Below are 72,089 nucleotides of genomic sequence, written 5' to 3'. Positions count from 1 at the left end.
TCAGAAGGACATCAAATACTGATATAGAACGTAATCATAGTGTTCATCAGAAGGACATCAAATACTGATATATCTTGATCATAGTGTTCATCAGAAGGACATCAGGTACTGATATAGAACGTAATCATAGTGTTCATCAGAAGGACATCAAATACTGATATAGAACGTGATCATAGTGTTCATCAGAAGGACATCAGGTACTGATATAGAACGTAATCATAGTGTTCATCAGAAGGACATCAGGTACTGATATAGAACGTAATCATAGTGTTCATCAGAAGGAATAGTGTTCATCAGAAGGACATCAGGTACTGATATAGAACGTAATCATAGTGTTCATCAGAAGGACATCAAATACTGATATAGAACGTGATCAGAGTGTTCATCAGAAGGACATCAGGTACTGATATAGAACGTAATCATAGTGTTCATCAGAAGGACATCAGGTACTGATATAGAACGTGATCATAGTGTTCATCAGAAGGACATCAGGTACTGATATAGAACGTAATCATAGTGTTCATCAGAAGGACATCAGGTACTGATATAGAACGTAATCATAGTGTTCATCAGAAGGAATAGTGTTCATCAGAAGGACATCAGGTACTGATATAGAACGTGATCATAGTGTTCATCAGAAGGACATCAACTGATATAGAACGTGATCATAGTGTTCATCAGAAGGACATCAGGTACTGATATAGAACGTAATCATAGTGTTCATCAGAAGGACATCAGGTACTGATATAGAACGTAATCATAGTGTTCATCAGAAGGAATAGTGTTCATCAGAAGGACATCAGGTACTGATATAGAAAGTGATCATAGTGTTCATCAGAAGGAATAGTGTTCATCAGAAGGACATCAGGTACTGATATAGAACGTTATCATAATGTTCATCAGAAGGCCATCAAATACTGATATAGAACGTGATCAGAGTGTTCATCAGAAGGACATCAGGTACTGATATAGAACGTAATCATAGTGTTCATCAGAAGGCCATCAAATACTGATATAGAACGTAATCATAGTGTTCATCAGAAGGACATCAAATACTGATATAGAACGTAATCATAGTGTTCATCAGAAGGACATCAAATACTGATATAGAACGTAATCATAGTGTTTATCCGAAGGACATCAAATACTGATATAGAACGTAATCATAGTGTTCATCAGAAGGACATCAGGTACTGATATAGAACGTAATCATAGTGTTCATCAGAAGGACATCAGGTACCGATATAGAACGTAATCATAGTGTTCATCAGAAGGACATCAAATACTGATATAGAACGTAATCATAGTGTTCATCAGAAGGACATCAGGTACTGATATAGAACGTGATCATAGTGTTCATCAGAAGGCCATCAAATACTGATATAGAACGTGATCATAGTGTTCATCAGAAGGACATCAGGTACTGATATAGAACGTAATCATAGTGTTCATCAGAAGGACATCAGGTACTGATATAGAACGTAATCATAGTGTTCATCAGAAGGAATAGTGTTCATCAGAAGGACATCAGGTACTGATATAGAACGTAATCATAGTGTTCATCAGAAGGACATCAGGTACTGATATAGAACGTAATCATAGTGTTCATCAGAAGGACATCAAATACTGATATAGAACGTGATCAGAGTGTTCATCAGAAGGACATCAGGTACTGATATAGAACGTAATCATAGTGTTCATCAGAAGGACATCAGGTACTGATATAGAACGTAATCATAGTGTTCATCAGAAGGACATCAGGTACTGATATAGAACGTAATCATAGTGTTCATCAGAAGGAATAGTGTTCATCAGAAGGACATCAGGTACTGATATAGAACGTGATCATAGTGTTCATCAGAAGGACATCAGGTACTGATATAGAACGTGATCATAGTGTTCATCAGAAGGACATCAGGTACTGATATAGAACGTAATCATAGTGTTCATCAGAAGGACATCAGGTACTGATATAGAACGTAATCATAGTGTTCATCAGAAGGAATAGTGTTCATCAGAAGGACATCAGGTACTGATATAGAAAGTGATCATAGTGTTCATCAGAAGGAATAGTGTTCATCAGAAGGAATAGTGTGCATCAGAAGGACATCAGGTACTGATATAGAACGTTATCATAGTGTTCATCAGAAGGACATCAAATACTGATATAGAACGTAATCATAGTGTTCATCAGAAGGACATCAGGAACTGATATAGAACGTGATCATAGTGTTCATCAGAAGGCCATCAAATACTGATATAGAACGTAATCATAGTGTTCATCAGAAGGACATCAGGTACCGATATAGAACGTAATCATAGTGTTCATCAGAAGGACATCAAATACTGATATAGAACGTAATCATAGTGTTCATCAGAAGGACATCAGGTACTGATATAGAACGTGATCATAGTGTTCATCACAAGGCCATCAAATACTGATATAGAACGTAATCATAGTGTTCATCAGAATGACATCAGGTACTGATATAGAACGTAATCATAGTGTTCATCAGAAGGACATCAGGTACTGATATAGAACGTAATCATAGTGTTCATCAGAAGGACATCAGGTACTGATATAGAACGTAATCATAGTGTTCATCAGAAGGACATCAAATACTGATATAGAACGTGATCAGAGTGTTCATCAGAAGGACATCAGGTACTGATATAGAACGTAATCATAGTGTTCATCAGAAGGACATCAGGTACTGATATAGAACGTAATCATAGTGTTCATCAGAAGGACATCAGGTACTGATATAGAACGTAATCATAGTGTTCATCAGAAGGAATAGTGTTCATCAGAAGGACATCAGGTACTGATATAGAACGTGATCATAGTGTTCATCAGAAGGACATCAGGTACTGATATAGAACGTGATCATAGTGTTCATCAGAAGGACATCAGGTACTGATATAGAACGTAATCATAGTGTTCATCAGAAGGACATCAGGTACTGATATAGAACGTAATCATAGTGTTCATCAGAAGGAATAGTGTTCATCAGAAGGACATCAGGTACTGATATAGAAAGTGATCATAGTGTTCATCAGAAGGAATAGTGTTCATCAGAAGGAATAGTGTTCATCAGAAGGACATCAGGTACTGATATAGAACGTTATCATAATGTTCATCAGAAGGCCATCAAATACTGATATAGAACGTGATCAGAGTGTTCATCAGAAGGACATCAGGTACTGATATAGAACGTAATCATAGTGTTCATCAGAAGGCCATCAAATACTGATATAGAACGTAATCATAGTGTTCATCAGAAGGACATCAAATACTGATATAGAACGTGATCAGAGTGTTCATCAGAAGGACATCAAATACTGATATAGAACGTAATCATAGTGTTCATCAGAAGGACATCAGGTACTGATATAGAACGTGATCATAGTGTTCATCAGAAGGCCATCAAATACTGATATAGAACGTGATCATAGTGTTCATCAGAAGGACATCAGGTACTGATATAGAACGTAATCATAGTGTTCATCAGAAGGACATCAGGTACTGATATAGAACGTAATCATAGTGTTCATCAGAAGGAATAGTGTTCATCAGAAGGACATCAGGTACTGATATAGAACGTAATCATAGTGTTCATCAGAAGGACATCAGGTACTGATATAGAACGTAATCATAGTGTTCATCAGAAGGACATCAAATACTGATATAGAACGTGATCAGAGTGTTCATCAGAAGGACATCAGGTACTGATATAGAACGTAATCATAGTGTTCATCAGAAGGACATCAGGTACTGATATAGAACGTAATCATAGTGTTCATCAGAAGGAATAGTGTTCATCAGAAGGACATCAGGTACTGATATAGAACGTAATCATAGTGTTCATCAGAAGGAATAGTGTTCATCAGAAGGACATCAGGTACTGATATAGAACGTGATCATAGTGTTCATCAGAAGGACATCAGGTACTGATATAGAACGTGATCATAGTGTTCATCAGAAGGACATCAGGTACTGATATAGAACGTAATCATAGTGTTCATCAGAAGGACATCAGGTACTGATATAGAACGTAATCATAGTGTTCATCAGAAGGAATAGTGTTCATCAGAAGGACATCAGGTACTGATATAGAAAGTGATCATAGTGTTCATCAGAAGGAATAGTGTTCATCAGAAGGAATAGTGTTCATCAGAAGGACATCAGGTACTGATATAGAACGTTATCATAATGTTCATCAGAAGGCCATCAAATACTGATATAGAACGTGATCAGAGTGTTCATCAGAAGGACATCAGGTACTGATATAGAACGTAATCATAGTGTTCATCAGAAGGCCATCAAATACTGATATAGAACGTAATCATAGTGTTCATCAGAAGGACATCAAATACTGATATAGAACGTGATCAGAGTGTTCATCAGAAGGACATCAAATACTGATATAGAACGTAATCATAGTGTTTATCAGAAGGACATCAAATACTGATATAGAACGTAATCATAGTGTTCATCAGAAGGACATCAGGTACTGATATAGAACGTAATCATAGTGTTCATCAGAAGGACATCAGGTACCGATATAGAACGTAATCATAGTGTTCATCAGAAGGACATCAAATACTGATATAGAACGTAATCATAGTGTTCATCAGAAGGACATCAGGTACTGATATAGAACGTGATCATAGTGTTCATCAGAAGGCCATCAAATACTGATATAGAACGTAATCATAGTGTTCATCAGAATGACATCAGGTACCGATATAGAACGTAATCATAGTGTTCATCGGAAGGAATAGTGTTCATCAGAAGGACATCAGGTACCGATATAGAACGTAATCATAGTGTTCATCAGAAGGACATCAAATACCGATATAGAACGTAATCATAGTGTTCATCAGAAGGACATCAGGTACTGATATAGAACGTAATCATAGTGTTCATCAGAAGGACATCAGGTATTGATATAGAACGTAATCATAGTGTTCATCAGAAGGACATCAAATACTGATATAGAACGTGATCATAGTGTTCATCAGAAGGACATCAGGTACTGATATAGAACGTAATCATAGTGTTCATCAGAAGGACATCAAATACCGATATAGAACGTAATCATAGTATTCATCAGAAGGACATCAGGTACTGATATAGAACGTGATCATAGTGTTCATCAGAAGGACATCAGGTACTGATATAGAACGTAATCATAGTGTTCATCAGAAGGACATCAGGTACTGATATAGAACGTGATCATAGTGTTCATCAGAAGGACATCAGGTACTGATATAGAACGTAATCATAGTGTTCATCAGAAGGAATAGTGTTCATCAGAAGGACATCAAATACATATACATGAGATATATAATACATTCTTGAACATGTCCATTCTGTATTTGTTAAAGTTGTCATTGTGACCAAGAAGTTCCAACATGGTTGGGCATTTGTTGGTCTAAACATTTCCCCTTCACAAACGGTGTTTTATTTCCTGTGTAAGTACAAAAATGTTATAGAGGAACATAACAGACATTGGTCAGAACAGTTTTCAACATATTACTGAAATGAACCCAACAATGCTCAACATGTGCCTATTGATGTAAGATGTACGGTACCACAGTGCATTACAATCCAATAATTCATCATTCTTATTTAATCAACATCCATTAAAATTGGAATTGAGCTCAGCCCACCATAAACCATGTAGTCTGGTGTACATTTTGATGATAATTATGAATAAAAATTTCGATAAAAACGTTCTATATTTTGAACGTTTGTAGAACACAACTTCAGAACAATATTGCTTTCTGGTTTGTTTGTTTGTTTGTTTTTTTATATCATACATAGTAAGTGTAACATTTAAATATTACAGTAATTTGTTCACATATTCAGTTACTACTTTCTCGATTGCGAAAACATTTCTATAAATAGATTAACCTTAGGAAAGCACCATATATTTTGTTTTATTAATATCAACCTTTAATATGCCGTATTTACAATTTCACTAAACAAATAAAGTTATAAGATCACCAGAAATTAATATTATGCCATCCGTATACAGAAAAATAAGAAAATTCATGAAGTTTAGTTTCGACTTTATTACTGAGACCTTCATGATTGTTTTGGAATAAAAAAATCTTCAACATCATTAAGGTACCAATTGAAAAGGAAATGAGATTTTCCCTGGTCTCCACCCGATATTACGCATTTTTCAAATTAATGAATATACGATAAAATTTTCTTTTTATCATACTTGTTAGAATATTAAATAACAAAATACAAAAATATTTTTCAACGTCTTGCAACAATGTACTGAATACGAATCAATTACACTTTCTTTAACACTTGGTCATAGGTGTTCGAGATTTTGTGCCCTCACCCCTCGTTCCTGTCTTACACTGACCCACTGTGGTGTATTCAGATGGCCTTCCTGTCAAACCGCCTGAAAAGGTTGTTTTCCCTGTCGAATATTTGAAATTTTCAAAGACAATGAAATGACATTGCTGTGTGGAAACCTCTGTTATACCGATTTATTGATCAGGGACTAAGAATGCTTTCGCTCTGACTTCTTCCGTGGGACTCATCAAGTGGAACCAGAATCTCTTGCCAGTTCTCCAATATGCAATGCGTCGCTCATTCTGCATCCTATTCCGCGACTTTCTCTTTGGGTGCTTTATCTTTAGAAATGACTAGTATATTTTTGAGATTCTTGTGAGGTTTCATAGCTGATGTCATACGGTAACTACTGTAAATCCTCTGAATGGTTTCTGACAGGCCAGTAATGTCAGGGATGATATCCCGTCCTTCCATTTTTTCTCTTGTTGTTGTTTCGTCTCCTTTGCTTTCTTCAAATTAGTTTTGTTAAATTTCTGGATTACCCCATCAATGTATCCACTTTTCATGGCGCTATGAATGTGTTTCTTTTCTTGTTGCTTGTCTTGAACTTGTTGATGTCCGTGTGCGTCTTTTCCCTGTAGACCAATACTGTGATAGTACCGTCAAATTTCTTTTCTAGAAGTGTGTCAGGGAATGGCATAGTGCCAACAATTTCTTCCTTGCAGATTAACTTGCTGCTGCTGATGGTGTCTACGGTATTGTCAAATTCTTCTTGTCCCTTTTCTTGATTAAATAATTAATAAATAAATCAATTAATTCCTGGATTATATCAATTGTGTGATAAAGGTGACCGTATGGTCATCGAAATGCCACACTTAATATCCTACTGAAATTTCTATTTTATTGACGAAGAAAATGTTTTGAAATACAAGCTACAAGTGTTTAAACTGGAATAGTACTAAACATCCATGACATCAAACGACGTCTGTACGAATTTGCATACTTTGTTTTTGTTTTTTGTTTTTATTTTTTTTTGAAAGATTTCTAAAACGTTTCATATTTTCTTTAAACATACAAGTAAGTGTTTCTATGGCATCTACATTAACTTTTTAATATAGCTGTTCTCTGTTAAACCTCTGCTAATTCTTGTGATCTAGTTGTCTAAAACTCGTTCACTACAAGCGCGCTAGATTGTAAAATCTAGTTTACACTCAACTGCTGGAATCACTCTTGCGGTTACACAAGCTCATAATTATAATATTGGGTATTTCTTTCACTCTTGGTAGTTAATTTTCATAAGATTCAAAAGAAGGAACTATCTACAACAACCACTTGTTATGTAACATCTGTTCGAGTTATCATACATATCTAAAGAATTCATGTCCTCAAGTACCCGTTGATTGATCCTGATTGATAAATATGTGTCTGCATCAGGACGAGACAATACAAACAACCTATTAACTTGCAGACATGTTGGATCCATGCTGGTATATATCACATGGATGTGTATAAATAATGATGGCTATACACGTCGTCCAGCGCATTCCGTGTCTATCTGTTGTATAGATATAAATGTATATGTAATTACATATGTATGGGTCAACTATCATTTATTTTGAAGTATATGTGTTAATCACTAGTTGTCACATTAGTCGCCTCTCTATACCTGTACAACGGTATTGGTAACAATGATTGCAGTTTCATTTGACGGACATCTGTCAGTAGAAAATAAAAGAACTTTCACTTGAAGTTGGTGACATAAATACAAGATTTTTCACGACTTTCCATATCACTTCAACTTCATGAATTTATCATGTTACCGAACGTGTGGAAATGAAGAGTACCATCTGTTCCACCAATCTCTTATAAAATTAAAAGTGACTCTTAGCACGTGATCAGCTTTTTTTGGCAAATACTGCTGAAAACGTTCGGTGTCATTCTTGAACTCATCTTGGCTTCACATCTACACCATGACGTCATAATTTCAAGATTCAATCTCCCATTGTGTGACGTCATTTCATTATCGTCTCCTTATCTGACATAAGGGCCTATAATATTGATCTACCGAATAACGCGACAATTATCTATGTAACGCGCACAAAGTAAAATATGTAGTTACGTCACTTTTTAAATTTGATAACCACAGCTTTGCATAAAGCAGAGCAAAGAAAGGAAAATAAATTACCTTATGTACACCCTCAGAACAGCGACGAGTTGTTAAACAGTCACATTTTACCTAAAATGGTCGGTGACACTACTTTGGCGTGCTTGACAATGTGAACAACGACCAATTACTTCTTAAAGCAAATGATTGAATTAATTACTTAATTTAACAATAAGTCTAGATATCTACATTTTTCTTTAAGATTTAGGGATTTATGCGAACACTGAGCATTTACAACCGGTATACGTAGGGACAAGACCGCACGACCTTGTGTCACGAGTAAATATCGATAAATATACTGGGATTGGCCAGCTTTATTCAGCGACTAGGCAACGTCAGTGTGAATACTTGTACGTTGAAGCAGATTTCCAAAATTTGGCTACTTTACATTCATTTGAATAACTATAGTCTATACGTCGCAAATCTTTGTTTTCATACACGTTATAAGCCGAAATTACCGAAGAAATAAATATGACAGTTGACAAAGACTTACTGTATCATAAGATTTCACTTTAAGTACATCAAAGACGTATTATCGTCTGGTTGACGTGAATTCGATATAAAGAACACACCTGTATCACTATACATACGTTAATGTCAAGCTGCTGTCATTCTTTAAGACGTCATAACAGGCGTGCTAAATATCAAACGTCAGGCGTGGTAGGGTTCAATAACGATAATAACAGCTTTCATACAACAATTTTTTGGCATTAACGATCAAAAATCGTTGGTTGAGCTTGTTACAAGTTTTCCGCCTCCATTACCCTACCTATCGCAAGACGTTGCGTTACACACAGTTTTCAAGTGAAGTGAGGGTGGCATCCTGTGTCCCTTAGTGTCTGGACATAGAATAATTATTGAAGAGGATATCCGGTACTAGTGGTGCCAGTCAGTCCCGTACATGTTGATATTAACAGAAAGAGGAGTTCAAGTGGCTTATCGTTGAGTCTATGTTTTGAATTTACTTTATCACCTTACGGTTGTACCTAGCGAGGACAGACAGTCCTAACACGGGCCACTGTTTAAAGTCCCGTCCGTCTGAGTCTTTGAACTGATTAGATTACATTTTCATTCCGTTCAGCCCCCAAAGATCTAAACAATATTCCGACATGTTATCGTAGTTGTTGATTGTACGGATGAGTTTAATGTTACTATTCTGAATCAGAAAACAAACTACAGTGATGGGGATAAGGTATAAAATGTGCGGAGAAAGGATGAGTTATAATGGGAGAGATGAGTTATGGTGACATAGGATGAGTTATGGTGACATAGGATGAGTTATGGTGACATAGGATGAGTTATGTTGACATAGGATGAGTAATGCTGAGATAGGATGAGTTTTACTGAGATAGAAGGAGTTATGTTGAGATAGGTTGAGTTATGTTGACACAGGATTAGTTATGCTGAGTTATGTTGAGATATGATCATAGAATGAGTTATGTTGAGATAGAATGAGTTATGTTGAGATAGGTTGAGTTATGCTGGGATAGGATGAGTTATGTTGACATAGGATGAGTAATGCTGAGATAGGATGAGTTTTACTGACATAGAATGAGTTATGTTGAGATAAGTTGAGTCATGTTGAGATAGAATGAGTTATGTTAACATAGGATGAGTTATGCTGAGATAGGATGAGTTATGCTGAGATAGGACTAGTAATGCTGACATAGGATGAGTTATGCTGAGATAGGTTGAGTTATGTTGACGTAGGATGTAACGGAGCATGCGTTACAAAGATGGACTGGGCACCATAAATCCAATATTTTTTTTCAAAATTTAACTTTATTTGACTGTTAGTAGTTAAACATTTTCATATCATTTTGGATGGAAATGACATTGAAATCTAAAGACTGAAAATTTGAAATGCTGTGCTATTTGATCAAATTTAAACTTGTAATTTATAAGGGAATATGATGCCTAAAACGCCTAATTCGCTTACCCAGTTTGCAGGTTTAAGAAAAACTGTTAATTCACCATGGAAACTATTTCTAAGTAAGCTCCCATACTTAACGAAACCCCCTTGAAGTTATTAAAACATTTGACATCTTTGACAGACACCTTTGGCTTCTTTGGCTTTGAAATTGCGTCAAGATAATTCCAATGAATGATCTCCGTAGCCCTATGTCTCAGCATACAATCACCAAAATACATTTACGTGTTTAAGAACTTAAACATCTTTGACCTCTGTAACCTTGAAATGGGTTCACTTTTTAGTTGCTCCTACCAGCATGCTACAAGTTAAAAAAAAGCACAACCTAATATCTCACCCCACCAACACCCCCTCCACACACACACACATATCTAACCTGTGACGTTGAAAGTGGGACCAATGTCATTAATATATAAAAACAACTTTGATACCAGTAAGCTACAGGATCGATATCATTTATACTTTAGAAGATTTCCTATTTGACAGGTGTGACCTTCAGAGTAGACCAATGCCATTCATTTGAACAAACTTGGAAGCATTTCTATCCAACAAGCCACAGGGCCAATATCAGTACCATCGACCTTTAGGGTATTAAAAAGATGGATTTTGAAGAAAGTTGTACATTTGATTCCTACGATCTTGGAGGTAGGGAAACGTCATTAATTTGAAGAAACTGGGAACCTTTTATCCCAGATGGGCTACATTTGTTTTTAATCTTGTTCTTGTTTAAGAACGTGACGTTACTTATTTACATTGACCAAAATTTACGCAGCGGATGTCGTCGATGAAGAAGAATAAGCTTACATCTCCAGAGCACCTAACTCCATTTGTTCAAAATAGGGTTATAGTTAAGCGCAGGCTTTTAAACCAAAACTAATCTGCAAAAAGACCTATCTCTCAAAAAATGCACAGATGTTAAAAGAGAAAGAGTGCTCCATCTTTTTTATACACATGTATTTGCAAATAACCAATGGTCAGGTATAACCTGGTCTTATTCTTGTAGTTTTCCTTGGATCTCCGTTTAAACCTTATGTCGTTGGTTTTAAGTTTGACACGTTGTAACTTATGCCATTTATGTTGTCCATATTTTAACACATTGTGACTTTGCCATTTTGATTATCGATCTTTTGACACGTTTTGACTCTTCCATTTTGGTTGTCGATCTTTTGACACGTTTTGACTTATGCCATTTATGTTGTACATATCTTGACACAGATCTGACTGGTGTATAGAAATCGAAAATGTTCAACTGAGAAATTAGTCGGAATCTTCATATTTAGCGGTTAGTTACGGTCACGGTAAAGGGATGACAAAAATAAGTCGACCACATTCTTCATTTCAAGTTTTTGAAAGGGCATGCGAAACATACCATGAAAATTGCAACAGAGAACGACTTCATTTGGTTTATGAAAGGTCAAATACATCAAACAAATAATTGAAATTCAGAATAGCTTTTCAATGTAGTAGGAACAAGCCACACACATTGTGGTTGTCATATGTAGTAATTCTTGTTTGAAAAATAACATACTAGATTGAAAGAAATATCATGTGTTACAACTACTGTTTATTGTGGAAAGGTTGCCACTCTCTGATAATCATAGGCTCATGTTTCTTTTAAATATATTAATTCATATTGTTATTTTAATTCCTCAAAAAAGGAAAGGGAAAAAACCTCATTCTTTTTGCAGCTAAAAGCAGTTTGAAATCAGGTAATATTGAAGACAAGCCTTCTACAAAATAAATTACGAAATCCTCTCTAATGCAAGACTTTGGTTTTATATAGTATCATATTTACAATTATAGGTGTAAAGAACTAAAACTAAAACGTTAATAAAATGTATCATGAAAATGCACGATTAACAATATTGTTGGGGCATTATCCATTATAGACTTTCACGCTTTGATAGTCTTTGTTACCAATAGGTGTATTTCTGTGATAATTAGTGGCGCTTGATTAGACATTCCTATCGACTACATTTTGTGACGTCATAATTGACATTTCTGCTGTTGCTAGGGAATTTCTGTGGCGTATAACTCCGAATATTTTAGGTCGAGTTCAACAAAACATTATATGAATTATCACCACAAATCACAGATACGAAAGACGTGAATGCTGACTTGGTAGATCATTTTTCATGAACCTCAATTGACAATTTAAGGTTTTTTTTTTTTTCAAAATTTACATTTTTCGGTTGCTATTTGGAATTAGCTTTCTGAGATTATTTTTGGCTTATCATTCCAGTATCATTCTGTTGCATTTTAATGAGAGAAAAAAAAAAGAAAAAAGAATTTGCTGGGTACGAAATCCATCTAAAAAAAATAACAAAGAATTATTGTTATTCCCGATAAAATTGATAAAAATCAGCTAAAATGCATTTTTTTTTCACATATTTTAACGCATGAAGCGGTAAAAGAAGTGCTGCGACATATTGTTTTTGGCTTTTAAATCACTTTTGCCATCCAACCTTTCAAACAGATCAAATATAAATTCGAAATATTTGGCGTCTGAGTTTCGCACATCAATAAATCTGAATTCGTCTTCTTTTTCGCGAATTTGAGATTTTTAAATAGTGTAGGTTATAGTTGCAAGCTCAGTCCTTTTTCAGTTCGAATCCTCATTTCTGCTGTGAACAACAGGAAACATTACATTACGTAAATGTCGCTAAGTTATTGCCATCAATAGTTCAATATAAAAACAATCCATATCCAAATCATCTACGCACTAACCATAAACATAGCTCACTGGCAGCAGCCGCAATAAATAATAAACATTTAGCCTTATTTTCAAATAGAATAAAAAGATAAAGTATTTAGATAATAGATGTATACTTAAAATTTAATAAACTAGTTGTATCATCATTAACAAACTAATATATCTCACAAAAACATATTGCGTTATTTCCGATTATTATTATTTAGAAATAAAGAATTTTTCCCCAATCGATTTTATTCTCCTGTATGTGGGACATTACGAGGGGGCCATGATATATTTTAACGTGTCAACACTAGAGATGTTAATAATATTAGGAAAAGATTTACAGACTTTGATTATGAAACCTGTATTTATATCACTACAGGTAAATAGCTATATGATAATGAAGCCTGCACATTTAACAAATGTTACTAGTGTGATATTAGTATGGAAGCAATGCTTCTTCTCTTTCCTTCCATACTGCTTTTTTCAAATTTCAAAAAAAAAAAAAAAAAAAAAATCATACATTATATCGACTTCGTTCAAAAATTGTTTTAAAAAATGCAACTATTGCCGTAATATCACTAGTTCTACATCTTGAATTTATGAATATTTGATAAACTTTTGAATTCGAAGCTTAAAATCCCCCAAAGTTTTTGTCTATATGCAAGAAATTCACGTCTGATAATATGCTCATTTTCTTTTCAATAAACTAATATCCCGAATAACCTTTTCTATTCAAAACTCTCCTGTTCACACAATCAATTCGTGTAAATTACTGAATATGTTTACCACATTGGGTTTAGTCATTTCTTATTGCATTAGCTACAACATATCTCTGTACCAGTCTCTATCAAGAGTTGTCGTTACTTGCTCTCGGTACAAATGTAAAGCAGTGTCCTAAGGGAGATAACACTTCCTCATTTTATCAAAAGTCAGTGGGAAAAGTGGTATTGTGTTTCATACAAAGACGAACAGAACCATTCACCACTAATATAAAATTTCAAAATGTCTTAATTATATATGCTATGTAAATCAATCTAACAAACTGACTGGCAACACAAACGATTCTGTACATTTATATAAACGACGACAAAATGTGTTATTAAACACCAAACTTTAATCACACAAAATCAGCTATGCAGTCATTTTACAAATTTCAAATTCTATATGGAATTATACAAAGTATATAAATTCATCTTCATTATAGCCATAAGAACATTAGATTACAATTTAAGTTCAATTAAAAGAAGCATTGTAAATCAGTAAATCAGATAAAAAAACACCCAAATTTTTATATAATAGAAATGTAAACAATTCAACTCATCAAAGACAAATTTACTACAAGCACACACAAGAAATATACAACTAAAAGTTACCGTGGTTACTAAGAATATTTTACCAATATTCATTATCATATAGCGTTGGTATTCAGCTTTTGCTTACCAGGGGTAGTGCTAATCAGTAGAACTGCATAGACACTGCTATGGTCAAAGCTTGGGAACTAGTTCGAATTCGATTGCTATCACAAAATTTGTATTCCGTTGTAAAAAGCTGTGTTTGCATAAACGGTCTTAACACAAGTTGGTTCCAGATACACTCTGAATGGCAAATACCTGATAAAATAGTTATTTTATCATATGCAGATACCGATAGCAGACCTTACAGTTGGTAATTGTTTAAATCTAAGATAGACATCGATCACCCATTTTCTTTTTTGTACACTATTAAAATTGAACAGACACTGCTTAAAACGAAGAGAAATTTTCTACTGAGAACACAACTAGGAACCAAGGAAATCCAAGTCTAAGACAAGTTTCAAAGAATTCCAAATCAAAGGGAAAATCATTCAAGATCCCATTTATACGATTCAATATATACTTTAAGTTAGAAGCAAATGTTACAACTCAACAAACTTATTAACGTTTTACATACATATTTGTTTATGGGATCATGAATCAAACTAGGTAACATCATGGTTACAAACAGTTTACTGACAACTCCATTAGATTTGTGATCTCATAAACTAATCAAAATAAAAAAGTCAACACTTTTATTTACGGTATTTAAACAATAATACCATTCAAAGTGTCAGATACAAGTATTCACCTAATGCAGCTAGGAACAAAATGGTTTCGGCATCAAGTTAATCCAGGAGAAACAGCAATTCACAATAGCTGTTGACTGATAGCTAAACCCTGCCCATTTTCTTTGTGACAAATAACTTTAATATGAGATATCCATAAACTACCTACTGTAATATTTTCATGACTGTATTAGTTGGTAATGGAACAAGTCATTCCATATTTATAGGAAATAAGTTATTTGGGCAAAATACTTAATGAAAGCTGACAATGTAAATTAAACAAATCCATGATAAGATAAAAAACTTTTTTAGATTTATAAAATGCTTCCAAGACCTCCCTGAAAAATTAACGATATCTTCCAGTCATTGTATCTAAAGAAAAGGTAAAAGTGTCATTATATTTATAATGATATTTAACAGAACTAAATCAATATTATTTCTAACATCCATTTAGTTCACAGACAACGACTGTCCTGTCGTTAATTCAATATTAATTACAGTTATATTTAATGATATTTAACAGAACTAAATCAATATTATTTCTAACATCCATTTAGTTCACAGACAACGACTGTCCTGTCGTTAATTCAATATTAATTATAGTTATATTTAATGATATTTGATAGAACTAAATCAATATTATTTCTAACATCCATTTAGTTCACAGACAATGCCTGTCCTGTCGTTAATTCAATATTAAGTATCGTTATATTTAATAGAACTAAATCAATATCATTTCTAACATCCATTTAGTTCACAGACAATGACTGTCCTTGCTTTAATTCAATATTAAGTATCGTTATATTTAATAGAACTAAATCAATATCATTTCTAACATCCATTTAGTTCACAGACAATGACTGTCCTTGCTTTAATTCAATATTACGTATCGTTATATTTAATAGAACTAAATCAATATTATTTCTAACATCCATTTAGTTCACAGACAATGACTGTCCTTGCGTTAATTCAATATTAAGTATCGTTATATTTAATGATATTTAAATGCACTAAATCAATATTATTTCTAACATCCATTTAGTTCACAGACAATGCCTGTCCTTGCGTTAATTCAATATTAAGTATCGTTATATTTAATAGAACTAAATCAATATCATTTCTAACATCCATTTAGTTCACAGACAATGACTGTCCTTGCGTTAATTCAACATTAAGTATCGTTATATTTAATGATATCTAAATGCACTAAATCAATATTATTTCTAACATCCATTTAGTTCACAGACAATGACTGTCCTTGCTTTAATTCAATATTACGTATCGTTATATTTAATAGAACTAAATCAATATCATTTCTAACATCCATTTAGTTCACAGACAACGACTGTCCTTGCGTTAATTCAATATTAATTATAGTTATATTTAATGATATTTAATAGACCTAAATCAATATTATTTCTAACATCCATTTAGTTCACAGACAATGACTGTCCTTGCGTTAATTCAATATTAAGTATCGTTATATTTAATAGAACTAAATCAATATCATTTCTAACATCCATTTAGTTCACAGACAACGACTGTCCTGTCGTTAATTCAAAATTAATTATCATTATATTTAATGATATTTAATAGAACTAAATCAATATCATTTCTAACATCCATTTAGTTCACAGACAATGACTGTCCTGTCGTTAATTCAATATTAAGTATCGTTATATTTAATAGAACTAAATCAATATCATTTCTAACATCCATTTAGTTCACAGACAATGACTGTCCTTGCTTTAATTCAATATTAAGTATCGTTATATTTAATAGAACTAAATCAATATCATTTCTAACATCCATTTAGTTCACAGACAATGACTGTCCTTGCTTTAATTCAATATTACGTATCGTTATATTTAATAGAACTAAATCAATATTATTTCTAACATCCATTTAGTTCACAGACAATGACTGTCCTTGCGTTAATTCAATATTAAGTATCGTTATATTTAATAGAACTAAATCAATATTATTTCTAACATCCATTTAGTTCACAGACAATGACTGTCCATGCGTTAATTCAATATTAAGTATCGTTATATTTAATGATATTTAAATGCACTAAATCAATATTATTTCTAACATCCATTTAGTTCACAGACAATGCCTGTCCTTGCGTTAATTCAATATTAAGTATCGTTATATTTAATAGAACTAAATCAATATCATTTCTAACATCCATTTAGTTCACTATGTTATAAATAAAGGCAGAACTATACCAACACAGTGTATCGATATCAAATTCAATCTTGTGAATGAAATGCAGTATTTGATTAATTGATTCATTGTCTTAATATGGCATGGAATCAGCATAAATCACTATTATTTGCAATGTTTAAGATTATTCTTCTTCAAATATATAGATATGTAAAATCATTTCACTTATGTGCATAGATACATAAACACCTATGAAAGTTTTGTATATTTCTAATAAATGTGATATAAAATTGAATTTAATCACATGTTCTGTCGTATTTCAATAGAAAAAAATCATCTATTTATGGCATTATGACAAATAAAGCAGTGGATAAAGCTTTGTGCAGTTGGAATTCATATTAAGGTACATACATTCTTTCAAACACTAAATAAGTTCATAATTATACATATATATATGTGTGTATATAAACAGATAAAACACACAATCGTATTCCAATACACTTTGTTTGCTGGAAAAGCAATGGAACAATATAATGATTAGACTTTAAGATTTCACAAACAAAATAAAAAAAGTAGAAGGTAGAAATAAAGTTGAAACAATCATGAATATTAGATATAGCTGATAGGTTCATCGCTTATATATATATGTAAATGTCTAAACATTACATGGTAGTGCTAATATAATACCTACAATATAATATTTCTATGACAATTTCATTATTTACAAAATTAATAGGTACAAATCATAATCTTACAAAGCTTAACCTGAATTTTAAAAAGCATTCATAGTAAATTTTACAGCAATATATCAGTGCTGATGTGCTTTTCCATAGACTTAATTTAGCATCATAAAGCATTACAAACAAACGCCATTAAAAAGGAAGACAATTTCATCAGCAGCCACTATAAAATACAAACCACATATACATGTATATGATATTTTTTGCTTAAGTATATGTTTAAAACTAGAGAAAACCAACAAAGGTAACAAGTACAAAAACTCTATCAACTACAAAATTTGGTTAATGTATACACAAGACGAGAAATATATTGATACATAGATATTATATTTAAAAACTATTTACACAACACTGTATCTACAATGAAAACAGACATTATCATGCTATGTAATATAAACATGCGAAGAGAAAATATTCATCTAATTCAATATGCCAACAGCTTTAAAGCCAGTATAAGTCAATAAGCATATGTCTGAAAGTGGCATTTACTTACAGTAACGCTTAAACACATAGAAAATATCAAACATCATTATAGTAACACGAAAACACATAGAAAATATACACCATTATAGTAACACAAAAACACATAGAAAATATTATACACCATTATATTAACACGAAAACAAAAGAAAATGTCATACACCATTATAGTATCACGAAAACACATAGAAAATATCATACACAATTATAGTAACACGAAAACACATAGAAAATGTCATACACCATTATAGTATCACGAAAACACATAGAAAATATCATACACAATTATAGTAACATGAAAACACATAGAAAATATACACCATTATAGTAACACAAAAACACATAGAAAATATACACCATTATAGTAACACAAAAACACAGAAAATATCATACACCATTATAGTATCACGAAAACACATAGAAAATATCGTACACAATTTTAGTAACACAAAAGCACATAGAAAATATACACCATTATAGTAACACAAAAACACAGAAAATATCATACACCATTATAGTAACACAAAAGCACATAGAAAATATCGTACACTATTAAAGTAACACAAAAACACAAAGAAAATATCGTACACAATTATAGTAACACGATAACACATAGAAAATATCATACACCATTATAGTAACACAAAAACACAGAAAATATCATACACCATTATAGTATCAGGAAAACACATTGAAAATATTGTACACCATTATAGTACCACATAAGCACACAGATGAGTCTAACATCAGTCATAAATTGAATAACAAAACGCTAGTATTTGTATATTTGATTGCAATAAATCACGATATAACAGTGTAATATTACAAGTTTAAAAGAGTTGAACTAGGCTTGTATTCAAAGATAAGGTAACGTCTTTTTACCAGCCAAATATCTACATATTCAAAGGAAAGGCTGTATTGTAGTGGCCAGTCAAATTGCTACGTATTACTAGAATTTTTCATATGTTCCAACCACAAACCAAGTTCTTTAATAAAACATGGAGGTAGTAAAATAGCCACTATATGAAAACACTGATCATACAATTCCATTTAAGTGAACGACAAAGAAGTGACTCTAGTCTCAAATTATCAAAGGAAATGTATGCTTCATCCATACGAATCTGTCACATTTTGTCACCAGTAAGGTGCTTGGAACATGCTTATACTCGGTTTTCTATCATTTCCATAACGCTTTCTGTTAAATCCTTAAGTTTATTCACCTGATCTTTCGTGTATAAGTCCGCGGGTAAACGAGGGTATTCCAGAACATCCGGATAACGCATTTTTGAGTAGTTCCCAACAAGATTTTCAATATCAGTCAGAACAGCAATGAGTTCATTTCCAGCCTTGGAAGGAATAATACTGGGCAGGTAATGTGATCTGGTTGTCACTTTCTTTGCATCAATGGAGTACATGTAAGCTTTGCATGCCTTCTCACAAGCCTAAAAATGATAAAGGACATTGGTGACCGGTTCCTTATAAATACCCTGATATGAAACGCATTTCCAATCCCACTTTAAAATATAATCAAAAGAGATTATGAGTAATCAATATGGCGAAAATCTGTATTATGATGTTTTCTCGTTTCTGCTGCTTTATCAAAGTTATGCATATCCAATTACTTAAGTAACATTGCATTAAAAAAACATTCTAATGTTTGATCCCATTATTATTCTGTAAGCTGTGTTTATTGGTTTATTGACTGGTGGACTTGGGAACGGCTTTTTAATAGGAAGATAGAGCAATTTCAAAATAGCACAATAGGAAAATCTAAATCTCACCTGATGAAATTTGAAGCAAATCCAGTTGTAGTCTTCACAATATGTATCAGTACCTTCTTTGGAGTTTCTGTATTCTAAAGAGTTGACTCCATTACGGAAATCCATACTGGCTTGCCGAAACCATCTCTTTGCTTCTGCAGGTTGTGGGTCAGGAAAATATCTCATTTCATGTGCCGAAAAGGACCAACAACGACTTAGATTTTCAGTATATTTTGATGATATATGATCCCTGAATCTTTGCCATTTTTCAAATTTTTCCTCGCCGTAATGCCAGTTATCATAGCCCCTATTCCTTTGGCCATCTGTATTGCAATCGTAAGTCTCTTTTCTTCTGCGTCGTGTCTTGCCCTCGTAATGTTCTCTATAATAAGGAACATCAAAACGTTCCCCTTTTTCAAGGCGTCGGATTATATCAAGAATGAATTGTGTAACTTCTTTGCAAAATGTTTCATATTCATTACTTTGACTTCTGTTTTTGTCAGGATGCCATAACAACAATAATCTTTTAACAACCCGTTTCCTGTCAGAGTCATCTAGTTTCCATGCATTTGACAAAGTGACAATGATTTGATCGAAAATCTTGCATTTATTATAAAGGCGAGATTTGTCATGGCCAAACTGATGGAGCACCAATTCCTTTGATGTAGATGGTCCTGGATAAGTGACTATGTATAAACGAATTCCCAAAACGACCTTTTCGTTGTCCTGGCCAAAATTCACATTGTATTTTTGAAAAAGCTGGTCTTGTTCAGCAATTGGCAATTTCTGAATAATTCTAACAAAAATGTATGCTGCACCGAGACTTGCATCATTCAATTCAGCAGTGTTTTCGTCAACATCAATAGCAGGGTCAAAAGTTTCATAGGCAACTAAATCTCCAACACCTAGATCAGCAATGTCATTCTTAAGTAACGCATGCAAGCCATTTGGCACCAGCTGACCTGGATGATATAGCATCGTGTCCTCCTCCTCATTTTCTTCATTTAAAAGGTCTTCACAGTAAGATTTAAATCCTTCAGGATCCTCAAGAAAGTCAAACATTTCTCGAATTTTTTCCGGAGAAATTCGTTCTTCAAAACACATCGAAAGCATTCCAAAAAGTTGCTGCCCTATTTTCCTCAACCAGTTTCTAATCTGCTGTGTACTTGACGCTATATAGAATTTTTTTTCGTCGTGTTCATCATCGTAAAAACAATGTTGAGTATCCTCTGTGCCTTGGATACGTCTGCCATCGATCAATAAAATAGTATTTATTTCAGCAACAGAGACAAAACAAATGCTCAGCAACCGTTGTCGACATGAATCAATTTCCTCAAACTTCCCAATCTTTTTCACTGCTTTCAAAAATTTTGAAGAAACTACGAAGCGTCGCAACAAATCTACTTTTTCATCTGGTTCATGTTGAGAACGGGATATGAGACGTTCCTGTACGATTGAGCTTAAGACTTTTGGCTTTAACCTGTCCGGTAGCTTCAAGATAAGTTCTTCATTTTCATTACAGTCCCTTAATTTGTGCATGAAATTGAGCTGAATATCAGTTCCAAGGGTTACTCTAGTTTTAAGTTTTTGTTTGTCAACAAACACCAAATCAGTAGAAGGAGCTAAGGTTTTCTCCAAGCAAGGTAAAAACAGTGTTTCCACCGTAGTCATGGACTCCTTAATAATTGCCATACTTGTCTCCTCTAATAGTGCCATCAATTCAGTCAATGCAGAAAAGACAAGTTGCATCTGCTGCGGTCCTAGGACTGCTGATTGCACTTCATTCTTTATGCTATAGAGTACATCCGAGTACTGGGCAATTGTAACAGTTTCTGTTGCTCCAACACTTAGAAATAGTTCCTTGTAACGTCCGTAATACAAAGGTATTTCCACCAGATATGGCGGTATCTGTTTGTTTCTACCAAATGAGATAGATACTTGCTCTGCGGTAACAAATATCCCTAAATCCACCAGGTGTACAAGAGGCGTTACTGAAAGCATTTCTTTATATTCTGATTTATCTACATCTATTGTTTCTAAATATGCATATATTTTCTCCATCAAATTTTTAATGTTCTTTTCAGAAAGGCTGCGGTTTCCGTTTCTTTTTTGTTCACGTAAACGTTTATTGAGTTCATAGCACACATTGTGGGTATGAGATAGAACATCTTTCACTGGTGGAGTCAACTGTATTCCCAAGGCTGCCGAGAATGGATACTTATCGACAGCAAAATCTGGCAGGATACATTTAGTTGTCCACACGACATGGAAAAGATAGCTTGGAATAGATCCACAAAATGATATCAACTGTTCATATCTAAACTGAGGATAGATTTCACTATACTCTTGTTCGACGCAATAGGGTACGACAAACTTGATATTCTTTATTCGTTCTAAAAGATCTTTGTCGCTTGAAAGTTCATGTGTATCAAATAAAAACTTGACCAGCTGTTTAGATTGGGCTTTGATTTCTTCAGTCATCCCTAAAGTGAGCCCCTTTTTCTCTATTTGTGTAGCGAATTCGTAGTATAAATCAGCAGTCACTATTTTCTTCATACCAGCAAATTCCATAAACATTTTCCACTCTTGTTTATCAAATGGATCAGGTGGAAGCAATAACTTATTGCAAAATTTCTTTAGGATTTGTATGTGAGGGCTATAGAAGTCACGAGCCAATTTGAACACTCCTTCGTGGAAAATAAATGCTGATGTCAGCAACGCTCCTTTTAAGGAACAGCTGTCAGAAACTTTCAGAATGCTTCGAACATATTGCAAATGGAGCAAATGATGTTTTTGATTGAGATCTCGGAAACCTGGCAGAATAAGTTTAGAGTACAAGTCAGTTATAGATATATTGTCATGGCCCAACCTTGACATCAATTCCTTTAAGAAAAATGTGTATCCCAACAGCGTTATACCTCGTTTTTCAGACCAAATTCTGAGTCCTCCTGTCGGAAGTGTGTGTGACATTTCAACAACGTAAATTTGCCGATGGTCTGGAAGGTCGACACTCTCTCCACTCAGAGTAGTGAACAAAGGAATCTTTTTCAGTTGGCAAAGTATCCAAGGTTCATTAAGACTTGTAACATTTTCCAACAAGTATTGTAACAAAATGTTACACTGACCTGTGGAGAGACGTCTTACCTGATCCTTATAATGGTGAAGACACTGAATGAAATGCACTGGATGTTGTTTTGAGGTCACAAGATTCCGCAATGTTCTTGAGCTAATACTGGAATGTGGTGTTGGTATTTCTAACAACTGAAGAATTTTCCTGAGCTCATTTTCAAATGAAGAGAAATTCAAGAGAAGATAACTTTTGTTACATGGAACTAAAATCTCAGTTTTCTGATCTCCGTTTTGGGCATTTTTCAACTCTCCTGGAACAAGACACCAATTTTCTAGAGTCTTAATATCTTTCGGATTTGGATTTAAACTATCTACATATGTCCAGAATCTCTGAATCCATCTCACATTTATCTTATCATGATGCCATGTTATTGGTGCAGGTTGTGACAACGAAGCCTTGTTGACATAGTCAGGTAACATTCTGAAAAAACTTGCAAGGTCCAGTTTTCTTAAAAACTTACCCCTTTCCCCGATGCACAGTAGCAAGTCAGTAATATCAATATGCACAAACTTTTCTGATGATGTTGGCAATAGATCACAAAATTCAGATAAAAATACACTTCTTGTTGAGGTAAAACGTCTCAGCATGCCATCATTTGTAACCAGTAAAGGTAAATTCTGCATGTTATCGACGAATGCATGTACATCTTTGAGAAGGTATCGTAGAAGGCAGATAATGTTTGACATACTCTTAATTGAGGTGTCTGCTATGTTGCGATTTACATCTTTTAGAAAACAAGCATCTGGTGACATGTCAACAGTCTTTCTTAAAATGCCAAGAATAATACTTGGATTAATTAGGTGTCCGTTTCTCATGAATCGATTTTCGCACCTATCATGGGTAATACGCATCTTTTCTAGACACTCTAGAGCATTCAACATACTCTGGTAGATCCAAAACGGTGATTCAAGTATTTTCATGCCAATATCTTTCAAAGTGTGTGATAGTTGGTATGCCTCATCTTCAGCTTGCCGTATCATTTCTTCTTCCTTTTTCTTCTCAAAATGTACAAAAACCTTTCTCTGATTCTTGATTGTGGTTTGTGCATCATCTCGTAATTGACATCTTAAATTGTCGAAGAAAGCAGGAAATGCATGATTGGTCTCCCGAAGACCAACCCACCATATTGGCTTTTTAACTGGCGATAGCACTGGGAAAACAGTAGACTCTCTTTTATACAGCAAAGAGAAAAATGACGAAATCATGTTCTTTATCAAATCAGTTTTTCCTTGATTATATTGTGGAAATGCATCGTGATATGTCTTCAGGATAGATTTGATGTCAGCAGTTTGTCCTTCAGAATCCAAAAATAATGTATCGCGCATGTACTCGATAGCTAAGACATAGCTGTGCGAGATAATCGCTTCAAACAACAAACTGTTCCAGTCACCTTTCCAAGTTTTCTTTTCAAACATTGCTCCACGCGTTTGATGTAGAGCAAAATGACCGTTTATGTGTACAGGAAGTCCACTTGACAAAGGTAAAGGCAAAAAACAGAATATCTGGCCATTATTATTCCTGTCGTCACTCAGGGAGTATGTTTCTTCTGATGATGATGATGCAATGCAATCCTGGATAGATGATGTATGTATAGGGGGTTCAGCAAGTACAATGGACGATGGAACCATGGCACAGTTGGAAATCAAATTTTGTGCTACACGTTTATTACTGCCCAATGTGCATGGCAGAGCTACTGCACCTTTGGGAGCGAGATTAATGTTCTTACTTTTAAATTCTTCCTGAACACTGTCTGGTACCTGTGTATCTGATTCTAATCCAAATGTTTGTGCAATAATCCAACGTTCAGGTTTTTGCTGATTTTCCTGTATGGTCACGGAGTACTGAATTGTGCGTTTTTGTGTGTCTTGTAGACTTGATCTGGCAAATATATCTTTCGTAAGTATGTCACAAGCATTGCAGAACTTACTTAAATCATGTTCTCGGTTTTTTTCCAACGTTGACTCTGCATTGTGATTGATTGTAATGTTTCCTTGTCCATCTATTTCACATAATGAAATATGTCTGACACTTCTCAAAAATAAAAGGCATTTCTTCATATTCTGTTGAAATTGGCATAACAATTCATCCAGTTTAGAATGATCAATTACAGTTTTGCAAATACGTGATACTTTTGACATCTTTGGAGTTCGCAATGGGAGTCTGAACCATGTACCCTGTCTTTGTGGTAACTCTTTCTGTAAATAACAACTATATACACCTGGATACGTCTCCTCAAGTTCTTTTAAGTCAGGGACCTGTAATCCTGGATCTAGTTCATTCGCAGTAGGGCAAAAAGTACAGTTTGGGTCAAAGGCACAAAAAGTTCCTGAGTTAGGTGTCGAAGGACCTCTTGTTATGAATGAAGGCACGTCTGTTAAATGATAAACTGCATTGAAACCAACACCAAATTGTCCGGTCTTAGTAGGGTCATTTGACTTCGACCCTTGACCCAATTTGCAAATACCTCTAAGATCCTCGGCAGTAAAGCAAGAGTCATTGAATACACATAATGCCGGACCTTGGATATCAGCCCAACTCTCACCAAATATTCCTTTCTTCGTATCATGTTGTCGCATGTCTTTGATGAATAGGATTTCTCTAGCGCCTGCATCGTCTGCATTTTGTAACAATTCATACAGAATTGTTTCATCCCGAGGATATCCTTCTAATATTCCCTTTAGACGAGTCACCAGTTCCTCCTTTTGTCCGAATGGCATGCTGCCTTTAATTGCATTTAGGTGCTTCAGCCGTTTTGATTTTACTCCCAGTAACTTGACAATTTCTCCGGACACTTTTGCGTTAATAAAATACATATATTTTTGTCTTTGTAAGGGGTATTCATCATCTACACATAATTCTCCTGCTAGTCGAAGAATATTTTTATCATCCGGAATATAAATACGAGACTTGTCATCAGGATTTAATGTCGAACCACGTCGAATACACACTGCTGCTAAAAGATCCAACAGACTAACTATCAGATGAACATTTTCTGGCTCTACATGTTTACCATCTTCTTTGTTTACCCTTTCAAGTGCTTGAATAACATTTTCCTTGCAAAGTTTCTCTTGAACTCCAACGTACAAGAGAAAGGTTTTGTAACATGTAACGTCAGCTGAATCAATCTGGTAAATTTCAGGTTTACTATCAATTCTTGGAAATTTCTCTGTAGTGGCTCGAGAAGGAGGAACCAATCGATCATATACCCATATAATAGGAAGGTCATTATATGTATCAGCAAGTTTTTCTGGTGATCTGTCAAAATAATCATAGACAGATATGCATATCTCATGCAATCTTGCTTTCTGCTTGTCCGATAAGGGAGCGTGGACTTGACTGATGGCATAAAGTTGTGCCTCAACATCTTTATGCAGCTCTTCTTTTCTCACTCCAAGTAATTTGAGAATCAACTGTACATCAAAATTGCCTTTCAGATGATTGATATCAACTATCAATTGTGAACATGCAATACGCTCAATGAGTTCTGGAAAGAACAACTGGTTGGGCGAAGAAAAACTCCTTTTTGGATTTCTGTTTGAACACCAACTAAGAGGCCAATTTTTAGGCTTAGGAAGACAGGGTATAAATGCTGTCTTACTCAAATAATTGAGAAGTCTTTTACACTGATCTTTCTCTCCATCAATGTATTCCAATAATTTACGGCAACGACGAATCGCCTGTTCTTGGTCATCAAGCTGGGATACAGACTCAGCTCTTTCCACAACAAGCTCATCAGGCAACTTCCTATCCATCATACCCAATCGTACAAGAGCATCAAGGTTTATTTCGCTACAAAAAGGTTTGTTTCTGTCGTAAGGGAACCGTCCATCATCTTCAGAGAAAAGTTCTGATAAAACTGATTGTGGTCTTGGTCTTACTAAATCCCTAGGTAGCCTCAGTTCTCCATCTGGTAGGACTGGAATGCATGGATAAGACATCAAGAGACTTTGCAATTGATTGTCATTGGTGACCAGTATATGCATAATCAGGGCATCCCGCACTTCTTCGTCTATTCGATGAATTCCCGTGAAAACAATGTCCTTGTAAAATGAATACATGGTCATCGTTTGTTTTGTTAATTCCTCTCCACATCCTGCAGTGATAAATCGGTGATGTAACGATGCAGGCATGTCCATAGGAATGTTTTCTCCATCAAACAATTTTTCAAATGTTTGGAAAGCAAAATCCCCAACAATATTGTCATGACGTAAAGTATTGTCAAGAAAAATGGACTCACGAAATGATGCCCAGCGTCCTTCTAGCGTATAAAATACCCGGTGACCTTCATTTACAACAGCTTTACAAAATGCATCTGCTAAATATGAGGATTCATCTAAAGAATCTACGTTGGTAGGCCATAGTGTTGAATAGACTCTATTTAATGCCACATTGAAATGTTCCAGACTTTTTAACAAAAAGATGTTTGCATTGCACACAGCATCAGACATGAGCATTCTATTCCAAAGCTGTTTCTCTGTTTCAACATTTTCGTCACTTGTGCTCTTGACCAAGCCTTTCCTGTCACTGCTAACAGCAAAACAGCCATTTATATGAAAAGGAGTTTTACATTCGATGGGTAGAGGAAGGAAACAGAAGAAATGACTCTTGTCATGGAATCCAAGCATTTTTTCTTCTTGTGGGAAAGGCACCGAGGTAAGTTGCGATTGGATACTTTTTAAGGAAATGGCAATACTGCCAAGGGGAAGGGCACCATCCTTTTCCAAATTGACCATTTGTTGAAGAATAGCCAGAGTAGTTCCTGATGCCCATGACACTAACCAAGACGAAGTTTTTGAACTTCCTTTTCTGACGTCAAGCAGTTCATTTTCAGATGTACAAATTTCAACTGATATCATTTCAATGTAAGCGAATGACTCACTGTTTTTACAAGCATTTGCCGTCCTTGTCATGACATTAATGTCTGCTGGGTTGTTGAAAATTGGGTAAGCTCCAATTACTGCCCTTTTTGTGCTGAAAACTGGTTGCATATCACAAGCTGGATTTAGGCTGCCATCCCGAAGATGAAATAGTTTTATTTCCTTCAAATTTTGTGTGAATGTCAACAAAGCGCCTGCATAGTCTTGAAAATGATGAAGAAGTTTTAACATGCGATCTTTGCAATATGGTTTGCTTGTTATTGCACTGTCTACTGCTTGTTGCCTTGTTCTTAAAGGAAACCGAAAAAGTGTGCCGTCAAAATATGGAGGCATTGTGCCTCCTGATAAATCACATTGAAATATTTTGTTGTACGGCAGAAACTGGTTTTTCATCCGCTTCAGCATCCCGGAACTTTTCTTTGTAAAATTCAAGCGTATCCCTGGACTGTTTTTGTTCTTGATAGCTTTTCCAAGATGAGTAGCGTTTGGATCAAAGATAACAAGGGAATGCCCACTCACAAAACTTGGAACATCAGTCAGATTGTATACAGCGTTGAATCCAAGTCCAAATTTTCCAATTTTTGTTTTCGACTCCTTTTTTGTCTCCCCGCCAAGTTTGACAATATTTTCAAAGTCATTATCAGTGAATTTTGCATCATTGAAAGCCCAAAATGCTGGACCCTGACATTTTGCCATCTTCTGGTCTATTAAGCCAGTTGTAGCATTTTCATTCTGTCGTTCGTCATACAGAAAATAGATATGTTGTGCTCCAGCATCATCTGCATTTTGCACAAGTTCCTTCAACACAGCCAATCCATCTGGGTAATCTTTCAACAGATGTTGAAGCCTTGTGGTCAGGGGTTCTGACTGCCCACATTCTGATATCAGTGGATCGGTACCGCCGTCCGACAGAAATCTTTGAGTAAAAGACTGGACGCCAAGTGATTGTGCTAAGTCACCTGAGACATCAGAATGAACATATCTGATGTCATTATCCTCTTCTTCATCCAGTAACCAACTTGAATCGCTATCAGGGAAAGTACATTCTTTTACGAGACACAATTCTAAGTCATCATTCTCTGATTGAATGGGCACCAGCACTTCATCCAAGTTGTCGATGTCGTCTTTCAGCATCACTATCATTTTCAAGATATTTACAGCAATCTGTCTATCTGTGGCACTAGTTGATACTGTAGTGTTTGTTTTGATTGTTGTTAGAATGGTTTTAAGTGATTGTAAATTGTGCTCCTTTGTTGATCCGAGTTTCACGAACAATTCAGAGAATTCCAAAAATTCTTCAGGAAGTTTGTACATGTAAGGTTCCAAGTGTATGTTCTCATCCATTGGAAAAGATATAAATACATCTCCAGCTGTATGAAAGCCATTACCTGTACAGACAAACGCATTGAACTTAAGATTTTCATCCTGCAGTTTATTGATTTCAAGAGACAGTTGTTGGTATATGTCTTTAATTATACCGCTTAATTTGGCCTTGTGTTTTATGCAAAAGACGTCCCTTAATTTTTCTAGCTGACCAAAGCATACTTCGATGTTTGGAGGGTGGTTCCATCCATATCTCTCTGACAAGTGGGGATAGGAAGACGCTTCTACAACACATTTGACAGATGCCCCGAGAGGCGCGTATTTACTCGAGCATGCATCATGTGGAGCGCATAAAAGTGACTCGCATTTATCCCCATACCAAGGCAGAACATCTGGATAATATAGTGGTTTCTTGTCTATAAAGGTTATCCATTGATATCTATTCAAATCCAAATTATCCAAAGGAATATTAGAATCCATGTTGTCCAGTATTTCCATCACCTGTAGTGAACAATGTCTGATTTGCTCAGCATTTGTCAAATTCGCTCTTTGGCACTCGCGATCTAGTATTTTGACCACAGAAATGACATCTTTAACGGCTGTATCTGTTTTGAGACCAAATCTTCTAAGGACAGACTCCAGTCCTTCCTTTCGATATTTTTCAGGGAGAAACTTGCTTTGGTCAAAATGAAACAACTTCTGAAGACTTGGATTCGTGTGATCATAGAAGTCTCTGATAAATGCAAGGTCTGTTTCATTTGATGCAGGCGAAAGTTCAACAAATTTGATCCTTGAACCTAATTTGACAATTAGATTCAAATCATTTCTTGATGAGAACCTGCTACAGAAATTCATAACATACATCATGAACTGTTCAATGTCTGGTCTATCATACAAGACAGTTGTGTCTGTCATGACTTGTAGGATATTTTCAACCAGTTCTGTCTCTGACACTTCCATTGCTCCGAGTCCTTTAGCAAGTATCTTTTGTTTGTTATCCAAATGTAAAAGTGGCGAAGGATATTTAACCGGAATGGTATTTTCACATGCGATTCGCTTGTTCTTTGCTATGGATGTATATTCCGAAATAATGCTCTCATTAGTTGTTTCCGGGAAAATTAGTAATTCTCTTATAACATTACATGCTCCACAACTAAGACAACCATGTGAAAGGAAATTCAGCAATGCTTCCTTTTCCTTTGGGTTGGATTGATCATTGAATGGCCGCATTATTACCTCAAGCGATATTTCATTTTCTTTACTGTCTTCGTAAATATCTTCTAAAAGTTCTAGCAGACCTTCCAAATTAGGATATTTGCAATAGATACCTATCAACTGAGTACGTGTTTCACCTTTTGTAATAAATTCTAAAACAGTAATTGGCAGCTTTCCTAAAGCACTCTGCAGGTTCTGATCAAGGGGAGCCATCCCTTCACAATTAGACACCACATAATGTCCTTTCAGTGGCATTAGTTCTAACAAAGTATGATCTGATCCAGAATCTTTCAACACAGGAACTACATGCAATCTTTCCAATCTGTCTGATGTATCATATTCCCGGCCAATGTATTCCCAGACGCAGTCAAGCCATTCCATTGTTATGTTGTGTGAAGTAGGTCTAAAACATCCACTGGTTTCAACCTTGCCATTTGCAGTCAAGGTGTCTATGAGTAAATTAGGAAAGTCTTCTTTATTCAGAGACCTCAGGTTGAAAAGATCTTAAAGATAAAACCAAATAACTCAATTATAAAATTTACAATTATAAGGATTTTTTTGTATCAAAGGGAATATATCTCTTAATCTCAGATATGAAAAGATGCAGGTTGATGTAAATTATGGAGAAGTTTTATGGCTGGCATACTGATCTTATCAAGAATATCCTAGGTAACCTATGAAAGATATTTAAGAGAGATCCCTCCAGTACTTCTCACGTAAGAGTGATAACAACCTTAACTCGGTGAAATCCAAGATGGCTGAATGTTAGCCGTTTTGCTTTTACTCAGACCCAAAATCAAACGGGTGCAACTAGGGACTAAGGGAAACCTGCATATGAAACTTGAGAGGTATCTGTTCATTACTTCACAAGAAATAGCGATTACAAGTTTGAATGTAAAAATCCAAGATGACCATCTTTCAGCCATTTCATATTTCTGATAGGACCTAATATCAAACATGCACAAATAAAGATCAAGGGAAATATATTACTTCTCAAGAAATAGTGATAATAAATCCTGTTTCCTGAGGGCAGACAGACAGACGAACCAACCAAGGATATGAATGGTGCGATAAAATAAAATCAGGTTAAAAGTTAATTAGTGAGAAAATAGGGAAATGCTTCACTTTACCACAATAATGAAGTGAAGTGCCAGCTCTAACCTGAATCCATTCAATTTACAACAGGCCAGAGAGGGTTACTAACTATAATGGTTAAGTGAACCCAAATCAGTTTACCACGATCAGGAGAGGGTTATTAACCAAAATGGTCAAGTGAACTGCAAATCAATTTACCACAGGGCAGGAGAGGGTTATTAACTGTAACAGTAAGTGAACACAAATCTATTTACCACGGGCTGGGAGGGGTTACTAACCATAATGGTAAAGTGAACCCAAATCAATTTACCAATGGAGGAATGGGGTTATTAACCAAAATTGTAAAATCAATTTACCAGGGGCCAGGAGGGGTTACTAACCATAATGGAAAAGTGAACCCAAATCAATTTACCACGGGCAAGGTAGGGTTATTAACCAAAATGGTAAGAGAACTGCAAATCAATTTACCACAGGGCAGGAGAGGGTTATTTACCAAAATGGTAAAGTGAACCTTAATCAATTTACCACAGACCAGGAGGGGTTATTAACCATAACAGTAAGTGAACACAAATCAATTTACCACGGGCTGGGAGGGGTTATTAACCATAATGGTAAAGTGAACCCAAATCAATTTACCAAGGGAGGGGATCGGGTTATCAACCAAAATCGTAAAGTGAACCCAAATCAATTTACCACGGGCCAGGAGGGGTTACTAACCATAATGGTAAAGTGAACTGCAAATCAATTTACCATGGGCTGGGGGAGGATTATTACCCATAATGGTAAAGTGAACCCAAATCAATTTACCACAGGGCGGGAGAGGGTTATTAACCAAAATGGTCAAGTGAACTGCAAATCAATTGATCGTGGGCTGGGAGAGGATTATTAACCAAAATGGTAAAGTGAAACCAAATCAATTTACCATGGGCCAGTAGGGGTTACTAACCATACTGGAAAAGTGAACCGAAAATCAATTTACCACGGGGCGGGAGAGGGTTATTAACCAAAATAGTAAAGTGAACCCAAATCAATTTACCACGGGGCGGGAGAGGGTTATTAACCAAAATGGTCAAGTGAACTGCAAATCAAATTATCATGGGCTGGGAGAGGATTTTTAACCAAAATGGTCAAGTGAAACCAAATCAATTTACCATGGGTCAGGAAGGGTTAATAACCATACTGGAAAAGTGAACCGAAAATCAATTTACCACGGGGCGGGAGAGGGTTATTAATCAAAATGGTCAAGTGAACTGCAAATCAATTTACCATGGGCTGGGAGAGGATTATTAACCAAAATAGTAAAGTGAACCCAAATCAATTTACCACGGGGCGGGAGAGGGTTATTAACCAAAATGGTCAAGTGAACTGCAAATCCATTGATCCTGGGATGGGAGAGGATTATTAACCAAAATGGCCAAGTGAACCCAAATCAATTCACCATAGGCTCGGAGGGGGTTATTAACCATACTGGAAAAGTGAACCCAAATCAATTTACCACAAGGCGGGAGAGGGTTATTAACCAAAATGGTAAAAGAACTGCAAATCAATTTACCACAGGGCAGGAGAGGGTTATTTACCAAAATGGTAAAGTGAACCTTAATCAATTTATCACAGACCAGGAGGGGTTATTAACTGTAACAGTAAGTGAAAACAAATCCATTTACCAAGGGAGGAATGGGGTTATTAACCAAAATCGTAGTGAACCCAAATCAATTTACCACGGGCCAGGAGGGGTTACTAACCATACTGGAAAAGTGAAACCAAATCAATTTACCACGGGCAAGGTAGGGTTATTAACCAACATGGTAAGAGAACAGCAAATCAATTTACCACGGGGCGGGAGAGGGTTATTAACCAAAATGGTAAAGTGAACCCAAATCAATTAACCACGGGCCAGGAAGGGTTATTAACCAAAATGGTAGGTGAACTGCAAATCAATTTACCACAAGGCAGGAGAGGGTTATTAACCAAAATGGTCAAGTGAACTGCAAATCAATTTACCAAGGGAGAGATGGGGTTATCAACCATAATGATAAAGTGAAACAAAATGAATTTACCATGGGCCAGGAGGGGTTATTAACCATACTGGAAAAGTGAACCCAAATCAATTTACCACGGACCAGAAGTGGCTAATAACCATAACAGAAAGTAAACCCAAATCAATTTACCACAGGCCAGGAGGGGTTACCAACCATAATGGAAAAGTGAACCCAAATCAATTTACCACGGACCAGGAGGGGTTATTAACCATAACAGAAAGTAAACCCAAATCAATTTACCACAGGCCAGGAGGGGTTACCAACCATAATGGAAAAGTGAATTGCAAATCAATTTACCATGGGCCAGGAGGGGTTTTTAACAATAATAGTAAAATGATCCCAAATCAATTTACCACAGGGTGGGAGGGGGTTATTAACCAAACTGGTAAAGTGAACACAAATCAATTTACCAAAGACCAGGAGAGGTTATTAACCAAAATGGTAAAAGTGAATCCAAATGAATTTACTACAAGGCAGGGGCAGGGTTAGAAAAATCCACTTGTCAGCTCGTCTAGACGAGTCAAAGCTACTTGGGGGCAAATGATTTGTTAAAGCTACTTGTCGGGTGGGCAAGTGAAATTTGTTGTTCTTACGATTGAATTTTCTATAATAAATGATGTTTATCAACTTAAACACTCTTAAAACTAATTTAAATCCACTGATAGTCGATCAAATACATCGATGTAGTATCCTTTCTTATACCACGTGTCAAGACTTGGGCTGATCCAGACTAAGAAAAAAACCTACTAAGTCACCACAAATGTTGTAAACAAGGTTGTTTTGTGTACGTAGTTACTGTCAAAAAGTTGACATTCTCGCTCGCGTTAACAGTGAATTCAATATATCAAAACAGGCCAACTTGAAGAGTGTTTTTTTTTTCGCCAAAATCAGCGAAAGGTGACAAGGCATACACAACTCAATCAGATTCAAGTAGTTTTGAAACAAATCTAAGTAAAAAACGGAAAGCTGAGTACAAAAAAAAGGGTAATAGGTAATTTCAGGCTTCATGGGCATAAACTTATCCTTGGGTTGTTCATGATGCTGAAAACGATGTCATGTTTTGTAGCTAGTGTAGGAAATATCCAAACCTTGCTGACAAAACTTCAAAATTGTTCATAGAGACCGGGTCTGGTGGTAAGTTTAGGGAGGATACACTTGATTATCACAAAAAAATCTGACAGACATAAATTTTGTGAAGACCGTTTCATATTGGACAAAGAGAAAGATATGGAAAGTTCTGCCCCCTTACCGACATTATTTTCAAAACTGACAAAAAAACTGGACCAGACATCAAGAAACAGATTGCATAGTTGGTTAAATACATCGTTTTATTTAGCGAAAGAAAATTTATCATTCACAAAATTTAGTGGGTTGACTGACTTACTAGAAAAGGTAGGAGTTGGTATAGATATGATAAAGGTGCCAAAGATTTCGTGTCTGCTATTGCTGCAGTAGAGAAAGATGTAGTGAAAGAGAAAGTTAGAAATGCTAGGTTTTTATCAGTTTTGGCTGATGGTTCCATAGACTCCTCAGTGACTGAACAAGAGACAGTATTTTTGAGATTTGTTAATGAGAAACGTAATCCTGAGACAGCTTTCATTGACATAGTGTCTCTGAAATCTGCTACAGCTGAAGGTGCGTTCAATGGTATTTTGACAGCACTTGATACCCTTGGAATGACTGAAGAGGAATTGAAAGAGAAGTTGATTGGTTGTAATGTTGATGGGGCATCTGTGATGTTAGGTAGAAAAGGAGGAGTTGTAGTGAAACTTAAAGAATTTGTTGATCATCCCCTTGTAGCTATTCATTGTGTGGCCCCCAACTTAGAGCTTGGAGTATTGGATGCTACAAAAACAGTGAAGTATATCTCACAATTTCAAGACACTGTTCAACAAATTTTTAAGTTCTATTATTACTACCCCAAGTGCAGGTGCCAGTTGAAAGAAATCTCAGACATTTTAGATGAAGCAACCATATTGCAAGCAGGCTTACAAAAGACAAGATGGGTAGCAAGTAGGTTCAGGGTTTTTTTGGCTATTGAGAAATCTTTGGCAAGTATGTCACTTCATATGGAACATGCAGGGCAGGGTAAAGTAGATGATGCTGCCAAGGTGAGGGGAGTCAGAAAAGAATTTCTTAGGTTCTTGTACTTCATGCTGAGTGTGACTGAGGTGCTCTCAGATGTGAGTGTCCAGTTTCAGGCTGAGGATCTTCTTGTCAGTCATGTGAGTGAAAAACTGAAAGTGCAGTTGACAAAATTTGAAGTGATGAAGAGATCTTCTGGTAAATTTTACTCTAAATTCACATCAAACTTTGATGAGGAAAGGTATTGTCTTCACAACTGGGTCAGCAAGTAGACAAGAAATTTCACTCACTAAGAGCCCAATGAACTTTAAGGCAACATTTTCTGAGTTTTTGAATAAATGTATTGATTACATAAGGGAAAGATTCAAATGCTTAGGTGAACCTCCTCTTAATTATTTGTCAGTGTTTGACTTCAGAGCTTGGCCTAACAACAGGAATCTCCTGTTTACTTTGGGTGACTCAGAAATTCAGGACTCAGTGGAGTATTTCTTATTCTGTCTGACAGAGGAGAGAATTAAGATCCCAGGGGAGTGGATGGGTTTGAAATTGAAAGTCTCAAAAATGAAGTCATGCAGGCCTGTAGAAGTGTATTCTGGACTCCTTGAATTTCATCCTAGTGAAATCACTAATGTGCTTCTTCTTGTTATATCATGTTTACCTTGTCACCTTCCACTGCCAAATGTGAAAGAAGTTTTTCTGGTATGAAGAACATAAAATCCAGACTGAGATCACAGCTCTCACAGGATCATCTCATTGACTTAATGACAGTAACAAACATGGATCAGTCAGTGAAAGATTTCAACCCAGATCCATGCATTGATAAATGGCTCAGCACTACTAAAACAACTAGACATGTTGTGTGCCACCAAGAGAACGAGAGTGTCATCAAAAGAGTAGATGAACTAGTTGTTAGTGTAGTGGGAAGCTCTAAAGATCCCATTGATATTGATGAAGTTCTAGGTCCTTCAAGTGATGACAGAACTAATTAATCGGCCCAGGTGTTGAAACCCTGATTGATCCACCAGAGTATTGATTGAAAAGTAACGAATGTCTATTGACAGTTTGTAGTGAAAATAACATTGTAACAAGTTAAATATGCGACAGACTGGAAGTTCACATATCATAAGCTTACTGGATTTAAGTAAATCCATGAGTAAAACAATAAAAGCAAGTGTTGAGTTCAAAAATTGGATTTAGAAATTGTTACTAAAATTGTAAAACAAGTAAATTTCAAGTTTCACTTTCCCGACAGACGAGTAGCTGAAAATATTTTTTCTAGCCCTGAGGGGCTGCTTACCTTAATGGTAAAATGAATTGACAGACACTTTTCCATAGGCCGTGGGTTACTCACCATAATGGTGACTTGAACTGCAAATCACTATCATGCGATGGAAGTTTTCTCACCATAATGGTTAATTAAGTGAACTATGAATCAATTTACCAAATGGCTTTACTTTACCATAATACATTGCGCATAATTGTACAGTTGATAAATAGCAAGTTGTGGTGAATTATAAGTCCTGAAAATACGATAACATAGGATTATAGTATAGTCAAAAAAATTGGTTAATTCCATACCATCTTGTAAACACTTCTTAACAAATTTCTGAAATTCAGCATTTTTGAAACTTTATCCTTGGTTATTGTTTTCATAATTAAAAAGGACAGTTTTTACCTCAACTGTCAACTTGTCGGCCATTTGCTTTCCTGATCAGCCTCCATTACAGTGACGTGCCAGTCACAATGGCAGCATGTTTTTATTCTTTGTCACAGCTGTATGCTAAAAGGTCTGGGCCGTCATTTTCTTTGTCACTGATGATAATGCATGCTATACTAAGCTTTCTTATTCACGTGATGTGATGTGATGTAATATTTTGTTGTTATCTGCTTTATAGTTTCTCCCAAAAGTACAATGAAGCCAAGATTGGATGAAAAGGCAAGGAACTTTCAATGGATGTGAAAAATATTATTGTAGGGCTATTCCAGATGGGATATTCTCACCAAAAAAATAAGTTTGATGCTAAAATTACCTAAATTGACCATGGTCATTCATGTATGCTAATTTGGTTGTCCTTCATCCCATCATGCTACAGGCCCAATATCAGCACTTTGCGCATTTTGGTTATTGAGACAAAGTTGTTGAATATTTTGATAGATTTGATACCTGTGACCTTGAAATTGGGTCATGGTCGTTCATATTAACAAACTCTGTTTTCCTGCATTTCAGCATGCTACAGGCCCAATGTCAGCACCTTTGGCTTTTGGTTATTATGTAGAAGTCGCTTGAATGGAAAGTTTACATACAGCGGATGGCGCACGAAGACAGACGAAACATGAGGGGGAGCCTAAACATGAAATTTGAGAAATATCTATCTAGTTCTTCTCAAGAAATAGTGACAATAAGGATTTTTTATGGACAAAAGAAAAAATATTCATGAAGGGTGCTGATGTTGTGCTTCATCAACAAAACAGAACAAAAATGCCAAGCCCCAAAATTAGGTAAAATTTGGTTTATTTGATTTGATGAAATAGATAGAAGTAATACTTACCCGACTTCAGAATTTCCCTCAGATGATCACCTATTTGTTTTGGTAAATCTAATTTGATGAAGTTCTTTTCAGTGCCAGGGAACATCTTCATTTCATGTAACGTACAGAGGTATACAGGATTTCCCTTGTCAAAAGTTGTAAACGTATTGTCCTCGAGGGGAAGTAATTGAAGGTCAGTGAGATCGCTGTATAGCCTATCTGATAGAATAAACTGCAACAAGAGAAGTTTTTGTTGAATGGAAAGTGTACAGTAGATCTGTCCTTCTCTAATCACTTTCCTCATGTACGGTGGTGTGATTCGTGGTACGTCGGGGAACCTTTCTGCTACATGAGAAGGAAGCCTCACTACATTACATTTATACTTCAGTAAAAGATCAAATACACACTGTTCTGTCTGTTCTAATGTGCTTGACTCGAGTCCATCTCCCCGCCATTGTAAGATAGAAAAAATGGCATCTTTTGCTGTGATCCACTTACCTCCTTTATTATCAGTATGAAAGATGGCGCTGTCCTTAAGATGTATGTACAAGGGATTCAACAAAACATCCCAATTCTGTTGTACATTTAATTTTGAAGGCAGTATCCTATAAACAATATTGGTAATGTATTGCTGTTCTTTAGGGATGCACTTTACATACTCTACTGTATCAGCGTACGCTTCAGCAAGTACTTCTTCACATAGCAATTGGTTCCATTTTTGGGCTTTGTCAACTCGTTCGGTCTGGTCATCCATTGGCCATTTAACATGATGTCTGTCCTCACTAAGGGCAAAAAATCCATTTACATGTAGGGGTAAGCCTGTACAATTTTCATGTGTATTGGGAAGCGGCAAAAAACAAAACACCTGTCCATGAAATTTCATGTTTGTTGTGTTGTCAAAGGGTACCGCAAGCCCTACAAAAGGACTGTAAGACAATTGCTTATCCTCCGCTAATACTCTTAGTTCTGTGGAAAGATTATTGCGTCCTTTTATAAAATTACAAACAACCCAGCATTGCTCGTTCAAAGTTTGATCATCCTTTACAGTAATGTTGACTCGGAATATTGCCTTCATGTTGTCACTAGGACTCACTCCTTTGCATCTGTTCAATTCGTTGTTAAAATGTTTCTTTTTCTCTTTTTCCATCACATCACAGTCCACTGAAAAGGAAGTCAACTTTTTATCCTGGTCAGAAAAAGAAACATGGGAGATGTTCTTCAGGAAAAGTGGCAAACAAGCAGCCTCTTTCTTGAATACTGCTATCAGCTCTGAAACATCACTTAGGTCAAGGATTTTTGTTGATAGATCAGAGGGACATTGGCGCAATGGAAACCAAAAGAGAGTACCCAAGTAATTGTTCTCCAATGATCTCTGTGTAAATCCAAAATGTCCATACACAGACTCCATAGCTGTGCGTGCTTGCTTGTAATGGTTTTTCTGATTTACAGATTTCCTCAGTTTCTTGAAGGTCAAAACCTGGCAATCATTACCAAATCCTTTTCTTGTCCGGAATGGGTCAATGATCATTGCTCTATCACAACTTATAATCACTGGATTATCTGTAAAAAAAGATATATATAAGTAATTAGTAACACATTTGAAGCAGTTCCAGATAGACAATTAAAATCTTTGCTTTGAAGTAAGGCAACCATATGATATGAAATAAAACAAAATAACAAACAATGAGATCCAAGAAAGATCAAGGCACCCACCATTGTTTGATCTTTATATGCTCTTTGAAAGTTGGATCTTTCCCCTTCTTTTTTCTTCTTTTCTGTTTTTGCTCTTAATGATGAGATATTTGGGCATTCCATTGCCGATATAAATGATAATCTTTTACCTACCAAATCCAAAATAGCCACCTGGAAGCCATTTTGTTTCTTCTAATCAGTCCCAAAATCAAACGAGCTCAAGGAGAGATCAAAGGGAACATATGTATGAAATTTGAGTAATCTCCATTCAGCACTTTTTCAGAAATAGCAATAACAATCTTTACTAGGCAAAAGATGTCTTTCTGTCGACCATTTTGTTTTTTCCGATCAGTCCCAAACTCAAACAGGCACAACTAGTTACCTAAAGAACCCTTTACATGAATTTGAGAAAAATCTATAAACAACAGTTCTCAAGAAATTGTGATAACAAACTTTCAAAGTCAAAATCTAAGATGTTCGTCTTTCAGCCATTCAGTTTTTTCAGGGGAAACCTACATATGAAATATAAGAAAGAACCATCAATTACTTCTCAAGAAATAGCGATAACAAACTTTCAAAGTCAAAACCCAAGCTGGCTGCCTTTCGGTCATTTTGTTTTTCTGATCATTTCCAAAATTACATAGGCACAACTAGACACCAAGAGGAACCTACATATTTCAAGAAATAGCGATAACAAAAATTGTTCACAGGCAGATGACGGATCATGGACGCAAAGCGATCAGATGGTGGACTAATAAAAATGTTAACTATATAAGCTACTGGTGAAAAAAAATGATCTCAAACAATCTATTACATGTTCTGCATGCGTTATGATTCCGTTATCAAAATACATTTCAGCACCCTGACATTAACCAAGGCATTCAACTTTTGACAAGAAGTGATACTAAAATAAAGTTCCAAATAAAGAGCTAACTTAAAATATATTGAAACTAAGCCAAAGAGAGTTTTATTTATGTATAGCATAATCCTGAGAATGTTTGATAAATATACATTATATAACGTTTTTAGGGCGCATGCCTTTTTTCAGGAAATTCTCTTGTCTGAGTGTTCAGTTGCATTCAGAAATGACAAAAAAATACTACAACTACCTTTTAATTCAAAATATATAAATAGGCCTATGCTGAGGATTACTACGACTGCACTGTGGACATTGAAAGCAGGCCTGATTGTGCATTGTGCACATCTGCACTTGTATTATCAAGAACAGCCTGGGTTACGTCAACGTAACTTTTCATCGTTTTGGGATAAATGGCTGTCAAAACACCTTCACGTGCCAATATTCTATCCATACTTGGTCTATAAATAACATCAAATGGTTTAGCTGTGATTCCACTATAATCTGTTTCATATTTCTACTTACTCTCAGTTGAACTATAAGCTGTCTGTCGTAAATATCATATATAGTTCGTTTCATAAAACTTCCGAATTTTCAGCCTAATTAAGGGCACCCTTGCCTTCAATTACCCGCTCCCTGTGTCCTTATAAGGTGATATATACGGTATTGGATCTATGCCAGAGAATGCTTGACAAATATATTGAACCTTTCCAAGGATGTTTGACAAATCAATAGTACTCAAACTCAAGAATGTATGACAAATAACTTGTATCTGAGCTGGAGAGAGTCTAACAGAACCATTGAACTAAATCCAGACAATGTTTGACAAATATACAAAGACTCAAAATTTTTTAACACCTTTTCATACAAATTTAAAGTTTGATAAATTAGAGTCAAACTTGAACTGTTGCCTGAGACTAACTTATAGCCTAGCCCCTGCAGTCAAGTTACTAGACTTCACTGTAGGTGCTATAAAATTAAGTAAATATTATACAAAGTGTTGAGGGGCCTGACTCAGGTAAGAAGGATAAATTAACTTACATGTATATCAGCAAATATGACTGTGTTTGCAGCGAAGTGGAAAATTATAAGGGGTTGTGGTGATAAATTTGACACTGATCTCTTAATAGCCCAATCAAGCATTTCCTTCAAGGAGGCTTGGCATAAGGTATGAGTGTCATTGGCCCAAAAGAATCTAGGATACTGTACAGAAACAAAAAATTGGACAGACGGACAAGGGGAATCTGCACATGAAATTTGAGAAAGATCCATACAGTTCTTTTTTTTCTAGAAATAACAATAACAATGTTCATTATCAAAATCCAAGCTAGCCACCTGTCAGTGATTTTGTTTTTTATAGCAATTACGAAATCAAAGTGGTATCACTAGGTATCTAAGGGAACCTACACATGGAATTTGAAAAATCCATCCTGTACCTGTCAAGAAATAGCAATTAAAAAAAATGTTCACCGTCAAAATCCAAGATGGCTTTCAGCCTTTTCATTTTTCCTGATCAGTTCCAAAATGAAATGGACACAACTAGGGATAATTAGGGAAAACAATGCAGGGAAGATGCAGGGTGTTTTGAATAGCCCATCATCTGACAATGGTGGGCTAAAAATACATTATCTGGTACAAACTGATGGTTACAAAATTTTATAAAGAAAACTTTGATTATTACTTATAAACTTACCAGTGAGATGGAACACTGACTTGAATCCCAGACCGAATCTGCCCACCTTTAGAGCGTTTTCTCGTTTACCACTATTGTATATGCTCCTCACATATTTCCAGTCCTGTTTACTAAATATGGCGTTGTTATAAACACAGAGGGCGGGAGCCTAAAGGGATAGAATAACATCAAAGATCAGAAACAAGAGTAACCTATATATCACAACTTAAACTGCCAATTTCATATGTGATAAGAATACGTAGATGTTGCTAATTTCTTAAGTAACCTATATTTTTAAATCAATTTCACCGAACAATATAATCATTACACAGAATATTGGCACATGTGCCCATCACTGATATTTACACGATACGTTGAAGCAAATAAACCAATCAACCAATCAAACACAAACAGAACAGAAGCAAGAAAGCATCTAGTGTAAAAACTGCTTACTCTATAGCGAAAAATGAAACAGTCTGTAAGACATGAATGCTTCCAATTCTATCCAGGCATTGTTGGATAAGATTGTGACCTTTGACACTTCGACTTTTACTGATGACTACCTTCATAAACTACAATGTAGAACTTGATGTTATGATAGAATGGAGTAAATATCAAGCAAACATGTTGAGAAGTTCTAAAGAAAAGATGTTGATTTGAAATATGAAAAGAACACTGTCATATAAACACAGCCATATAGACAAAAGAACATTGCCATATAGACAAAAGTAAATCCTAATGTAGTAACATGACAACAAAAGAACACTGCCATATAGACAAAAGAACACTGCCATATAGACAAAAGTAAATCCTACTGTAGTAACATGACAACAAAAGAACACTGCCATATAGACAAAAGTAAATCCTACTGTAGTAACACGACAACAAAAGGACACTGCCATATAGACAAAAGAACACAGCCATATAGACAAAAGAACACTGCCATATAGACAAAAGTAAATCCTACTGTAGTAACATGACAACAAAAGAACACTGCCATATAAACAAAAGTAAATCCTTCTGTAGTAACACGACAACAAAAGAACACTGCCATATAGACAAAAGAACACTGCCATATAGACAAAAGAACACTGCCATATAGAAAAAAAGTAAATCCTACTGTAGTAACACGCCAACAAAAGAACACTGCCATATAGACAAAAGAACACTGCCATATAGACAAAAGAACACTGCCATATAGAAAAAAAGTAAATCCTACTGTAGTAACATGACAACAAAAGAACACTGCCATATAGACAAAAGATCACTGCCATATAGACAAAAGTAAATCCTAATGTAGTAACATGACAACAAAAGAACACTGCCATATAGACAAAAAACACTGCCATATAGACAAAAGAACACTGCCATATAGACAAAAGTAAATCCTAATGTAGTAACATGACAACAAAAGAACACTGCCATATAGACAAAAGTAAATTCTACTGTAGTAACACGACAACAAAAGGTCACTGCCATATAGACAAAAGAACACAGCCATATAGACAAAAGAACACTGCCATATAGACAAAAGTAAATCCTACTGTAGTAACATGACAACAAAAGAACACTGCCATATAAACAAAAGTAAATCCTTCTGTAGTAACATGACAACAAAAGAACACTGCCATATAGACAAAAGAACACTGCCATATAGACAAAAGTAAATCCTACTGTAGTAACATGACAACAAAAGAACACTGCCATATAGAAAAAAGAACACTGCCATATAGACAAAAGAACATTGCCATATAACCAAAGTAAATCCCACGGTAGTAACATGACAACAAAAGAACACTGCCATATAGACAAAAGAACACTGCCATAGAGACAAAAGTAAATCCTATTGTAGTAACATGACAACAAAAGAACACTGCCATATAGACAAAAGAACACTGCCATATAGACAAAAGTAAATCCTACAGTAGTAACATGACAACAAAAGAACACTGCCATATAGACAAACGTAAATCCTACTGTAGTAACATGACAACAAAAGAACACTGCCATATAGACAAAAGAACACTGCCATATAGACAAAAGTAAATCCTATTGTAGTAACATGACAACAAAAGAACACTGCCATATAGACAAACGTAAATCCTACTGTAGTAACATGACAACAAAAGAACACTGCCATATAGAGAAAAGAACACTGCCATATAGACAAAAGAACACTGCCATATAGACAAAAGTAAATCCTACTGTAGTAACAAGACAACAAAAGAACACTGCCATATACACAAAAGTAAATCCTACTGTAGTAACATGACAACAAAAGAACACTGCCATATAGACAAAAGATCACTGCCATATAGACAAAAGTAAATCCTACTGTAGTAACATGACAACAAAAGAACACTGCCATATAGACAAAAGTAAATCCTAATGTAGTAACATGACAACAAAAGAACACTGCCATATAGACAAAAGAACACTGCCATATAGACAAAAGTAAATCCTACTGTAGTAACATGACAACAAAAGAACACTGCCATATAGACAAAAGTAAATCCTAATGTAGTAACATGACAACAAAAGAACACTGCCATATAGACAAAAAACACTGCCATATAGACAAAAGTAAATCCTACTGTAGTAACATGACAACAAAAGAACACTGCCATATAGACAAAAGTAAATCCTACAGTAGTAACATGACAACAAAAGAACACTGCCATATAGACAAAAGAACACTGCCATATAGACAAAAGAACACTGCCATATAGACAAAAGTAAATCCTAATGTAGTAACATGACAACAAAAGAACACTGCCATATAGACAAAAGAACACTGCCATATAGACAAAAGTAAATCCTACTGTAGTAACATGACAACAAAAGAACACTGCCATATAGACAAAAGTAAATCCTACTGTAGTAACACGACAACAAAAGGACACTGCCATATAGACAAAAGAACACAGCCATATAGACAAAAGAACACTGCCATATAGACAAAAGTAAATCCTACTGTAGTAACATGACAACAAAAGAACACTGCCATATAAACAAAAGTAAATCCTTCTGTAGTAACATGACAACAAAAGAACACTGCCATATAGACAAAAGAACACTGCCATATAGACAAAAGAACACTGCCATATAGAAAAAAAGTAAATCCTACTGTAGTAACATGACAACAAAAGAACACTGCTATATAGACAAACGTAAATCCTATTGTAGTAACATGACAACAAAAGAACACTGCCATATAAACAAAAGTAAATCCTTCTGTAGTAACACGACAACAAAAGAACACTGCCATATAGACAAAAGAACACTGCCATATAGAAAAAAAGTAAATCCTACTGTAGTAACATGACAACAAAAGAACACTGCTATATAGACAAACGTAAATCCTACTGTAGTAACATGACAACAAAAGAACACTGCCATATAGACAAAAGAACACTGCCATATAGACAAAAGTAAATCCTACTGTAGTAACAGGACAACAAAAGAACACTGCCATATACACAAAAGTAAATCCTACTGTAGTTACATGACAACAAAAGAACACTGCCATATAGACAAAAGATCACTGCCATATAGATAAAAGTAAATCCTACTGTAGTAACATGACAACAAAAGAACACTGCCATATAGACAAAAGAACACTGCCATATAGACAAAAGAACACTGCCATATAGACAAAAGTAAATCCTACTGTAGTAACATGACAACAAAAGAACACTGCCATATAGACAAAAGAACACTGCCATATAGACAAAAGTAAATCCTACTGTAGTAACATGACAACAAAAGAACACTGCAAAAGAACACTGCCATATAGACAAAAGTAAATCCTACTGTAGTAACATGACAACAAAAGAACACTGCCATATAGACAAAAGATCACTGTCATATAGACAAAAGTAAATCCTACTGTAGTAACATGACAACAAAAGAACACTGCCATATAACAAAAGAACACTGCCAAAAGAACACTATATAGACAAAAGAACACTGCCATAGAGACAAAAGTATCCTATTGTAGTAACATGAAACAAAAGAACACTGCCATATAGACAAAAGAACACTGCCATATAGACAAAAGTAAATCCTACGGTAGTAACATGACAACAAAAGAACACTGCCATATAGACAAACGTAAATCCTACTGTAGTAACATGACAACAAAAGAACACTGCCATATAGACAAAAGAACACTGCCATATAGACAAAAGTAAATCCTACTGTAGTAACATGACAACAAAAGAACACTGCCATATAGACAAAAGAACAATGCCATATAGACAAAAGTAAATCCTACTGTAGAAACATGACAAAAATGAACAATTTCATATAAACAAAAGTTAATCTTAAAGGGTAAACATCTAGAGAATATTTAGAATCATCTGCCTATAGCTTAAAAACAACAAAGGTATTACTAACAATCATTAAGAAAACCAAAATTCTGTATCAAATATATGGGGTAGCTTTAATAACATATATTGAGATAAAATATATTTTGTAGTCACATCTGTATGTTAATAATATGACAGATGTTTTTGTAGAAGTATCTTTAATTTGAAAATTGTTTTTATGATACAAAACAAGATGATATTTAAAGCTCACCCTGAAATAATCTGAATAATAGCCATTGTCTTTTTCTGTTGTTTCACAGTTGTCATTCACATAAATAATCTTCATCTTTGTGGCATTGGCATCATCAGCATTTTGAACCAATTCCTGTTACAGAAAGAGATCACATTAGCTGTAAGGATTGTCTCCCTTGCACTGAATTTATTTGCTAAACCTCAAACATAGAATTCCCTTCATAAGCATCTGTCAGTACAGCATCGGCGACTATTATTATCATTTCACCAAACTAAGGACTACTTAGCCATCTGACCATTACTGTTGACCCTTTCATAGCAGTGACAGTCAGACCAGGTCATAAATATATAGTTACATATATCTAAGCTTATAATTACAGTTTAACTAGCTTACAACTCTCAGAAAATGAAATTAAAAAAATTAAAATCAAGAAGCAAATGAATCATAGGATGAGTTCTGTGTCTCAATGTCGAAGTGTTCATCTTTGCTAAACAATAGAGGTCACAGTGAGACAAAGGGCTGTATTCTGAAACAATACTTCAAGTAATGCTTGTGTGTAACTCATATGAGGGACACTCAAGTGCAACTGAAGGGTTATTAAGGGGAATTAAGTGGGATTATAACCAAGTGTGACTGGAGCGTAGATTTGTTTTTAACATCTGTATAATTTCAGACCTGTTAGAAAATTTAATGTAAGCATTTTGCTTGGATGCAATAGCACCAGAAACGTGTCTAATAATTGTACTGACAGACGGCTGAGATATGTATCTACAAGATCACCTGTCACACTTTGAAAACTTCCATTAGCATAGAGAGGCGTTGCCCATGAACTGACAATTCACCTTCAATTATTCCTAAAATAGCTATCACAGTATTTTTTGCACAACTTGAATTTTCAAAAAAAGAATTAACATTATCCAAGGTCTCCAAAAGATTACATCTATCCTTCATTATCTTCAGTCTTCAGTAATAGTCCATATTATTTCTTTTAACTGTGGCTCAAATGAGGTATAACCTTCACTCAACCCTATTGTGTTTCCACCTTTACTCCAAGTGGAGTGTCAACTGAGAATGACAATTTCTTTCACCTGTACCGAGTAAAATTGAGTTGTTTTAGGGATTAAAAACAAAGAACATTGCCAATAAAGCATGACCCCAGGCTGAGGTTTTTGATATTCAAAGAAGAAACTGTCTTATTTCAATAAATAACCCCAAAGATGAACATGACAGTCCCTTCTTGCTCTTTCCAATGTGCATTTTACAGCGTATATCCTTGTTAGTGTAATAATAAGGAGTAATGAAAAACACACTACCACTGCTGGGGTTGAACTAGCAACCCTTTGGTCTCTAGCCTCACACTCTACCACTCGACTATAGGGAAGTTCCCATTAGCTGAAGCTAGTAAGGTGACCTATGCTCTCAACTTCTACATTAGTATCGGTCCATTATTATTTATACCAATGATTTCAATATATAAATAAAAAAAAATAAATATCTAAAAACATCAATACGTAAAGTCACATCCCAAAAACTGAAGAATTTTTAAGAAAGTAAAATGTTCAGAAAATTTCGTAAAAATGGTTTATTTGCCAACCAAATGAAAGACAAATTCATGACACTGTGGCTAAACCCCACAGATACATTTATGTAAAAATAAAACATTACTGTACCATCAGTTCTGCTCCTCTATAAGGCATTGAAAAACTTTCTCAAAACCTTTCACCAATTGTTGATGGTTGGCTATAATCAGTATGCCATAACGATCTTTACATAACTACCCCGTATAAAACAAATCACCCTGAGCAAATCAAATACTGATGGGACATATTGAAAAAGTAAAACCCTGTCACTTACTCGGATGATTTGAATGTCCTGGTATTTATCAAGTATGTTCTTCAATTGTTCCAAGAGTGTTGGCTGATCAATATCACATTCTGAATCAGTGGATTCATTGTCCTCATCTGTAAAAATACATATTGCTCACATAATATCAATATGAAATAGTCATATCATAATTTTGTAACTTTGACCAGCTGTATGATATCTACAATGTATGCAATACATGTAGTTTTATATAAAACTGACACATCGATCCATAACACTGACACATCAATGTAGCATATATATATCTCTCATTTTTATCAAGAGATATCAGGGGGATATCGGCACCCACCAATGATTGATTTTCATTTGCTCTTTAAGTAGGATCTTTTCACTTCTTTTCTCTAAATTCCATGAAATTTGAAAATTTCTCTGAAGAAATAGCATCAATAATCTTCAACTACCAAATAAAAGATGGTAGCCTCTCAGTATTTAGTGTTTCTGACAGTCCCAAAATCAAAATGGCACAACCAGGGACAAAGGGAATCTATATATATGAAATTTGAGAATGATCCATGGAGTACTTCTCCAGCTATAGCAATAACACACTATTACTGTCAAAATCCAAGATGGCTGAATGTCGGCCATGCTAATTTTTGAATCAGTCTGAAAATGGGCAAGTAAACAGCTAGGGACCAAGGTGTCTCTACATATGAAATTTGAAAAATATCCATTCAGTACTTTTCAAGATAATAACAAGAAATGCTTTAGAATAGACAGACAGACGGACAATGGACAGACGGGACATGGACAATGGATTCGGACCATCAGATGGTGGGCTAAAAACAAGAGGCCCATGGGCCTTGACAATCATCTGACTACAAAGACAAAGTATTAAAATTGCAGTAGTGGTAATGTGAAAATGATGACACAAGTTCTTGGTATTATGTATATATTCTGATATGTCTTGTGGGATGGGTAAGATACAAAGAGACATATTTGCAACTAATCTCTTCCCATTGATGTTTCAGACTTTTAGAGCATGCAGGGGTTTTAGCTAGAAAGTTAGCGAACATTCCCTTTGCTCTCCACTCCCCTGTCTGCCTCATGAGTCAATATACTCTTGGTTTTTAGCACTCAATAATAAATGTAACTTATTCGGCACTTATACAACTTGCTATGCTTCACATTCCTGGAATAAAATTATGCAAACATTGCCTTTCATGTAAATTTCTGTATCACATACCTACAGGAGCAGAACCAGCATCTGTGTTACTGCTGCATACTTCCACATCTGAAACAGCTGCTATCATATTTGGGAGGAGATTCTCTCTTGGCCTTTCAGATTGAAATGTATCCACTTTCGTTTTCTTGTGTACTATGTCTGGTGAATCAGGTGTGTGTTTCCTCTTATGTTCCCAGTGGGAAGTTCCCGGAGGATCTTCCTCATCGTCTTTACAATCTTGAATACATATAATAGATACAAGTTTACACATAACTTTAATGGAGCCAAGTCTATAGGGGATTGAAAAAATTCAAGAAAGTGCATGCAATATATGAAAATTTGCCTGCCTGTTCAATATTAAAAAATTAGGCCACTCTGAAATTTTGTCATGGAAGATCCTGTTTAAATTTGACAGTTATGTACATTACAGACTCAACAAACACAAGAATTGTTGACAAATTACTGATGTGAGAATATTTACATCCATGGAGGAAAAATGTAAAATCAAGTGCCAAGATCATCTAACAAGGCTGTGCATAAGGGATTGAAATAAAGGATAGAATGGTAGAAAATAACTCATGAGCTTGAAATTAAACAAGAATGTATATACCCTATCCTCCATCTGGGAATTGCTAAGGAAAATGTACTTCAAGTCATGGACAGCATCAATGACATTTCTGATATTGCAAACTTGCATAAATAATTTTCAGGGGTCAGGGCTGCTACAATTATGATGTAATATAGGTCAGGCTGAGTTTTCAGTAACAGTGACCTTGAACTGGGTACTGAGAGAAGACATAGAAAAAAACAAACCAAAACATATACTTCTGTAATGTATACAGATTTTAGCTTAGCGCTACTGGTTGTTCTCTGTCTGTCTTGGATGGCGTTTAGTGTTATTTAGTTACATAATTTGACATTGTTGTTATTTAGTGTTACCTTTAGAAAAATAATAGATGGAAGTGTGTTTACATTTGTCTCATCTCATAAAATTACATCCAGCTTGGGTAAACCTGATGGCACGAAGCAAGGTCATGTTACACACTATTGAATGCAGGCTGTTCAGTCTGTGCAAGTTAACAATTTTTCTTACTTCTGCATTAAATATTCTGTTTTATCCAAATTATTCATTGCTTCTTACATTTGGAAGGATTTCCTTTACAGTTTGTATCTGAGGAAATACAACAATTAAGCACAAACACAATTAAGGTATGATTGTGATTGAGGTAAGCATACATACCCATTGTCAGGTTTTGCAAAACTCTTTGCTAGATTAGTCCATTATATTATCTGAAGACATAAAACATAAACCTTAATGGTAAATATTAAACTGATTATAATTAAAAGAAATAAAAGATGACATGATATAAGGATGGTGTTATGTTAGAATCTGCAGGACTTCATAGGAATTATGAACGAACATGTCTGGTCATTATGACTTCTTTAACACATCTAAATATCAAGAGATCAACAGTGAGTGACAATGCTGTAGTTGTTCCTGTAATAAGTCTTAAAATCATATTGTACATGTAATGAAATGTAAATTGTGCATGCCAACAACTGCCATTCCAATTGTTACGGATTCTAAACATGTTTAAACTACACAATTTACAATTTTGGTTAATCTTTAGTTATGACAGTTTTCTACATTTGTCTGAAATAAGGCGTTATCCTGTGGGATTCAAAAATGTTTAAAATTAAAATACATGACACATGTGAAAATGCGATATGCATGAAACTTTGACCTTCAGACAATGGTGACATGCGTATTCGAGGTACACATCATTCTGTCCGAACTCTACACTGACACTCGACAACAGATTTAAGTATTCTAGCTAAGGTTCAATATTACAGACCATTCTTTCCAGACTCTACACTGACACTCGACAACAGACCTAAGTATTCTAGGTAAGGTTCAATATAACAGGTTATTCTGTCCGGACTCTACAGTAATAATTGACAACAAATTTAAATATTCTAGGTAAGGTTCAATATCACAGGTCATTCTGTCTGAACTCTACACTAACGATGGACAACAGACATAAGTTTGCTAGGTAAGGTTCAATATCACAAGTCATTCTGTGTTTGCGTATGTACAGTATCTGTTCAATTATTGATGAAGTACATGTTTGTATACATATACTTTAATTACTGTTGTTGCAAAAGGAATGTTGCTGCTTTGCTAAATTATACTTATGGCCTTGCTAGTACCAAAAATTAATGTTTAATAGCCTAATATAGTGTGGAAATGAAAGTTTCCTGAAATTCTGACAGTTGTTTCACCCTTTTCAAATGTATAACAGTAATTATGGATTTTAAAGATGGAACTTTAGTGAAAAGTGAAAATCTTGAGTGAAAAGGCTTTTGTATTCATTATGTTTTGTATTATTAAAAATGGTCAAAGCCTTTTACCTGTCTTTGTGATATATGGAGAGGGAAATAATTGATTGAAAATGAAAGTAGAGGATTTCTATCTTCCAAGTAACGCCAAGTTTTTAACAGCAAAGATGAATGCCAAGCTCGTTCAAGATACAAGATGCAAGATACAAGAAGCTTTATCTAATACCATATATGTCAAACAGGTATAACATAAGTAGCACTATTTTTGCACCAAACGAAATTAAGAGCAATAGAAACAAATGCAAAGAAAATGTGTTTATTACATACAAATTATCACAGACTGTTTACACATAAATAGAAATACAAGTGGAGAGTAAAACATGTAATAACATAGCAGTGCATAATTAGGTCTATCACAGGCAATGATGTGAAATATCACAACCAGAAAATTATAAAGATTGTGATATAATTGTGAGCACCTGCATATCACATAGGTGCTGCTGTAGGAGACATGATATACAGTAATGCAATGTAAATTAAAAGACAAGCAATGTTGAAGTAATAATCCCAGCTTGCAAAAGGCCCAATATCAGCACCCGAAGCCTTTTAGTTATTGAGACGAGGTTGTTCAAAGAATTTTAAACATTACACAAGATAATTTATATTTACAAATTTGCTTACACTTTATCCATAATTGCTGCAGACTCAATATTAGCACCCTGGTCTGATTGGTTATTGAGAAGAAGTCATTTGAATGGAAAGCTTATCCTTCGCGTCTGATGACTTAATAAGATATTATGTTTAGGGTTTTCCATAAGGGCCGGTCGCCGGCCAATTTGACCGGTTACTTTGATCATTTGGCCGCCTACACCAATCCAGTTCTGTAATAATGTTCCGTATACGACTACACGTACACGGCAGGCCAGCCTCCTACTTTCACTACACAGCCTACTACTAACAAAATTATGGAAAACCCTGATGTTATAACAAATGTTAGAAGCAGACGATTGGAAACTATACTGCCAGTTAGGAGTACAAAAAGCATTACCCAAAAACAAAAGGCAAGCTGAATAAATTAAATTTAATACACAATTTTTGAAATATAACATAAAACAAACAGGTAACACAAAAAGAAGATATATAGCAGTAAAGAAGACTAAAACACTGAGATACATCAGAATTCTAAACTCAGGTACAAATAAAACATGAGCACACAGGGCCATCCCAGGTGTGCAGCAGCCTGACAAACTTTGGATAATTATCTACCTTTCTCAAATGGTTAGGCATACTATCCCTCACCTGGGCTGCCTTATTGTGGAAAGATTTCAAACCATACCTGGTTGTTCCAACTCTTACAAGCTCCAGCTGTCTTTCACTCCTGAGGTAATAAAAAGAAGATTTCAAAGTTAGATGATTGTTTTAATTATCAGAAACTACATTTGTTGTAATTCTAAAAATACTTCATACACCACGGTTTTCATTCTGTTTCAAAATAGATAGATTACATATCACTAAAAGTTCCAAATTTGACATAATGTATTCAAATTCTATGAAACAAATATATCCTTTCCATTTTCCTACTACAAAAAAGCCATGGCAGGGGACAATAATCAAAATTTGAAAGAATGACAGTTTTAAAAATTAAAATTTCCCCTGCTTGCTTACAGACAATTCTTTTCAACCCATATAACTGCTTGGATGCTTTCTTACAAATGTTAGATTAACCACATCTACACATTTTATATCTCATGTAATAATAATGATAATAAAATTTTTTATTCATTTTACAACAATTGTGAAGCAAGTTTTTCCCAACTAAATTAAACACTCTTGTTGGCCTGGATGGAAGCACACATGGGGTCTTACTGTGGGAGGAAACCAGAGTACACAGGGAAAACCAACTTGGTCTGGCAGGTGACCCCATACCTTTTCACAACCATTCCTGGAGTCATACCCCAGACAACTAGATGAAAGACGAGCACGTTACCACTGCACCGACTGACAACCCTATGTTATGTGTCTTTTCCCCTTTAGATATGGCCTGAAATCACTCAGGATTGGCCTTCCTCCCATTGTCTTCAAACCACTAAATTAAAATACTGAGCTCCACTTTCAGTGTTTTTCTTTAAATTTACATGGTAAAAGTCAAAATTGGAGAGTTTTTATCGCCAACATAGTTAGAGAGGTAACTTTCTGTGAACATAGTAAAAATGTTGTTTATGAAGACATTAAAGATTAATGGTCCTAAAATAGATTCCTGGGGTCAATGATTAAATATATGATTGAAATTAAAATTCTCTCAAAACTTTTTGAAGTGGATGATAAAATTCAAACAGGTCTTTGATTATGGTTGTCAAGCTGATCTTTCTTTTTGAAACTTGAAACCTGTGCCAGCTTTAAATTATGAGGAGATGACTTAGTTTCAAGACAAAATGAAACCATTCATATGGGGATATAATGTTAGTTCGAAGTTAAATGTTGGCTAAAATGGTTACATAAAATATTTAAAATGTTTGTAATGTAAAGAACTAGCATCTGTGAGGACTGGTTTAAAAATATCGTAATTTTCACTTAATGCTTTTTGAATTATTTGAGACAATTGAGACCTTGCCCTCATAGTTTTAGAGAGGTTTTATTCAGTAAAGTAATTCTGTTATCTTATTTTGCTACATATATCCCCTTTCCGGTTAAAAATCTGTTTTTAAATTCATCATTTTTGTGCCTTATTCACTGTCAATAGTTTGAGAACATTTCTTTCTTTGTATTTGAAAGCATCGACAATCAACTAGGCCCAATATACTTATCATGAAGTCATCGAGGCCTCTCTTCACGTCCGTTATATACTCCAGGCTATGGTTTACTACTTAGCACTGATCGGTGTCACATCATATCTATATCCCCAATCATAAAAGTACCTGTATACTTTTTTGCCCATCATAAGTATACCCCTCCAATATTATTTGTAGCCTCCCCCTCCTCCATCGCTTTTGGAAGTGTTCTTAATTAGCCTACGGACAGACAACACAACTCATACAAATGGCGTCAAAAAGTCTGGACTGCTTTTTTATTCGGGCCATCTCAATACTCTACAGGTAAGTACAGGGTAATGGTCGAGAAGTACGAATGAATCTTGGGATTGACTAAGAACCGGAATCGGATCTATTATCTCCGGAATTACTGATACTACTACACTACAGGAAGTATCTTAGGTGTATAACATGTACATTTGATTGTTCTAGGAAATCCCGCATTGTGCCTGTTATTGCCATACACGTAAGGTAAGGTATGTGAAATTCTTCTGTGATATCTTATATTTTATAATTAATAATTTTAAGAAATCCACAATAATTTATTACTGATTTTAATTGTTATTGAATTGCTTATGTAATGTGATATTTGTAATTTTATTATGCCTTTGCCAGAATAAACATAATAATAATAATAATAATAATAATAATAATAATAAACTACTGTTATAGCCAACAAACGTATCAGCTAAGTTTTATCTTTAACCGTAGTACTCGCTGATGGCGGGTCGTGGACTGGTATTTTACAGTAAGTGTTATTGTCCTCCTATTCTTTTCCATATCTTAACATTTTCATTGCTGTGGATGTGTGGTTCAGGTATTATGATGATTAAACGGAGTGAAACGGATTTCTGAACCTGGCTGTTTATGTGGGAGGGTATCATTCTTATCGACTACTGTACATGTCCTATTAGAATGATTGAACCGTTGCACGTGAACCTTTCATCAGCTTCCTCATCTCAATATACTGTTTCTGTATGTTCAACATTTCATGTAGACATTCTGCAATGCTAATCTCAATTGTCTTTTAAATTTTCCACATCGCCCAACTGCTTGTCACCAAAACATTTTCAATCTGCTCGCATACTGATACTTTGTTCTTCATTATGGTAATGTTGTTTTGCCTGGCAGTGAACTTCTTTTCATGGTCTGTGTCTTTTTTATTTCCTCTCTCACTTCAATAATTGAGGGTCATGAAAAAAGTATCTAGGGGAGATATATCATATATATAGGGGGATACATATATGATGGTCATCACAAAAGTATCTAGGGGAGATTTATCATATATAAATAGGGGGATACATATATGAGGTCATCACAAAAGTATCTAGGGGATATTTATCATATATATAGGGGGATACATATATGAGGTCATCACAAAAGTATCTAGGGGAAGGTTTATCATATATATAGGGGGATACATATATGAGGTCATCGCAACAGTATCTAGGGGAGATTTATCATATATATATATAGGGGGATACATATATGAGGTCATCACAAAAGTATCTAGGGGGAGATTTATCATATATATATATAGGGGGATACATATATGAGGTCATCACAAAAGTATCTAGGGGAGATTTATCATATATATATATATATATATAGAGGGATACATATATGAGGTCATCACAAAAGTATCTAGGGGAAGGTTTATCATATATATAGGAGGGATACATATATGAGGTCATCACAAAAGTATCTAGGGGAAGGTTTATCATATATAAATAGGGGGATACATATATGAGGTCATCGCAACAGTATCTAGGGGAGATTTATCATATATATATATATAGAGGGATACATATATGAGGTCATCACAAAAGTATCTAGGGGGAGGTTTATCATATATATAGGGGGGATACATATATGAGGTCATCGCAACAGTATCTAGGGGAGATTTATCATATATATATATATAGAGGGATACATATATGAGGTCATCGCAACAGTATCTAGGGGAGATTTATCATATATATATATATATATCTATATATAGAGGGATACATATATGAGGTCATCACAAAAGTATCTAGGGTGAGATTTATCATATATATATATATAGGGGGATACATATATGATATCACAAAAGTATAGGGGGAGATATATATATATAGGGGGATCATATATATATCACAAAAGGGGGGATACATATATATAGGTCATCATCACAAAAGTATCTAGGGGAGATTTATCATATATATATAGTATCTATTTATCATATATATATGGGGATACATATATGAGGTCATCACAAAAGTATCTAGTGTGAGATTTATCATATATATATATAGGGGGATACATATATGAGGTCATCGTAAAAGTATCTAGGGTGAGATTTATCATATATATATATATATATATATCATATATATATATATATATATATATAGGTGGGATACATATATGAGGTCATCACAAAAGTATCTAGTATATATATATATATATATATATATATAGGGGGGGGGAGATTTATCATATATATATATAGGGGGATACATATATGAGGTCATCACAAAAGTATCTATCATATATAGGGGGATACATATATATACAAAAGTATCTAGGGGAGATTTATCATATCTATATATAGGGGGATACATATATGAGGTCATCACAAAAGTATCTAGGGGGAGATTTATCATACATATAGGGGGATACATATATGAGGTCATCCCAAAAGTATCTAGGGGGATTTATCATACATATAGGGGAGATACATATATGAGGTCATCACAAAAGTATCTAGAGGGAGGTTTATCATATATATAGGGGGATACATATATGAGGTCATCACAAAAGTATCTAGGGGGGTTATCATATAGGGGGATACATATATGAGGTCATCACAAAAGTATCTAGGGGGAGATTTATCATATATATATAGGGGATACATATATGAGGTCATCACAAAAGTATCTAGGGGGAGGTTTATCATATATATATAGGAGGGATACATATATGAGGTCATCACAAAAGTATCTAGGGGGAGATTTATCATATATATATAGGAGGGATACATATATGAGGTCATCACAAAAGTATCTAGGGGGAGATTTATCATATATATATAGGGGGATACATATATGAGGTCATCACAAAAGTATCTAGGGGAGATTTATCATATATATAGGGGGATACATATATGAGGTCATCACAAAAGTATCTAAGGGGGAGATTTATCATATATATAGGGGGGATACATATATGAGGTCATCGCAAAAGTATCTAGGGGAGATTTATCATATATAAATAGGGGGGATACATATATGAGGTCATCACAAAAGTATCTAGGGGGGTGGGTTATCATATATATATATATAGGGGGATTCATATATGATGGTCATCACAAAAGTATCTAGGGGAGATTTATCATATATATATAGGGGGATACATATATGAGGTCATCACAAAAGTATCTAGGGGGAGGTTTATTAGATATATATATAGGGGGATACATATATGAGGTCATCACAAAAGTATCTAGGGTGAGATTTATCATATATATATATATAGGGGGATACATATATGAGGTCATCACAAAAGTATCTAGGGGGAGGTTTATTAGATATATATATAGGGGGATACATATATGAGGTCATCACAAAAGTATCTAGGGGGAGGTTTATCATATATATAGGGGGATACATATATGAGGTCATCACAAAAGTATCTAGGGGGGGTTATCATATAGGGGGATACATATATGATGGTCATCACAAAAGTATCTAGGGGGAGGTTTATCATATATATATATATATCATCACAAAAGTATCTAGGGGGATACATATATATATATATAGGTCATCACAAAAGTATCTAGGGGGGTGGGTTATCATATATATATATATAGGGGGATACATATATGATGGTCATCACAAAAGTATCTAGGGGGAGGTTTATCATATATATAGGGGGATACATATATGAGTTCATCACAAAAGTATCTAGGGGGAGATTTATCATTATATATATTAGGGATACATATATGAGGTCATCACAACAGTATCTAGGGGAGATTTATCATATATATATATATATAGAGGGATACATATATGAGGTCATCGCAAAAGTATCTAGGGGGAGGTTTATCATATATATAGGGGGATACATATATGAGGTCATCACAAAAGTATCTAGGGGGAGGTTTATCATATATATATATATATATATGAGGTCATCACAAAAGTATCTAGGGGGGATAGTATATATATAGAGGGATACATATATGAGGTCATCACAAAAGTATCTAGGGGGAGGTTTAGTAGATATATATATAGGGGGATACATATATGAGGTCATCATAAAAGTATCTAGGGGGAGGTTTATCATATATATAGGGGGATACATATATGAGGTCATCACAAAAGTATCTAGGGGAGATTTATCATATATATATATAGGGGGATACATATATGAGGTCATCACAAAAGTATCTAGGGGGAGATTAATACTTTGATATATAGCTAGTTACTATAAGTATAATTTTATCATAATTAGGGCAAAATACACAGAAATATATCATGTATGCCTTTATCAAAAATAAGATTTGTTTTAAAATATCTCTCGGTAATAGATTTAGAACTGTCAGGCATCATAATCAGACTTTAACATTTGATATACACATTTTGTTCACACATCCATACATAATGTACATGTACTTTTAGATAATGAAGTATATAATAATACAAAATGAGAAGACAACATATTTTAATACAGAAGTTGGTTCATCGGTGTTTGTATGTATACTGTGGTGTGGTAGACTTTGGTAGGTTGGTTGACAGGTTTTCTGTCTCTACAACTTCTCCCATTTGATGGTGTTATCTCACCAACGAATATCAGTGCAACACAGGTAAATTTACTTGTACACAGGTGTGACCCCCTACTCTCCTGTTATGCGATACTACTAGGTCAGGTGTAATTAATTAGATACCAGTGAAAAACAGAACTTTACTTAGAACTCGGATAAATATATATGATACATAAGCAACTTACAAAATGTACCATAGGTAGCGCCGTCATTATTACTACCGTGTCAGTGAGAAGACTGAAATGCTTGCAAGACATAATGAAGAAAATTTTTTTCTATAACTTCACATTAAATAATTAGGAATATTTTATAGTATGAGATACATATGTAACTGTAGACAATATCTGAGAATACACCTAAACCCAGAACTTATCAGTAAATAAGTTAAAAAAAATCACAGTAAAAACATAGTGGTACTTTACACCAATTCATTGTTCATCACGTAATGGACAGATACTTTCATAGAATACAATTTTACTACAGTGGTAAACAGGATGTTGCATTCTATAGTTGTAAATACTAGTTTGTTACTCTGTCTGAAATAAGAGGATGTAAATTCTTAGTTTAATGCCTTTTGTAGCTTTGAGACAGCCATACATAACTGAAACCAGTATCATTGACAGTATCGCGACAAAAGCTACCCATTTATGGGTTTAAGAACAAATAATATGCCAAGCCTATTAGGTATCGTGTGCATGATTAGATAACTTATTTTGATCACCACTCATCAGCCGAAGCCAGAAACTAATTATACAACTCTAAATACACATTAAAGGGAAACATCCTAAATCCCACGGTATAATATATAAAATGTTGTATTTCATTTAACATTAATGATACATAGGAAAAACTTTGTGTGAACTTTTTCAATGATAAATCAATTTTGCATTACCCCAGATTTCACAGCTTTTATTGAATAGTGCTGTCTAACAAGAAGCTATACAGTGTACATGTAATGTAATCACCTGAAGATGGCCGCGAGGCCTGAAAACATTAGTGATATATTTGTTTGTCATGTTAAGTGATTAATTTTCTCTGTATATACGATACACAAAGTTTTTATCTTTTTAAATTATATATATATATATATCAATCAAATGTCATTGCGTATTTCTATTTACAATAGTAATTAGATGACAATACATATTATAAAAACATACATACAAGGACTGGTTTCACAACAGAAGTGGAGTATAAGGTTATACTGTATGTAAACAATCGCTTCACTGTTTCATGAATAGACAAATTGTTCTATAATCTCAGATTTGTAATTAGATAACATTGTGATAAACATGTATCGGATATTATGGTATGTACTTTATTTTAAACGTAGCTGATGAGATGGTGATCAAAGCTTAGATAAAAGTCGATGATGGATCTCCGAGACAATGATTTCATTAGATAGTGCTTTAACCCAGTCTAGCAAGATTTTATACAGAATTGATAAAAATGGCTTCTTCCACAAAATCGTATCTTACAGTTACCTGGACACCTGAGCAGGTATTTATGAGTATTTTTTGTGACTTTTTGACTAAAATCAACCTCGTACAATGTTAATAAAAATGTTACGGGGAAATTCAGATACTCCAGATACTGTAGGGGAATACTTTTATGATGTCCAGAAAAGGTATCCGGAAACTTTCATGATGAATATACAACTATGATAATACCTAATAATCAGACGTCATTTGGTTTAAATTCACAAGCGACTTTTCGAGCCAGAGTGTCCCTTAGTTCAACCTTCTGATTATCTATCCTCAATTTTATTTTTGTCTTGATCACCGATACCAAGACAAAAATAAAACCACATATAGATAGTCGGAACCATTCGGACGAGGTTACCCGGTACACATATAATAAAGAGAAATAGATATTAAAGAAAAACAGAAATACCTGCTTTGCACTGGAACTTTCTTGCCGTCTCTATTACAAAGAATTATCTGTTTATCTATACGTAACTAAGGATGTGACGTTTTGTTATGCTTTTAGAAAATTAAAATCGAAAATGAAATTTAAGATTCTCGGTAAAGCAAATCTATATTCTTTCCCAGAGTGCATTGCGACGTCCTTTGTAATGTGATCATGCGCTCAGATTGTTAATTGATAATCTTCCAATACATATATAATCAAATGTCAGTGCATATTTCTATTTACAATAGTAATTAGATGACAATACATATTATAAAAACATACATACAAGGACTGGTTTCACAACAGAAGTAGAGTATAAGGTTATACTGTATGTAAACAATCGCTTCACTGTTTCATGAATAGACAAATTGTTCTATAATCTCAGATTTGTAATTAAATAACATTGTGATAAACATGTATCGGATATTAGGGTATGTACATTATTTTAAACGTAGCTGATGAGATGGTGATCAAAGCTTAGATAAAAGTCGATGATGGATCTCCGAGACAATGATTTCATTAGATAGTGCTTTAACCCAGTCTAGCAAGATTTTATACAGAATTGATAAAAATGACTTCTTCCACAAAATCGTATCTTACAGTTACCTGGACACCTGAGCAGGTATTTATGAGTATTTTTTGTGACTTTTTGACTAAAATCAACCTCGTACAATGTTAATAAAAATGTTACGGGGAAATTCAGATACTCCAGATACTGTAGGGGAATACTTTTATGATGTCCAGAAAAGGTATCCGGAAACTTTCATGATGAATATACAACTATGATAATACCTAATAATCAGACGTCATTTGGTTTAAATTCACAAGCCTTTTCGAGCCAGAGTGTCCCTTAGTTCAACCTTCTGATTATCTATCCTCAATTTTATTTTTGTCTTGATCACCGATACCAAGACAAAAATAAAACCACATATAGATAGGCGGAACCATTCGGACGAGGTTACTCGGTACACATATAATAAAGAGAAATAGATATTAAAGAAAAACAGAAATACCTGCTTTGCACTGGAACTTTCTTGCCGTCTCTATTACAAAGAATTATCTGTTTATCTATACGTAACTAAGGATGTGACGTTTTGTTATGCTTTTAGAAAATTAAAATCGAAAATGAAATTTAAGATTCTCGGTAAAGCAAATCTATATTCTTTCCCAGAGTGCATTGCGACGTCCTTTGTAATGTGATCATGCGCTCAGATTGTTAATTGATAATCTTCCAATACATATATAATCAAATGTCAGTGCACACTTCTATTTGCAATAGTAATTAGATGACAATACATATTATAAAAACATACATACAAGGACTGTTCACAACAGAAGTAGAGTATAAGGTTATACTGTATGTAAACAATCGCTTCACTGATTCATGAATAGACAAATTGTTCTATAATCTCAGATTTGTAATTAGATAACATTGTGATAAACATGTATCGGATATTAGGGTATGTACATTATTTTAAACGTAGCTGATGAGATGGTGATCAAAGCTTAGATAAAAGTCGATGATGGATCTCCGAGACAATGATTTCATTAGATAGTACTTTAACCCACTCTAGCAAGATTTTATACAGAATTGATAAAAATGACTTCTTCCACAAAATCGTATCTTACAGTTACCTGGACACCTGAGCAGGTATTTATGAGTATTTTTTGTGACTTTTTGACTAAAATCAACCTCGTACAATGTTAATAAAAATGTTACGGGGAAATTCAGATACTCCAGATACTGTAGGGGAATACTTTTATGATGTCCAGAAAAGGTATCCGGAAACTTTCATGATGAATATACAACTATGATAATACCTAATAATCAGACGTCATTTGGTTTAAATTCACAAGCGACTTTTCGAGCCAGAGTGTCCCTTAGTTCAACCTTCTGATTATCTATCCTCAATTTTATTTTTGTCTTGATCACCGATACCAAGACAAAAATAAAACCACATATAGATAGGCGGAACCATTCGGACGAGGTTACTCGGTACACATATAATAAAGAGAAATAGATATTAAAGAAAAACAGAAATACCTGCTTTGCACTGGAACTTTCTTGCCGTCTCTATTACAAAGAATTATCTGTTTATCTATACGTAACTAAGGATGTGACGTTTTGTTATGCTTTTAGAAAATTAAAATCGAAAATGAAATTTAAGATTCTCGGTAAAGCAAATCTATATTCTTTCCCAGAGTGCATTGCGACGTCCTTTGTAATGTGATCATGCGCTCAGATTGTTAATTGATAATCTTCCAATACATATATAATCAAATGTCAGTGCACACTTCTATTTGCAATAGTAATTAGATGACAATACATATTATAAAAACATACATACAAGGACTGGTTTCACAACAGAAGTAGAGTATAAGGTTATACTGTATGTAAACAATCGCTTCACTGTTTCATGAATAGACAAATTGTTCTATAATCTCAGATTTGTAATTAGATAACATTGTGATAAACATGTATCGGATATTAGGGTATGTACATTATTTTAAACGTAGCTGATGAGATGGTGATCAAAGCTTAGATAAAAGTCGATGATGGATCTCCGAGACAATGATTTCATTAGATAGTACTTTAACCCACTCTAGCAAGATTTTATACAGAATTGATAAAAATGACTTCTTCCACAAAATCGTATCTTACAGTTACCTGGACACCTGAGCAGGTATTTATGAGTATTTTTTGTGACTTTTTGACTAAAATCAACCTCGTACAATGTTAATAAAAATGTTACGGGGAAATTCAGATACTCCAGATACTGTAGGGGAATACTTTTATGATGTCCAGAAAAGGTATCCGGAAACTTTCATGATGAATATACAACTATGATAATACCTAATAATCAGACGTCATTTGGTTTAAATTCACAAGCGACTTTTCGAGCCAGAGTGTCCCTTAGTTCAACCTTCTGATTATCTATCCTCAATTTTATTTTTGTCTTGATCACCGATACCAAGACAAAAATAAAACCACATATAGATAGGCGGAACCATTCGGACGAGGTTACTCGGTACACATATAATAAAGAGAAATAGATATTAAAGAAAAACAGAAATACCTGCTTTGCACTGGAACTTTCTTGCCGTCTCTATTACAAAGAATTATCTGTTTATCTATACGTAACTAAGGATGTGACGTTTTGTTATGCTTTTAGAAAATTAAAATCGAAAATGAAATTTAAGATTCTCGGTAAAGCAAATCTATATTCTTTCCCAGAGTGCATTGCGACGTCCTTTGTAATGTGATCATGCGCTCAGATTGTTAATTGATAATCTTCCAATACATATATAATCAAATGTCAGTGCACACTTCTATTTGCAATAGTAATTAGATGACAATACATATTATAAAAACATACATACAAGGACTGGTTTCACAACAGAAGTAGAGTATAAGGTTATACTGTATGTAAACAATCGCTTCACTGATTCATGAATAGACAAATTGTTCTATAATCTCAGATTTGTAATTAGATAACATTGTGATAAACATGTATCGGATATTAGGGTATGTACATTATTTTAAACGTAGCTGATGAGATGGTGATCAAAGCTTAGATAAAAGTCGATGATGGATCTCCGAGACAATGATTTCATTAGATAGTACTTTAACCCACTCTAGCAAGATTTTATACAGAATTGATAAAAATGACTTCTTCCACAAAATCGTATCTTACAGTTACCTGGACACCTGAGCAGGTATTTATGAGTATTTTTTGTGACTTTTTGACTAAAATCAACCTCGTACAATGTTAATAAAAATGTTACGGGGAAATTCAGATACTCCAGATACTGTAGGGGAATACTTTTATGATGTCCAGAAAAGGTATCCGGAAACTTTCATGATGAATATACAACTATGATAATACCTAATAATCAGACGTCATTTGGTTTAAATTCACAAGCGACTTTTCGAGCCAGAGTGTCCCTTAGTTCAACCTTCTGATTATCTATCCTCAATTTTATTTTTGTCTTGATCACCGATACCAAGACAAAAATAAAACCACATATAGATAGGCGGAACCATTCGGACGAGGTTACTCGGTACACATATAATAAAGAGAAATAGATATTAAAGAAAAACAGAAATACCTGCTTTGCACTGGAACTTTCTTGCCGTCTCTATTACAAAGAATTATCTGTTTATCTATACGTAACTAAGGATGTGACGTTTTGTTATGCTTTTAGAAAATTAAAATCGAAAATGAAATTTAAGATTCTCGGTAAAGCAAATCTATATTCTTTCCCAGAGTGCATTGCGACGTCCTTTGTAATGTGATCATGCGCTCAGATTGTTAATTGATAATCTTCCAATACATATATAATCAAATGTCAGTGCACACTTCTATTTGCAATAGTAATTAGATGACAATACATATTATAAAAACATACATACAAGGACTGGTTTCACAACAGAAGTAGAGTATAAGGTTATACTGTATGTAAACAATCGCTTCACTGAATCTCAGATTTGTAATTAGATAACATTGTGATAAACATGTATCGGATATTAGGGTATGTACATTATTTTAAACGTAGCTGATGAGATGGTGATCAAAGCTTAGATAAAAGTCGATGATGGATCTCCGAGACAATGATTTCATTAGATAGTACTTTAACCCACTCTAGCAAGATTTTATACAGAATTGATAAAAATGACTTCTTCCACAAAATCGTATCTTACAGTTACCTGGACACCTGAGCAGGTATTTATGAGTATTTTTTGTGACTTTTTGACTAAAATCAACCTCGTACAATGTTAATAAAAATGTTACGGGGAAATTCAGATACTCCAGATACTGTAGGGGAATACTTTTATGATGTCCAGAAAAGGTATCCGGAAACTTTCATGATGAATATACAACTATGATAATACCTAATAATCAGACGTCATTTGGTTTAAATTCACAAGCGACTTTTCGAGCCAGAGTGTCCCTTAGTTCAACCTTCTGATTATCTATCCTCAATTTTATTTTTGTCTTGATCACCGATACCAAGACAAAAATAAAACCACATATAGATAGGCGGAACCATTCGGACGAGGTTACTCGGTACACATATAATAAAGAGAAATAGATATTAAAGAAAAACAGAAATACCTGCTTTGCACTGGAACTTTCTTGCCGTCTCTATTACAAAGAATTATCTGTTTATCTATACGTAACTAAGGATGTGACGTTTTGTTATGCTTTTAGAAAATTAAAATCGAAAATGAAATTTAAGATTCTCGGTAAAGCAAATCTATATTCTTTCCCAGAGTGCATTGCGACGTCCTTTGTAATGTGATCATGCGCTCAGATTGTTAATTGATAATCTTCCAATACATATATAATCAAATGTCAGTGCACACTTCTATTTGCAATAGTAATTAGATGACAATACATATTATAAAAACATACATACAAGGACTGGTTTCACAACAGAAGTAGAGTATAAGGTTATACTGTATGTAAACAATCGCTTCACTGATTCATGAATAGACAAATTGTTCTATAATCTCAGATTTGTAATTAGATAACATTGTGATAAACATGTATCGGATATTAGGGTATGTACATTATTTTAAACGTAGCTGATGAGATGGTGATCAAAGCTTAGATAAAAGTCGATGATGGATCTCCGAGACAATGATTTCATTAGATAGTACTTTAACCCACTCTAGCAAGATTTTATACAGAATTGATAAAAATGACTTCTTCCACAAAATCGTATCTTACAGTTACCTGGACACCTGAGCAGGTATTTATGAGTATTTTTTGTGACTTTTTGACTAAAATCAACCTCGTACAATGTTAATAAAAATGTTACGGGGAAATTCAGATACTCCAGATACTGTAGGGGAATACTTTTATGATGTCCAGAAAAGGTATCCGGAAACTTTCATGATGAATATACAACTATGATAATACCTAATAATCAGACGTCATTTGGTTTAAATTCACAAGCGACTTTTCGAGCCAGAGTGTCCCTTAGTTCAACCTTCTGATTATCTATCCTCAATTTTATTTTTGTCTTGATCACCGATACCAAGACAAAAATAAAACCACATATAGATAGGCGGAACCATTCGGACGAGGTTACTCGGTACACATATAATAAAGAGAAATAGATATTAAAGAAAAACAGAAATACCTGCTTTGCACTGGAACTTTCTTGCCGTCTCTATTACAAAGAATTATCTGTTTATCTATACGTAACTAAGGATGTGACGTTTTGTTATGCTTTTAGAAAATTAAAATCGAAAATGAAATTTAAGATTCTCGGTAAAGCAAATCTATATTCTTTCCCAGAGTGCATTGCGACGTCCTTTGTAATGTGATCATGCGCTCAGATTGTTAATTGATAATCTTCCAATACATATATAATCAAATGTCAGTGCACACTTCTATTTGCAATAGTAATTAGATGACAATACATATTATAAAAACATACATACAAGGACTGGTTTCACAACAGAAGTAGAGTATAAGGTTATACTGTATGTAAACAATCGCTTCACTGATTCATGAATAGACAAATTGTTCTATAATCTCAGATTTGTAATTAGATAACATTGTGATAAACATGTATCGGATATTAGGGTATGTACATTATTTTAAACGTAGCTGATGAGATGGTGATCAAAGCTTAGATAAAAGTCGATGATGGATCTCCGAGACAATGATTTCATTAGATAGTACTTTAACCCACTCTAGCAAGATTTTATACAGAATTGATAAAAATGACTTCTTCCACAAAATCGTATCTTACAGTTACCTGGACACCTGAGCAGGTATTTATGAGTATTTTTTGTGACTTTTTGACTAAAATCAACCTCGTACAATGTTAATAAAAATGTTACGGGGAAATTCAGATACTCCAGATACTGTAGGGGAATACTTTTATGATGTCCAGAAAAGGTATCCGGAAACTTTCATGATGAATATACAACTATGATAATACCTAATAATCAGACGTCATTTGGTTTAAATTCACAAGCGACTTTTCGAGCCAGAGTGTCCCTTAGTTCAACCTTCTGATTATCTATCCTCAATTTTATTTTTGTCTTGATCGCGGTCGATACCAAGACAAAAATAAAACCACATATAGATAGTCGGAACCATTCGGACGAGGTTACCCGGTACACATATAATAAAGAGAAATAGATATTAAAGAAAAATAGAAATACCTGCTTTGCACTGGAACTTTCTTGCCGTCTCTATTACAAAGAATTATCTGTTTATCTATACGTAACTAAGGATGTGACGTTTTGTTATGCTTTTAGAAAATTAAAATCGAAAATGAAATTTAAGATTCTCGGTAAAGCAAATCTATATTCTTTCCCAGAGTGCATTGCGACGTCCTTTGTAATGTGATCATGCACTCAGATTGTTAATTGATAATCTTCCAATACATATATATACATAGTATACATTACACAAGTGCGATATCATATTTGGGAAACGAAATATGCATTCTTTGTGTATGCCCCCCTTTTTTTTCAAATAGCCCGTATTACAGTATAAAATGACTCTTTTAGTATGTGTTAAACCGTCCCTGATAAAAGTATGTGGAAAAATCGTTTCTAAATTGGTTGAAATCTGGAGTAATTTTCCACATAACTCATGTACATTTAGTGTTGATGATGATAACAGACTTATACCTAAGACCACGTAGATGTGTCTCTGGTCCAGCATGTATATTTTTGTGATAAATCTGAGCTTAATTCTTCACAAAATTGCTCTGGTCAGGCTTCTGTCATATAATTTGTATCCCCATCATAAAAGTATCCGAGTGCCTTTTCTGGGTTATTTGAATCTCACATGAACATTCTTATTCACATGATGCAAGACAGAAATAGCCATTGCCAAGGCGACAGATAAGATTTCGTAGAAGTTTATTCTTTGTAAATTCTGTATAGTTTCTTGTTAGACAGGTTTATAGCACTATTCAATAAAAGGCTGTGAAATCTGGGGTAATGCAAAATTGATTTATCATTGAAAAAGTTCACACAAAGTTTTTCCTATGTATCATTAATGTTAAATGAAATACAACATTTTATATATTATACCGTGGGATTTAGGATGTTTCCCTTTAATGTGTATTTAGAGTTGTATAATTAGTTTCTGGCTTCGGCTGATGAGTGGTGATCAAAATAAGTTATCTAATCATGCACACGATACCTAATTGGCTTGGCATATTATTTGTTCTTAAACACATAAATGGGTAGCTTTTGTCGCGATACTGTCAATGATACTGGTTTCAGTTATGTATGGCTGTCTCAAAGCTACAAAAATCATTACACTAAGAATTTACATCCTCTTATTTCAGACAGAGTAACAAACTAGTATTTACAACTAAAGAATGAATTGGTGTCAAGTACCACTATGTTTTTAATGTGATTTATTGTAAAGGTTTGGGTTTAGGTGTATTTTCAGATACTGTCTACAGTTACATATGTACCTCATACTATAAAATATTCCTAATTATTTTTTACAACTAGTGTATAGTTATTTATCATGTCTTGCAAACATTTCAGTCTCCACACTGGCACTGTAGTGATTATGACGGCGCTACTTATGGTACATTTAGTAAGTTGCTTATGTATCATATACATTTATCCGAGTTCTAAGTAAAATTCAGTTTTTCACTGGTATCTAATTAATTACACCTGACCTAGTAGTATCGCATAAAAGGAGAGTAGGGGACACCTGTGTACAAGTAAATTTACCTGTGTTGCACTGATATTCGCAGGTGAGATGATACCATCAAATGGGAGAAGTTGTCGTGACAGAAAACCTGTCAACCAACCTACCAAATTCTACAACACCACAGTATACATACAAACACCGATGAACAAACTTCTGTATTAAAATATGTTGTCTTCTCATTTTGTATTATTATATACTTCATTATCTAAAAGTACATGTACATTATGTATGGATGTGTGAACAAAATGTGTATATCAAATGTTAAAATCTAATTATGATGCATGACAGCTCTAAATCTATATGTATATGTGTGCCCCTATATACCTTGTATATATAAATCTCCCCCTAGATTCTTTTTGAATGGCCACCGTATATGTATACCATGATATACATTGTATATGATAAAACTCCCTTTACATACTTTCATGATGGTAATCATATGTTTACCATAATAAGTTTTGAAACGTTATGTGTTAAGAGAAAATTTTGCATGGTTAAATATCTATATAAGACGCATGTTTTGTAATCAGTTGAAAAAAATTATAATCAGTTGATAATATGAAATATCTAGAGAACAACAGAGATAAGGAAGTTAATATTAAGGTGAGTACGGAAATGAAAAAGACAGAGACTAACCATGAAAAGAAATTCACAACTTTGCAAAACAACGTTACCATAGCGAAGAACAAAATATCAATATGCGAGCAGATTGAAAATGTTTTGGTGACAAGCAGTTGGGCGATGTGGAAAATTTAAAAGACAATTGAGATTAGCATTGCATAGGACAAAGAAATGAGAGGACAACACGGAGGAAAAAGCTATAAAACTGTAGTAGAATGTCTGCATGAAATGTTGAACATACAGAAACAATATATTGAGATGAAGAAGCTGATGAAAGGTGCACGTGCAACGGTTCAATCATTCTAATAGGACATGTACAGTAGTCAATCAGAATGATACCCTCCCACATAAACAGCCAGGTTCAGAAATCCGTTTCACTCCGTTTAATCATCATAATGGCAATGCAACATTCAGGGGCAGGAGATATG

General features: G+C 34.6%; 1 protein-coding gene across 1 annotated transcript; it reads right to left on the bottom strand.

The window, feature by feature from the left end:
- Positions 1-19,740: 19,740 nt before the first annotated feature.
- On the bottom strand, positions 19,741-51,705 carry LOC132548956 (sacsin-like). The gene is made up of 9 exons (XM_060212858.1): positions 51,702-51,705; positions 50,483-50,698; positions 49,270-49,376; positions 47,434-47,547; positions 42,874-43,021; positions 39,678-40,192; positions 38,654-39,497; positions 20,362-31,388; positions 19,741-20,022 (listed from the first exon to the last, which is right to left on the bottom strand). The coding sequence occupies exons 1-9, from the start codon at positions 51,703-51,705 to the stop codon at positions 19,741-19,743; spliced, it is 13,257 nt and encodes a 4,418-aa protein (XP_060068841.1).
- Between the last annotated feature and the right edge of the window lie 20,384 nt (positions 51,706-72,089).

This window comes from Ylistrum balloti, unplaced genomic scaffold (genome assembly GCF_031769215.1).
Source record: "Ylistrum balloti isolate Yb309-2 unplaced genomic scaffold, AGI_CSIRO_Ybal_v1 Utg370038, whole genome shotgun sequence".
NCBI classification, from domain to species: domain Eukaryota; kingdom Metazoa; phylum Mollusca; class Bivalvia; order Pectinida; family Pectinidae; genus Ylistrum; species Ylistrum balloti.
This window is presented reverse-complemented; position numbering and strand designations above follow the sequence as displayed.

Coding starts and splice junctions, on each gene's coding strand:
- LOC132548956 (XM_060212858.1), bottom strand. Junction 49,377..50,482: donor TGCTGGTTCTGCTCCTGTAG/GTATGTGATACA, acceptor GTATTTTTACAG/ATGAGGACAATGAATCCACT. Junction 43,022..47,433: donor ATTATTCAGATTATTTCAGG/GTGAGCTTTAAA, acceptor CTATCCCTTTAG/GCTCCCGCCCTCTGTGTTTA.